This window comes from Macadamia integrifolia, chromosome 11 (genome assembly GCF_013358625.1).
Source record: "Macadamia integrifolia cultivar HAES 741 chromosome 11, SCU_Mint_v3, whole genome shotgun sequence".
NCBI lineage: Eukaryota > Viridiplantae > Streptophyta > Magnoliopsida > Proteales > Proteaceae > Macadamia > Macadamia integrifolia.
In genome coordinates this window covers 30,584,414-30,656,502 of record NC_056567.1, presented here as the reverse complement: position 1 = coordinate 30,656,502, position 72,089 = coordinate 30,584,414, and the positions used below count along the sequence as shown (strand labels likewise).

Below are 72,089 nucleotides of genomic sequence, written 5' to 3'. Positions count from 1 at the left end.
TAGAACGCGAAGAGGAGGCCCAAGACGGTAATAACCGCAGGGATAACCGCCGTAGAAATGGCAGAGGCCACCATGAAAGAAGGGGACCAGCCCTCAGAGGCAACCAGGAGTGACAAAGGGATCGGACACCCAAGGAAGGTGATCATCGCCTCCAGGACAAAAATAAAAGCCCAACTAGGGTCATAGCGATAATTTGTGGAGGCCCAGCCGCTGGAGAAAGTTCAGTCTCGACTAGAAAAACAAAAGCCTATGCGAGAAGCGTGCATGTGGTTGAATGGTTGAACAAGAAGGCGAAGACTGGGACGGTTATTTCCTTCTCGGATGATGACTTGGAAGGGGTGCACACGCCACATGACGATGCCCTAGTAATCATCATGACCATAGCCAATTGCAGAGTAAAATGGATCTTGGTGGATAACAGCAATTCAGCTGATATCCTGTTCCTTGAAGCTTTCCAGAAGATGGGCTTGGACGAGGAAAAGCTGAAGAAGGTCGAACACCTGTTGCAAAGATTCTCCGGTGCCCCGGTCAAAGTGGAAGGATCAATTGAGTTGCTAGTAAGAGCCGGCATTAGAGACCGCCAAGTAACAGTCATGATCAACTTCCTAGTAGTAGGCATTACTTCGGCGTACAACGCCATACTAGGGAGAGTTGGTTTAAATCTGCTAAAGGCTGTCTTCTCCACTCCACACCTTAAGATGAAGTTCCCAACCAAGAACGATGTCGGTGAATGTTGAGGCGATCAGGAGGCATCTCGAAGGTGCTATGTCACCACCTTATGGTGAAAAGAAAAGACGGGCAAGGCGCTCCCAATAGAAGATCTGTGCAATGACACCAGTTATTAAAGGGGGAAACTGGCTCAAGAGCTGATACAGGTTGAAGCCGAAGAGGGGGATAACACTCGCCAATTCCAAATGGGGGCTACAATGCCAAGGCAACAGCTAAAAAGACTCATCTCATTCCTCTGAGACAATTCTGACGTCTTTTCCTGGTCAGCCTCAGACATGCCTGGAATAGACCGAGAAGTAATAGAGCATCATCTGAGTGTCAATCCGACTAAAAAGTCAGTATAGCAGAAGAAGAGGACTTTTACCCCCGAAAGGCAGCGAAAGATAGATGAAGAGGTAGAGAAGTTTCTGAAGGCCCAGTTCCTCTGCGAAATCCAATACCCGGAGTGGATATCCAATGTGGTAATGGTCCCAAAGGTAAATGGGAAGTGGAGGATTTGTATCGACTTCACCGATCTGAACAAGGCCTGCCCAAAGGACGGCTACCCCCTGTCGAAGATAGACCTCCTCATCGATGCCACAGCAGGACACGAGGCGCTGAGCTTCATGGATGCGTACTCAGGGTCCAATCAGATCAAGATGTCTGAGGCCGATGTCCCGAAGACATCCTTCATGACCGAGGGGAGATTGTACTGCTATGAAGTTATGCCCTTCGGACTAAAAAACATAAGGGCCACCTATCATAGATTGGTGAATAAGATCTTTATGGGGATGATTGGCAAAACCATGGAGGTATATGTGGATGACATGCTTGTGAAAATCCTGAAGGCAGAACACTATATCCGAGACCTAGAAAATGCGTTCCAGGTGCTGAGGCGTACGGCATGAAGCTGAACTAGATAAAGTGTGCATTCGGAGTAGCATCGAGAAAGTTCCTCGACTTTATTATCTCAGAGAGAGGAATTGAAGCCAATCCAATGAAAATACGGGCCATCCGAGATATGAGGTCACCGCAGAATGTGAAGCAAGTCTAGGAGCTAATAGGTAGAGTCACCACCCTAAGATGATTCATGTCTCGGTCGGCTAACAAGTGCCTCCCTTTCTTCAAAGCCTTGAAGGGATCCAAAAATTTTGAATGGACAAAGGAATGCGAAAAATCCTTCAAACAACTGAAGGAGTACTTGGCCGCACCCCCATTGCTTACGAAGCCAAATACGGGGGATACTTTACAGTTATACCTAGCTGTATCAGCTGTGGCAGTGAGTGCGGTACTGATAAAGGAAGAAGGAAGAAAACAACGACCAATATATTACTTCAGCCGAACGCTTTTGGACGCAGAAACAAGATATTGAAAAGTGGAAAAAGTCACATACGCCCTGGTGATAGCGGTAAGAAAGCTGAGGCCCTATTTCCAGTTGCCCACGGTGTGTGTGCTCACAGACCAACCACTAAAGAGGATACTACAGAAGCCGGATATGTCCGGCCGCCTAGTAAACTGGGTCGTAGAATTGAAAGAATTTGACATCCAGTACAAGCCAAGAACCGCAATAAAAGCGCAAGCTCTAGCGGACTTCATAGTCGAGACAACACTCCCAGACGAACCCCAGGAGCTTGTCGAGGCTCGAGCGAAAAGGACTTGGGCACTGTACGTGGATGGTGCATCCAACAGCGTGGGAAGCGATGCTGGGATCATACTTGTTAGCCCCAAAGGATTCAAAGTCGAGTATGCAATACGATTTGACTTCGATGCCTCCAACAATGAAGCTGAGTACGAAGCCCTGATAGCTGGAATAAATCTGGCGCAGGCCTTGATGGTACAAGAGTTAGTAGTGCATAATGACTCACAGCTCGTGATGCGACAGGTGAATGGGGACTATGAAGCCAAGGAACAAAGGATGGTCGAATACTTGAAGACGGTGCGAGAGAAAATAATAGCCTTCAAGGAGTTCGAGGTAAGGCAGGTGCCACGGGCGGAGAATGCCAGTGCAGACACGCTGTCATAATTGGCCACCTCCGACTTCACAGACCTTGGGCGATCGGTGTACTTTGAAGTATTATCCCATCCAAGCACCGAAAAATCATTGGAGGTATTACCCGTTGGTGAATACGGCCCTAACTGGATGGATGCCATAATCGAATACCTGAAGGAAGGAACACTCCTGAGAACAAGGACGAGGCAAGGAAGGTACGAATGCAGTTAGCACACTTCCTTTTGAAGGACGAGATGTTGTACAAAATAGGGTTCACCACGTTGTACCTCAAGTGCCTGAACCCTATCGATGGTGAGTACGCATTCCGAGAAGTGCATGAAGGGATATGCGACCAACACCTAGGAGCCCAAGCCTTGGCCCATAAAGTGCTGCGGTAGGGCCTGTTCTGGCCGACAATGAGGAAGGATGTGGAATCATTCGTCAGGAAGTGCGTTAAGTGCCAGATGTTAGCTCCCATCCCCAGGCAACACTCTACTGAGCTCTCATCCCTATCAAGCCCAATACCATTCGCCATGTGGGGAATGGACATCCTGGGCCCGTTTCCCCTGGCCACGAGACAAAGAAAGTTTGTAGTGGTGGCGGTAGATAACTTCACGAAATGGGCAGAGGCCGAAGCACTGGCGACGATATCTGAAAAGAATGTGAGGGACTTCTTCCAGAGAGCAGTAGTCTATCGATTCAAAATCCCTTGGGTGGTGGTAACGGACAATGGAACTCAGTTCGCCAACCTGACTTTTGGATGTTTTGTGATGCCCTCGGCATTGACCACAGGAAAACATCTATCGGTTATCCATCGACCAACAGACTGATAGAGGTAACCAACCGTACCCTGCTCCAAGGAATAAAGAAAAGACTGGATGATGCCAAAGGGCTATGGGCAGAAGAGTTGTACAACATCTTCTGGGCTTACTGCACAACTGAGAGGTCAGCCACCGGAGAAACACCCTTCATTTTAACTTACAACACCGAAGCTGTACTCCAGGTGGAGGTAGGAGCCGTAACCCACCGGATTCAGTACTACAATAAAGAAGAAAAAGATAAAGGACTCCGAGCTAATTTAGAGCTCTTGAATGAAGTCAGAGACACTTGGCAAGAAAGGATCAATGCCTACTAGCAGAGGGTTGCGAGGCACTACAACTCCAAAGTCCGAAAGAACGAGTTCAGAATGGGTGACTTCATCCTCAGAAGGGCAGAAGTATTAGACCCGAGGCATCAAGGAAAGCTAGCTCCAAATTGGGAAGATCCTTACAGTGTCTCGAGGATAATAAAACCAGGGTCCTATCACCTAGAGACTACGGGGGGAGAAAAGGTACTCCATTCATGGAACTCGAAGAACTTGAGGAAATTCTACCAATAGAACATTTACATTTCTTAATTTTTTCCTAAGCACTTCAAAATTGTAACTCTCCATCCAAAACATTCCGAAGGATTTTCATCTCGTAAATATATGAGCTGGCTTACAGCTATTGCTTCCCAGTGGTTGTAAATATAAGACTCAGGAAAAGGCCGAGCTGACCTGATCGAAGGTCCTTACCTCGATTGGGGGCTCAGGCAAAGGCCGAGCAGACCTGACCCAAGGTCACTACCTCGATTGGGAGCTCTGGGCTAAGACCGATCAAACCTGTCCGAAGGTCACCACCTCGATTTGGGGGCTCTAGGCTAAGGCTGAGCTGTGCTGACCTGACCGAAGGTCACTACCTCAGTTGGGCGCTTGGGCTAAGGCCAAACAGACCTGACCGAAGGTCACCACCTCGGTTGGGGGCTCCGGCTAAGGCCGAGCTTACCTAACCGAAGGTCCTTACCTCGGTTGGGTGCTCAGGCGAAGGCCAAGTAGACCTTACCAAAGGTCACAACCCCGATAGGGTGCTGTGGGCTAAGGCCGAGCAGACCTGTCCGAAGGTCACCACCTCAGTTTGGGGGCTCTGGGCTAAGGCCGAGCTGACCTGACCAAAGGTCACTACCTCGGTTAGGGGCTCGGGCTAAGGCCGAGCATACCTGAATGAAGGTCACCACCTTGGTTGGGGGTTCCGACTAAGGTCGAGCTGACCTGACCGAAGGTCCTTACCTCGATTGGGTGCTCAGGCTAAGGCCGAGTAGACCTTACCGAAGGTCACAACCCCAGTAGGGTGCCCAGGTGAAGGCCGAGTAGACCTGATCGAAAGTCACAGTCTCAGTTGGGAGCCGACAATTGGTAGGTGTTATAAAGGAAGCATCTGTGACGGCGAAAGACACCCGAGGTTCGTGGGAGCCTCGGCCTTTATTCCCCCACCATAGGACCAATGGCTCAACAGGACCGAACCTTGGGAAAAGGTAGCTCCCACAACCACTCAAATAAGAGCTTCAGCCTCCATGCCTCCACCCGTAGGCCGAAAAGCAGAAACACCCCATCGGATTCAGTATCGATTTCAGGATTATAAAAAAAGAACTTGAATGAGAGATTCGACCTTCATACCTTACCTGTAGGCCGAAGATCTAGAAAATCCCTTCGGATTCGAAATTGATCTTTGGGATTGCAAAAAAAAAAAGGGCAAGTCGGGAAGACAACATAAAAAAGGGAGCATTTCATTCATAAATCCAAAAGGCCAAAATTACATGAAGCCCGAAGGATAAGATTACAAAAAGAAAAAAGGCTAAGTTACAAAGTGGCCTCATGGAGCGTCTACTGGAGGGATGGCCTCGCCCCCGGCATTATCAACAACATCTGCATCGGAGTCTCCTCTCCCAAGAGTAAGAAGGACCTCACGAGAAGCATGGGCCCCCTCTCCCTCACTGTCGCTGTCCTCGTCATCTGCAACATCGGTGGCGGTAGGAGTTGCATCGGTGTCCTCGAAGATAAGGCCACTCCCCTCGAAGGACACCCTGGATGATGTTTGAGGACTCAGTCTCAAACTTTAGTGGCACCCATGATGAATCCGGGGGCGATGGCACGCTTTACAAACTCCCTAAAGTCGTCAGAGGACTTGTAGCTCTTGATGGCTCGGGTTTCGGCCTCTTTCAACTTCGTGACCATTTGCGCCTCCAGCTCTCGAAGCTTTCGATCACTCTCCTACTGTGCATGGAGGAAGTCGGCCTCCAGATGCTCCATTTTCTCAAGGAGGATTGTGCGCTCCTTGTCGAGGGCCAACTTTTCACGCTCAGACTCCTCGAGGTCCCTGGTCAGGGCTTCGGTTCGGATAGTCAGCTGGCCGACCTGGTTCTGAGCCTGAAAGAGATCAATAGTAAAAAATAAAAAAAAGAGAAGAAAAAAATTCTGGAGGCCGGAGACTAAAAATTACCGCTGCCATAACCACGCAAGTGCTTGTTATCATTGCCTTTGCCCCTTGGCTTTAGGGCTCGGTCGCATCTCTTGGTATGCTCCCCTTCTGGATGAGCTCTCGGGCAACCCGCCCGATGGTTAGTGTCTCACCCTTCTTAATGGACCACCGAGGGACGAACCCAACTTCGTCCCTAGGATGACTGCCCCTCAGACTTCGGAAGTCTGCACAGGGGGAAGAGGCCCTCGGAGGAGATGCACCACGGATTGGGGCCTCAAGTGCTTGAACTGCCTCGGCCGTAGGGCTTTCGGATCTAGGCTCCTTAGGAGGGCCAGGGAGGTCGAAGCCCCTCTTTTCTTGCCCTTCGGCTGCTTCTGCTGGGCATCTCGGGCCCTGGCCTCCTTCAGCTGGTCCTACCTCTCTACCGCGGCCGCTCTTGCTTCTGCTCTCGATATTTGCACCGCAGAAAAGAGGATAAAGATCAGTACGAGAATGCTAAATCCGAAACAAAAGCAGTTATAAACCTAGGACTCACCCAGGCTAAGCCCGAACTGGAATAGGAAGGCATCCGACTGGAGGCTACTAGACTTGACAGGCCGATAAAGGGTCTTATCCTTAACCATCGACAGTGACTCTTCATTTGTCCCAAAGAGGGTAGGTGCAGAGTTCACGTCCTTCAGGTATGGGATATCCCAAGTATTACCGAAGGGGAACCCTTCGGACACCCTCACGAAAAGGAACTTCAACTTCCAACCGTATATTGAGGTTGGGTATCAGTTCAGAAATCAGAGGTCTTTCCTAGGGCAGAAGTAGTATCAGCCCGAGTCCCCCTTGTTGGAATTGAGAGACAAGCAGTTGAGGAAGAGTGGAAGGGAGAGAGGTCTCCCCATCCGAGAGAAGACAATGAAACTCAGGACTTGTTGCCACCTGTTCGGGGTCAGCTGGGCTGGAGAGATGCCATAGTGCCAAAACACTTGGCTGAAGAAAGGGTGAAGGGGGAGCCAAAGCCCGGCCTTAAAGGCATCCCGATAGAAGCAAAGCTCCTTAGGATTTCGGTAGCTTGCTCTATCTTCAGGCCTCAGTACCCAAAGGACGAACTCGTCCGGTATGCCACATGATACGCGAAGCTCAATCAACTCCTCTTCGGTTATGGTCGAAATCATACTCCTGGCTTCGACCTCCAGGGACTCGTTTTCCTGGGCCCTAGAGTCGAGAAGCCCCTCTTTAATACCTTCACCGCTCATGTCACTGGCAGTAGAAGACAAGGAGACATTCGAAGATGTGGATGTGGAGGATGAATCCGAGGACATCCTGGGGACTGGACCGGGACTACGATGCCTAGAGACCGCACCCTCGGATGACGAGGGGCCACTACCTACAGAGCTGGACATGACTTACTTCTGAATGACTGGCCGAACCAAAAGTCAGAGGAAGTTAAGGACGAAGGACGAATGGTCAGAGAAATGAGTAGAAGTCGGCAAAATGAGAAAGTGACACTATTTGTATGTAAAAATACGTCGGTACGACTCCCCAGAATCATTAAATGCAGTACACGTCATCTAAGCACGATTCCCGAAGTACACTCTAGCAAAGCATGCAAGCGTATCACCGAGCCTAGACTCGCACTAACCTAACCAAAGGTTACAATATCGGTTGGGATCTCGTGCCAAGGCCGAGTGGACCTGATCGAAGGTCCTTACCTCGGTTGGGGGCTCTGGGCTAAGGCCGAGTGGACCTGACCGAAGGTCACTACCTCAATAGGGGGCTCATGCAAAGGTCGAGTGGACTTGACCAAAGGTCACAACCTCAGTAGGGAGCTCAGGTAAAGGCCGAGTGGACCTGACCGAAGGTCACTACCTCGGTAGGGGGCTCTAGCAAAGGTCAAGTGGACCTTACCGAAGGTCACAAACTCGGTATGGAGCTTAGGCAAAGGCGGAGTTGACTTAACCGAAGGTCACACCTTGAAAAGGGGGCTTATGCCAAGGCCGAGTAGACCTTACCAAAGGTCACAACCTCAGTAGGGAGCTCAAGCAAAAGCTGAGTGGACCTGACCGAAGATCACTACGTCGGCCCTCCATCAGGCCATGCTGCCACATCAGCCCTCTATGAGGCCGTGCTGCCACCTCGGCCCTCAATTAGGTCGTGCTTCCACCTCGGACCTCCATGAGGCCGTGCTATCACCTCGGCATCACACCAGGTCGTGCTTCCACCTCGACCCTCCATCAGGCCGTGCTACCACCTCGGCCCACCATCAGGCCATACTGCCACCTCAGCCCTCAATCAGGCAGTGCGGTCACCTCGACCCTCCACCAGGCATGCTACCAGTCACCTCGGCTCGACCAACCTGTCACCTCAAGATAAACGCCGAAACCGAAGACCGAAGGGGCACTCGAGATAAATTAGATGGTTACTCCCACTGAATGAGCCTCCTAGTGGAAGTAAAGGGGCTGGTGATACGGTAGAATTTGTCACCGAATAAAGCGAGGACATGTGACAACCGAGGGAGGGACGCGTGTCACCCATCCGATAAAGGGCACAAGGCTCCAAACCACGTGAGGAGAAGGTTCCCGAATGAGGTTTTCCGAAACCCTAGGCCCAACAACCCTATAAGAGGAAACCAAAAAGGGACCCAGAGGAGGTACGCCGACACCCACCATTACTCCTGTGAATACACTGTTTTGTGACTTTTGTCGGTCACTAACTTAGGCATCAGAGGACTAATCCGGGGATACCTCCAGGCCTCTGCCTTCTGTGCTTGTGCAGGATTAGCTCGTAGGGGATTTCAGCAGTAACAAGTTTGAAACCAAGTTATTCAGGTGTCAATTGGTACGGTTCGGTTAATCAAGATGGGTTATAATTAGTTCTACCTTTTTGCGGATGGTCTGATTTTGATTCCTAGTCCAAAAATCATAATATGAATAAATTAAACCCAAATAAAGTGTATTTTCATTTTTGGAAAAATGTTGGGTATGTTGTCGGTATGCCATAAAATAGCACCCACTATATATCTTTGTTCCCCATTTTAAAATGACCTTCATACCCCTCCTATATTCCTCATCTGACATCATCATTGATGCTATCTGTTAGCTTTCCATAAACTGTCGGCATATCTATCCTTGCATAATCTATGATAAAATTAAATTCAAAATCTAAAAAATATAAAGCCCATGGACTCAACAGCCCATCTAAAATGAATATGTTTGGCCCAAATAAAAATAATGAATAATAAGGCAATGTTTGGTTGCAAAGGAAATTAAAGGGAAGGGAAGTGAAATTTTCATACTTAAAAAAGTAATGTATGTTATCATCACCCCACGTGATTATAACATTAATTTCAAATCATTCCATATTTGGTTATGAAATTTTACTTTTCTTTGCGTCCAAAACCCTTTAGTTATAATATATAAAATATATCATTACTAGATATGATTAAAAAAAACCAAGTAGTTTATACAATCACATTGGATTACATGGGTAATGACCACAAAAATTTCATTTTTAAGTATGAAAATTTCACTTCCCTTCCCTTTAAATTCCCCCTGCAACCAAATAGAGTCTAAGTGAAAAATAAAGGAAACAGTTTTCTAGCACTGTGGGTGAAGGAAAAGTACACCCATATAGAGTGATAAATGTTTTTCCACCTTACACTAGGAAATTGATGATACCCCCTGACTTTTCTCCGATACCCTCTAGACAAAAATTGAAGTCTAAACCCCTGTCGTTCAAAGGATTCTCCCCTGACCATGGGTGAAGGGAAAATGCATCCAAAATTTTGTACTCATATATAAACCCCTATAATCCGTGCCTAATCGGATTTTGATTAGTTTTAATTGATTAATCGATTCCATTTAGATTAATCAGTTCTGATTCAAGATTGATAACCTTATGATATGATCCTAAAAGAACTCAAGCCCATAAATGGCTTACAAGGTGAGGGGACCCAAGACCATAGCAACCCACATCAATTCCCATAGGAAACCGATGTAGGATCAGCCCCGATAAGCTGATATGGGACCGTAACACCTCACCCTCATAAAATTCACAACAAACTCATTGGAACTTATTAAGGAAAATCTGTATAAGACAACAAGAGAAACCCAATGGGGTAGCACAGTTGGTTAGCAACAAACTTGGTACGAGCCGTAAACTTGGAATTCTTGAGTTCGACTCCCACTAGGCATACCTTGGGCCACTCACACGGGGGTGTTTAGTGTTCTTCACTACTTTCAGTGAAAGTTGAATGATTCTCATTCAACCTCGATATGACCTAGTCCATGCGGTTTTGGGGTCAATATGGGCCTACGGGACTTGTCAGACGAAAGGCCTGGATACTCGTAGTTAGAAAAGAAAAACAAAAACAAAAAACAAAAAACAAAAAACAAAAACAAAAACAACAACAAAAAAACAAAAAACAAAAAACAAAAAACAAAAAACAAAAAAAAAACAAAAAACAAAAAACAAAAAACAAAAAGGAAAAACAAAACAAAACAAAACAAGAGAAACTAGGCATCTAAGGCTCTCTTTGGTATGGTTTTTCTTTTTAATTTTTACTTATTTAACAAAAATGATTAATGAAAACCATTTTTTATCAAAACATAAAAATGGTTTTTGTAACTACTTGACAAAAATGATTTTTTGTGAGAAATAGTTTGGTATCTCTATTGCCAAAATAGTTTTTTGAAGAAATGGGTGAAGAGATTCCCTTAATCCATTTTCTTATAACTCTTTTTCTCCACTTTGGACTGAAAAAGATGGGGCAAGGGGTTAAGATTTCTAATTACAAAGCAAATGACTACTTTATCCCTCTATATTGGGACTTTATATGCAAGTGTTCATTAAAGTCCAGCGCAAAAATAACTGAAAATCACTTTTTGCCAAAACACATGCATGACTCTTGATCTCTTTTTGGTTTTTGTATTTTATCAATTTTTTTTAAAATAGAAACAAGCTCTATAAATAATACCAAATGCAATTAAAACCATTTTTGTGAACAAAAATCAAAAAGAAAAATGATACCAAAGAAGGCTTAAATGAGAAGATTTACATGGGAAGACTAAAGAAGGTACACTTCACTTAAGGAGATAACAAATTGCCGGCTAGGCCTTTGAAATCAAAACAGGACTGAGGATGGCTATGGCTTTCTATATAATAAGTCTGCGATTTCCAGTATATTTGTAGAGAGAGGAATTTGAATGCTCATGGTATTGCTAGGTGGGCCTTATGTTACCGAAGGTTGGGTTATTCCTTACTAGTTAGTGCATAAGGATTCAAAGTTCGGCTTTAGATTTAGAGGAACTAGAGGAGAGAGCACCACCCATATTACAAGGATTAGGTCATTTAGTATATAAGAAGGGGAAGGGGTTGGGGTTGGGGTTGGGGTTGGGGTTGGGGGTGGGGGAAATCATTCGGGCCTAACTGGGCTGGCCCACTTTAAGATGTCGCACTGGCTTTCTTTGGTAACCATGCCTTAGAAGTTAGGCATGATCCCATTTAGTTATCAATCTTTAATTCGGTTAAATTGGCCTTAGATGGCCTAATAAGTCATTTATCTCTAAATGGGCTATAAACGGGCTTTAAACATGTCAGGCTATTAATCGATCAATCCCAATTAGGCGCCCGTTGGGTTACACCCCTTGCATCGGAATGACCATTTATAATCAGGTCGGGCTTGGGCCTGGAATGTTTATCAAACTGGCCGAACTGGTTTCGGGCTTGACCTGTGCAAGCCCGGAACTTGAGTAAGGTTATAATGATTTAGTGATTTACAATGATCCAATCCAAAGCAATCTGTGTCCAGGTCTGTCTGATCCGACCATTTTCCAAATATAGCAGCCATTAAAAAATTGTTTCAAAGAAAGAATGACAGGTCAGTCGACTTGTGGGCCCACTAATTCACATTTATCTGCCATACAACACTGACTCAATTCTCAGGCTCTCAGCTAGGTTTACACCCCACCCCCCTTCCCCCCACACAGGAAAAAACAAGTCTCAGATTGGTTCCAATATCCGTAAAATTTGTGGGCCTGTGGGAGTTGCTTGGGAGCCAGGGAGTCCTCAAAGGGCAACCCAGAAGAAGGTCAGAAAGGAATTAAATGAAGGATATGTATCAAACAAAAGAACAAAGTAATGCCAAAATGGCTTTGTAAGTTGATAACGAAAAGAGAGAGAGAGGACTGGAGACTCTTTATAGGTAGAGAGAGGCATATGGAAAAGAAAACCACCCACCCTACTCATCAAATTCCACTCCCTGTCTCAGACAAAAAGAGAGCTTCAGGGTTCGAGCTTGATTTGATTGATCAATGTCCAAAATCTCATCACAGACCCTTAACTCCCCGATTCTTTTACACCTGGGATTGATTTATAATTTATTTTGTGATGAAAATGTTTTCTTAAGCCATGGTGAAGATAAAGGAATCTACATTATTTGCAACGAACGGTGTGGTGCAATGAACATTCACGGCTGAGGTTCAATCATGCACTCAATCAGGAATTTTGACGCCATAGTGAGAAGAGTCCTGCTTTCAGATGGATAAAAGAAAGTATTGTATAATAGGAGAGGGTATTATCAACTTCTAAGATGATAGGTGACCCCTACATTATGGGTGTAAGAAAATTTTCTCTCTCACTCGTTTATGAATGATATTTTTCGTTGCTATCGTTTAAATTTTCATTTTTTTTCTTTTGTATTTCTTTTCTTTTCTCTTCTCAATTTCTCACGACCAAGAGTCATTTCAAATGACAACAACCCCCACACAAGACAAGGAGATAAACTTACCTGAGGGAGAATCTGAATGCAACCAAGGCCAGCCTGTGATATGTCAGCAAGAAGAATGACTAATAATTTAGCTTCTAGGGGCCCACTAATCCATTTTCATCTTTCTACCAAAAAAAAAATCACATTCATCTGCATATTGTATATCCTCCACTCTCAAATAGGGTTTACCTAAGGTTGTTAAACCGTTGGTTGGATCCGGTTCAAGTCAGTTTTTTTTTTATTATTATTTGTATTGGTTTTTTTTCTTTTTCCTTTTTCGATTTCAGTCTGATGGGTTTCGGTCCTTTAATTATTTCTAAAAATCAAAACTAATATCAAACTGATAAAGAATTCTTTAGGTCGGTTCTGATTTGGTCCAGCCAACTGTATCAATTCAACAGGTTCAACCTCATTTTGGACACCCTTATAGGTCCCAAAAAAAAAATCTAGGTTTCAGTATCCATAATTCCATATATTAGTCAGCCTGTGGGAGATGGGAGGTGGGATTTGGGTAGGAGGGCCTCGCAACCCACAAAAAGCAGCAGAAGGTCAGAAAGAAATTTAATGGAAGAATATGTATCAACAAAAAGAACTAAAAGGTAATGCCAAAATGACTTTTTAGATGATAACAAAAACAGACTGGAGAGATGAGTCTCTCTTATAGGTCTGTGAAGGAAAAGAGAATCACCCTCTCCACTCATTCAATTCCATTCCTATTGCCTCTACGTCCCAATCGTCTCAGACAAAAAAGAGCTTCGGGTTGGAGCTTAAAGCCAAATGGGTGATTTGATTGATCAATCAGAGACCCTTACCTCGCCTTTTCATTTACAACTAGGATTGATTCATCTTTTGAGCTCATTTTCACTTCCCTTGGTCCCCTTGTTTTCTCTTACTTTGTTTCCATGTAGAGCTCCAGATGAGGAGAGATGGTACGCACCGTTGACGGCGCCTTGATGGGTCTTTCTCAATCCCACCTTGATCGAATCAAATGCTTTGTATAGTCCCACTCCTTGGAAAAGTGATTCTTTTACAATGTCAAGGTTATAGTCCCAGGGTTATAAAAAATGATATCAGATATCGTATCGGCCAAAAATAGATTTTTTTTTTTTTTTATTTAAAATTTGGCTTTGTGATTTTAATCAACCCGATATGGCTTGATACAATCGATCTGGATCAATATTGGCAATAAGGTTGGAGGAGTGCGGTTACTAGTTCGTGAACCTCCCAAAGAGGATGGAAGGAGTCCGAATTTAGCTATATTTGGTAGGGATGAAGAAGAGGAGAAAGGGTGAAAGATAAGGAAAAGAGATTGCTACTTGGTCATACAAACCTTGCCCCAGATTTGATGCTTGTGTGCCTCCTCTGATTGGTCTCTGCTAAATAATAGCAATTCCCAACCCAAAGAAAAAATTATATATAAAACAAATTCTCAATTCATTTACGAAAAGGAAATAGAAATAAGGTATGACTAATGTTCTCCTAACTTTCTTTTTCCTTTCTTTCCCAACATAAAGGTGAGAGAAGAGGATATTTCTTTTCCAAAAGTGGTTATTTTCTAACCAAATTTTCTCACGCTAGGACAACCAAACAATGCAATACCCTTTTTTTTTTTTTTAGTTTCATTTTCTAAGATAAAGCAACCAAAGTAGGCATTAGGCTAATATCGCAATCGAAGGGCATACAGAGATGATTCTGGGAGGTGAATGTGATGCGACCATAGATTACAGAGGCTCTATGCCCACAAAAATTGAAAATCTCTCTCTCTCTCTCTCTCTCTCTCTCTCTCTACCCATTAGTCTATAACAGTGTGCGATAAGATGATTTTTGCCTCCCCATGTGACAACTGACAACCACAGCCTTCAGCCGTTGTGAAGAAACTGCAGCAGAAAGCTCCATTAAAGCACAAGAACATTGCATTTGCTCTTGGGGTTCATTCCTGGATCTTTGTTCCAGGTCTCTTCAGTCTACAATCCCTCTTTGCTCATCTTAAACTCTGGTTTTCATCTGTGAATCAGCATCTCTATGAAATTCTGAAGCTTCTGGGCTGAGGGAGAGGAAAGTTCCAATTACGTTTTCTCCACTTCCCACTATTGACTGTCTGGTCTCTCCATCAATTTGGCCGGAGATGAGACTGGTATCTAAACAGAAGGAGTTGAGACTTTTATCTAAACAAATGGATTGGGAAGAGCTACTTGCGTGGGTGAATAATTACAGCAAGAAGCATTTCAGAAGCTTTTACTGGAGATTGAAAGCAGCAACCAAAGCAGCCATTAAAGGTGGAGACAAGCAGAAGTTCACATTCCAATATGATCCTTCAAGCTATGCTCTCAACTTTGACGATGGCCACAGCTACTCGAGAGAAGAAACCAATGAATTCAAGGAGATAAATGTTTGGGATTCTGCGGATGGCAGGAACTATACTTGGGTATATGTTCTCTCAGTTGAAGCTTATTAACATCAAGCGCAGCACGATCTTCTTTGTAGACTTGGTCATTCCAAATTGGAAAATGAAGCATATCTCCGTCTACTCTATTCCCCCTTTTTTTCCACTTACTGTTTGATTGATAGTGATCAAGTTTTTATGAGGATATGTAGAATCTTATGATGCACAAAACAGAGTCTTACTGGTTTGTGTACATTCTCTTATTAAAAAACGCAAACTCATAACAATGGATAATCAAAATGTAGAATGCCCAGGGGCTCTCTCCTTTATGAATTCCACCGATAGCCGATGAGCAATGTCTATATTTCCTCGTAAATGGGTGAAGACGCTAGGTTACCAGGTTCTCAAATCGGGTAATGAACCGTCTCTCCCTCCTGCTGCAACCTCTGCCTGTATCTCTACTTTTCGATCTCAAAACTCAAAACTGATGCCTAGCAGCTTGAATCTCTGCTTCCTTCTACTAGCAAAACGGAAACAAGCTTCCATTAAGTCTGGAGGAAAAACTTTAGAATAAGTCCCCTCCACCCTTTTCAGATGATTGATTATGATCAAGCTTCCATTAGTAAATACAGAATCATGTGATGCAGTCAAATCTCTTGATGATGATACTCAACCTGAGTTACTTCCATTCAAATAATACCAGAACTTTAATAAATCTTGAGAATTCTATTATTTTCACATGTTAGAATCCTAGGCTTTTTTTGTCCAAATAAATTTTTTCATGAATTGCCATTATGTTTCACTTATTTTCTGGGCACCCAATACCATAGTCATTAACCACACCTCAGACTACTCATCCATCAAACAAAGATTCTGTCTAAAGCCCAATGCAATTCCGTCAGCAGCATTATCCTCTCAATGACATCATTCTCCAAAACTAACAAATTACTAACTAAGACCAGAGTTCACCTACAGTAATAAAATATATTTTTTGCATTCTAATCAATCTGTTTATTGCGAGAAAAATAGATCATTAAACATGATGGTCGTACTCTTCTTTTTTTTTTTTTTGTGGGGGGGGGTGGTGTTTTAAATCACGATAATAATATTAATTAATGAAGTTTTTCCAATAGTTATCAGTAACACTTCTATTTGCACTACACCCCATCGATTATCAATATGATTGATTTGCGCATGCACCAACTAAAATGCATTATATTCCTTGCAATCTAAAGTCTTTGAGCTGCTGTGAATTAGTAGACGGGCAGAATGTTACCAATAAAAATCATAAATGATTTGAATAACGATGATTCAGTAGTGGCACAGCATTCTGCTAGAAAGGGGGAAAAAAACCAGATCCTGTAAGTTAGGTTGGCCTATTTCAAATTTGAACCAATTTTCTAGTTTGAGTCATCTTTATTGTTCATATCAAATTCTGTTTAGATTTTATTTCCTCATTTTTATTATTATATTGCAATAATTAGACTGGATTAGTTACTACAAAGCCAATCTTGTATACCACAATTTCTTTTAGTTACATTTTTTTTTCCCCCTATTCTTGAATAATTTCTTTTTCCAAGCTTAGAGTCAATTTTAGGAAACCTCCCATGGTCTACCATCGGGGTAAATCTTTGAGTGGGCCTAGAAGCAAGGCAACAAGAAGAAAGGCAACCAATGCGTCCTAGGCACCTAGATGCCTGGGGACGCCTTGACAACTATGGTTTTAAGAGGAGGTCGGTGCCTCTCCTTTCTCTTCTCTTCTCTCCCTTATCTCCTTTCTCATCTTTCTTCTAAAGTACCGTTCACAATCCCACAACAACCCCTTATGTTCTCAATCCTTTTTCTTTTATTCTCTGTATTACGCCCACCACAAGCAGATCCTTCTTTTGATCTGCATGAGGTCTGTCAACCACCAATTGTTCACTGGAATTTCAGGTCAACCAATATTCTTGATGCATATCAAGCTAGATAGATTTGCTGGTGGTGAGCAGCAGGGAGGAATGAGAAGAAAAAAATGGAGAAGATGAAGAAGAAACAAAGATTGCCCCAATCTCCCAATCGTAAACTGCATTGGAGGTTTCCTAAACTGACTATAGAACTGAAAATAGAAACTACTAAAGAGTAGAAACCAATCAAAAAGAGAACTAACTAAAAGGAAACTGACCTGAACAAGATTGGATTTATAGGAACCTTAACCCAGCCGAACTATTACAATACAATAATAAAAATGAGGAAATAAAATTCAAACGGAATCCAGCATGAACAAAAAAACACGTGAATTATACACATGTTAGAAGTGAATTCGTTCAGATTGAACCAGACCAACCCACCCTGCAGGAACTGGTTTACTTTCTCCTTTCTAGCACAATACTACATCACTACTACTACTGCATCAATTATAATCTTAATCATAGAGATGATCTATTATTAGCAACAATAATCTAGTGGTATAGCTTGGTTAATGAACAAATTTTAGCTAAAGAAAAGTTTATCAATGAGCAATCATGTGTATAATAGAGCATCAAAGGTCAGAATGGAGGAAAAATTACACTACCCAAACTTCACAGAAGTATTCATGTGAGTCTTCATTCTGCTCATTCAATGCAGTACAACAGGGACTAGACCCAGTTTTTCACATTTGAAGTTTTTACATCTTTCAAACGGAAGGATCCTCCAGCATGGCAGTGGACAAATCATTTATTCGGGGATACACAGCCTTCTCATCAAGTTGATTCTGAGCCCAGATCAGCATCTTTAACAAGCTTGGAAGCTTTGGATCTGTGATTCAACAGAGAAATTATCCTACTATAAACCTTCCACGAATTTATTACCAGAGAATAACAGAAGATCATACAGGTTTATGGGTAGGGACAAATGGGGATACAGCATCATTTGGAATCACAAACAGGAAATGCTGTTGGTCCAACATACATGGATGTATCTAATAAGCAATATTCTTCAAAGAAAGTGTCACTTAGAATTAGTTAGTGGACATGAAATAAATCAAATGTAAATAGTTATTTCTCTGTGATGCAAATATATCAGAACAGTGGGCTTATCTAATGAAAAAAAGCCTTAGACTGACTTACATATGCATCGGGCCATTAGTCCACAGGTTTTCATTGAAATGAGCACTTTAATGGGATTAAAATATGGATAGGAGTAAGGAATACGGGATTTATTTGCTAGTTAAGTTGGGGTCTTAGTGTTTGTTTTCTTTTAAATTATGTTATCTTAGTTGGATTAGGTGAGATGTTGGGTTTCCAGCTTAACTCAAATTCGTAGAGGCAGTATTTTAATAAAATAAGTTGCTCTTTATTATTTTGCTTTTGGATAAGGTTATCTGTAAACAGTCACTATGCTATCTTACTTTGGGTAGCAAACACCATAAATACATGTAAGAGCCTATGGCCTCTCCAATTGATTTCAGAAGTAATACAGTTAAGAATTTTCTGAATATTGCTGTGGATTCAGTATATGCTTTGTTTGATCCTTAAAAGCATTTGGTAGATTCCAAGAGAATGCTAAGACGGATTCCTTAGTCGAAAAATGAATTTTCTTCATGGATTTTGGTGGATTCCAAAACCACGCAGGTTGATTCCTTCCCTATAATCCCTTCTATCTTTCTATCTATTTTTAACAAGTTCACAGGTCAGATTTCCGTCAAATATTCACCTTGCGGCACCTCTGTTTTCACTCAATTTTATGGATTTGTCTTCAGTATCTAACTAATTGAAGATCTGATTTACTTCTAATTTGATACATCTATTTCTGTTTTACTGTTCTCTGACATTCTGTTCTCGGATCTGGAACTTTCTGATATTGCTCTGGACTAGTTTCCGGTAGACTATACTGGTCAGGAAACTCGTTCACATTTACTCCGTGTCATTCATATTGAAATAACATGAATCAAGCGAAAGAAACCGAACGTTTCAAGTGTTTAGAAGTTTCCAAACTGCATGCATGTTGCCTTCAAGAGCATGCTCAAAGTCCTCTCTCTTCAGTCTCTCGATTGTCTCATAGCCCCAACATGGATAAAGGGACAATGCCATACACCTTGTTGAGTAGCTGAGAGTACAAAGATGTCATTTTAGGACACACGAACCACTGAATCTGTTCTTTCACTGCTGAGTTTGAAAGGGAAATCCAGCATTGTGTTGAATACCATGAAGGATTCAAGCACCAGTGACATCCCTCCCAGAAGGATGATCTACTTAAGGGATTGAATGTAAGAATGTTCAACAGAATGGTAATGGAATAGACAATTGAGTTTAGGTTCTGAAGAAAATGCAGTGACTAAATTAAACTGTGAAGCAATTACAAATGTCATCTCCTTGTAATCAGCATCAAAGTGTTTCAGGCATATATATATATATATATATGCATCCACATTTCATTACAGTCCATATGCAAAAAAAAAAAAAAAAAAAGCAAGATATACAGTGCATGTCCAGTGCATATACACAAGTAATACCACTTTGCCAAAAGAATCGTCTACTACAACAGAAAAAGACATCAGAAAACAGAAACAAATATACATACAAATAAAGCAGAAGAAATCTACCAACCTTTTTCATGACTCTGGCTGGTCAGAATGGCTGCATTCACCTCACTAGCAGTCTTCAGACGCTGTGATATGTCAAGAAGCTCTCCAACAGGGCAATTTGACACATCTTCAAATGCCAACAGTGCAACTGTCCTTTCCAACTCTTCTAGAAAGCTTTGCTGCATAAAAATCCAAGTCCATTAAACCTCGAGAAAATTATTATGAAAAGAGTCACAAAATGGTTGCTGCTGCTATTTCATTCATGCAGGATACTAACCTAAATATCTCATTCTATAAAAGCAAAGAATAGTCAAAATTTGAACATGATAACAACTTAAGAGACACTAGAACCAGTGATTCAGAATCAATCATTTGCTGATAAACAAGAAAATAAAGTGATCGTTCATTTAAATCCAAACTGGCAGAGGCAAGCATAACAAAAGCCAAAAGGAGTCTAAAAGTTACATTTTCTTCGCCCCTTGGTGCAAGCTCCTCCTGAGCAAACTCCAGTGCTTCTTCTACTTTTCCATTGCGTATCAATTCTATCAACCTCTGCTGTTGCAAATGGAAAAATAGTTGTGGATTTGTATCCAATATCTGCAACAAACCATCAGAGAAAGTGAGGAGTCACATTGGAAGGATAATGACTTAGTTGCAGATTCGTATGCAGTATCTGCAACAGACCATCACAAGAAAAGAACTACAGACTCATCGGATCAAATGATAAGCAATTAATTGTTTCAAGAATATGCCACATGTCAAGACTCCATAACATACAAAAAACAGTGATCAAAGTTACATGTCCTGGAATCAAATGCAGATAATTTCAGGCAATGTTGATTTTAACCCCAGATTGGGTTGACAATTATACCCGCCTACCCAACTTACCTGACCCTCCCTAAGGTAAGAGTGGGAAAATGTCACTTGTTTAGCTAAACAGGGAGAACAGGGCGGCTGAGTTTGGAATATTCAGAACAGCAACTAATAATGATCAGAACAGTAACAGAGGCTGAGCATAGCAGAACAGAAATCTGAAACTAGAAGTTGGAAATCAGAAGCCAACTGACAATTTCCAGAAATCCTACTTGGAGAATGACTCTTGGAAATCAATGGGAAAAATGGATTTTTGAAACAGATTCTGAAACCAAGACTCAGGACTAACAAGTAGAACAGAATATGAGCTAGAACAGATTAGAAAAAAGGTTAACATAGTACTAATCAATCAAGCAAGTAGAATTAAAAAAACTAAAGAGAGAATTAATTAAGGGGGTTTACAGTCTTCAGATCTAACCCATTAATGAAAAGAAAAGGAAAAGAGAAGAGAGAATATGAATCAGGCATCCCACCTGATCCTCTTTGGTGGCATCCCACCAAACTCAAGCTTTCCTGGAATCACCACCAGGTTTGTACTGAATCACCAAAGCAGAGAGAGCTCTGAATCTCACAGAACCAAAAGGCAAAAGCCAATTTCCATTCACCAAATTTATGGGCAGGGCTCAAGAGACCTATTTCAGCCTAACAACAACATTTTAATAACAATTATGATAAAGAAATGGACACAAAATAGACTAACAAATAAAGTAAAGGTTGAGGGACCAGCATGCTGCAGGTGTATATTGGCATTTTACATGCCAAACCAATGAGTGAGCGCAGGGATTTAGTGCACGTTATCCAATATCGATATGATACCAAAACAGATCGGACAGTCTTGGGTCTGAATCGACCAAAAATTCTCTCATAATTTCATTAATCAACTTGTCAGTTGTCACAGTCCTATTGGAGGATTCATTGATACAGTATCAGCTTTGAAGAACTCTTCAGCAGGTCTCAAACTAAAAGAGCAACCCAATACACAAGGCTCCCGCTACTATAGGGTCTGGGAGGCGCAAATGTAGGCAGCCTTACCGCTTGCTTCACAAGAGAAGCACAATACTCAAACTATCCTCACAATACTCAGACATAGTAGGAGAAATAGAAATAGAAGATAGAAACGAAAGATGTTGATGGGGATAGGTGTGGGTGGGATAGGCTCTCTCAGCCTTGGGCCTCTCACCCACAGTTATCTCGGCTGTCAACAGTCCTTCTCAGACCAAGTTTTGCAAGCAAACGTCACTCATTATTTCATTGATCAACTTGTCCAAAAGCTTACAATGGTTGGCTTTAAATAGGCTAAGCCAAATCCTTACAAAAAGGAAAGAAACCGGGTAAAAAAGGAAACTACTTCTTCCTAAAGACTTTCCTAAACTCAACTTTACTTGCTTGACAAGAAGGAAGCAATATGGACCAGATCACCGTTCACGTGAACAGGGTCACATGAACAGTAGCTCATGTTACTGTTTGAAAAACTCGTGAACAGTGTTTTTTTGCCTAATCTACATCAACAACCCTGTAAGGATTTGGATTTAGTTCTATCTGGCAATCCTACCTTACGTACAGCATCTTTAAAGACGACATTAGTGCAACAACCACCATCGATGACCAGAGTACACACTTGGTCATTGCACTTCACACACGTCTGGAAAATACTGCTGTGGCGCCAATCTCCATCCTCAATGACCTTGTGAGTTGTCAAAACCAGACAAAGAACATAATAAGGGTGTCACTCCATATCACTGTCTTTGCCATTGACTTCAGCTGGCTCAAGCTCCACCTCTATATCAAAACTGAGATGCATTTCTGGAACGTACAGTATATAATAATCCTTATCAATAAAATCCACCAAACCGTTGACACACCGAGCAATGATATGTCCCTAGCACGTAAATACTGAATGGCAACCTTTGGCATCACAGAAGGTCTGTCGGACCCACACCGAGGCGTAGAATATGGTCAGTAAGGCCATGAAGATGCCATGTTGGAATCACTCCGAGGTGGAGAATATGCTCGGCTAGGTTGTTAAGATGTCATAGATGATTCACCAGCCCGTGGTCTATTGAATGACTTTTACTGGGGAGAGGGTTGCTGCTGAATGGAACTGTTACCCCTCAAAAAAGTGTTTGTAAAAGTAAGCCGATTGAATGACCGCTTCAGACTTTCCTCTACCTAATATACCACATGTACAACATCATCCATTATAGGCGCAATCAATTGGATGCACGTGAGGCAATAATCAAAGGGTGCAAACCATTGTGGAACTATGCTACCTATACCTCTTCATACCTCTCAAAATCAGGTCGAGTGGTGAAATAGTAGAATTTGGCAACAAACTCCTCAACTGTCAAGTTTTCATGTTTCAACTGTGCAAACTTGAGGTGCATACGCTGCTTATAGTCAATAGGCAAAAATTGTCGGTTCATAGCTTCACTCATCTCAGCCCAAGGTTCAAAATATCAGGTTTTGATGTGGTTTCAACCCTTGGGGAGACCGAAATTTCAGTCGAAATTTGAAAAATTTCGAGGAAACCGAAGAAATTTTTCCGGTTTGGTGGAAACTTTGGTTTCGACCCCCCAAAATGTGTTTTTTTCCCTAATTTTTTGTGTATGTCCTATTTTAAACACTTCTAACCCATTCACATAATTAATTTCATGGCAAAAAATACTTACTCAAACTTGGGGTGTTGACCAAAGTTTGCTAATGTACGTTGAGTCGTTGACTGAAACTACACTACATAAGTACATATATAAGTTACTAACTAAAAATAATATTACATAATTGTGAGTTATCGCTCAAGTCTCAAGTCTCAAGTCTCAAGTCTCAACACTCAATTCCAAGTAGTATCCAAGTAGATTCTATTAAAAATAAAAACAAAAAAAAAATGATTTTAGGGAAAGATGGGATTTACCTTTTTGGTCCCCCTTTGGTAGATTTACTTTGGATGTGCAAGATCCAACCTTAAAATGAAGTTTGATGGCACAAGGGTGAAATCTTGAGTGTTTTCCCAAGTTTCCCACTTCACAAAGAAGAAACAGGGGGAGAGGGTCGAACACATTGTCCACTTGAAAATTCCCACATTTCAGTCGAAATGTGAGAATTTTGGTCAATACTGGTTGAAACCAGTAAATTTTAAAAGTCACATGGTATTTGGTATCTGAGTCCTGGTATACCATGGAAATGTGGGAATTTCAACGGTATCAATCGAAACCTTGAACCAAGTCTCAACCCAAGTAGTGACTAATCCAATGCCTTGGATCTAATTTTGTTGTTGTTACTTGATCCACCAAACTCGCTGTAACATTTACAAAATGTCTCCAAACTATGAACCCAATTAAGGTAATGTTCTGGATTGTTATCCCCATAAAAAACGAGGCCATACAATTTTGCTGCTTTTTCAGCTCCATAATTATCATATCGATTAGCTCCATATGATGGTGGTGTATGATGTCGTTATGGTGGTGATGCATGAAATGGTGTTGGTGGCGATGGCGTGCTATGAGATGGATCCCGTGGAATGGAATTGGAAGAATCCCGATATGCATGGGACTCTTTCCTTCATCTGAAGCAACCAATCAAACAATAGAAGCTTGCATAAATTCCATCATTGTCTGAATGGAATCAACAGCAGTAGTGAGGGTATCAATATTTGCATCAGTTCCACCCTATTTCACCCTTATAGTAGTTGAGCCATTGGAGAATCTCACTGTTGGCTATCATGGTTAAGATACACAAGACTACAGGAGAACACTTAGAACCAGTTAGAAGGTAGTGGAAAAACAGTAAATAAATGGAAATTTAGAAGAGGATGGCAGAATTGTAAATAACTGAAATTCCTAAGTGTATGGCAATACCTTAATATTTGGAGTGAACTAGAAAACACAATTGTAACGTGGAGGGGGATGGGAAAACATGGAGCTAAGTAAAAAAAAAAAAAGAATAAGACTAGAAGGGATAATTTTGGAAAAAAGGATTAAGACTAACATAAGTAAGACGTAAGGGAGGGGGTTAAAATTGGAAAACTGAGAAGATAAAAGGAGAACTTATCTCCTGGTGGAGATTGGGTTGTCTTCGACCTTGGGAGGGAGAGAACAATGGAGGCAGCAGCGTTCAAGCTCAACGAGAATTCCACCAGCAACACAGAACCAAGCCGGAGTGCAGGGATCTTTGCGACTTCAACTTTGACAGGAAGAAAGAGCGACTTTAACTTCAAACTTGATACATTAATTTCTGCTTTACTGATCTCAAACTTGTATCTTGGGCCAGGGGCAATCACTCTCGATTTCAGTGATCAAGCTAGCCGAGCAAGACCAAACTTGAATCGAAAAGACTTTCGTTATCTTATTGTCACCTCCTATCCCATTGAGCCTGGAGCTCCTTGGGCCTCAAACAGGGTATGGTACTCATCTAACCTACATTAATTCTAGCAACTGTTCAGCCAGAATATCTAAATTCATTTGTCCTATTTGGGATTGTGGTTGGTATTGGGCTCCACTACGGGTTGACATACAGCAAATGGGAAAGCTTTAGGAAGACACGTAGGGCTGCTGATGCAGATCTGAAGGTCTACTCAAGAAGGAAGAAGAGGGTCGACCCTAGTGGCTAATTGGGTCGACCAGGTCTGTTTCTAATGGCCCACGGTTTGGGTCATTGATGGGGTTATTAATTACTTAATTAGTCTTATCTAGTTTCTATTTTTCAGTCTTAAATTAGTTTCTAATTTCTGTTCTATGTTAGTTTCGAATTTCACTAGATTACAATTTTCCAGTTTTAGTAACCACATGTTGGTAGTTTATTCAGTCAATATTTAGAAGCTTTGAGTTTCTATTCTTTATAATCTTATACCCCATCATTATAAATAAAGAAGGGCACCATACTAAGGCCCACGATTTTTAGCTCTGAAGAAAATATGTTGCTGCTGCCGCTGGTCTCTGTTGGGGCTGTTCCTTGTGTTTGATCAAGAAGGAAGGGCTTGGTGTCTGATCCAGGTGATTCCTTGCGGCGAAGTCCAGGAGGATCTTATTGTGCTCCTTTCTCTCTTCTTTACAATCTAAATTCAAGTCCATATTGCTGCTACAACCAGGTACTCATTCTTTTATTCTGCTGCCCAGAAATTTTGCAGTTTCTGCACAATCGGTTTCTGTGGTTTGAGGCATTTCTGATTTCTGGCTTGGACTAAACTTTGGGTCGAGTCTTTCACTCCTGGAGGCTCCTTTCGATCCAAGTTTAGGGTCATTCTGACCTAGGTTGTTGCGGTTTAACTAATCTGATCCTATTTTTAATTCTGGTTTTAGAAACCCAGACTTTCTCCCAGCCGACCTCTCACTCATCTGAGGAATCAGCCTCCTGATGGGGCTCAACTTTTGGTCGATTGTTAGGCCAGATTAGAGGAGGGTTCGATCCTAGTTTGAGGATCATCACACCAGGGGTTTGACTGATCTGATGTTAATTTCAGTTCTGGCCGAGGTGTTATTCTGCCCAGATTCCAGATCTGGTTTGGCTCATCTGTTTCTGTGTTCTTTCCTGACTGATCGTGAGTCGTTTCTATCAAATACCTGTTACTGGTTAGTCCTACTTGTTGGTATACTTATGTTCTCAGGAATTCCAGAATTTTGTGCTTTAAGCCTTTAACTGCTGGTTTACAAGGATATTTAGCTATTATTTCTGAACTGTTGCCTACTGTCTATTGTTGCCTTGTTGGTGATTATTGGTTGTTCTTTGGTTTACAAGATCCTGTAGTTTGGGTCTAGTTTGGCTTGTCAAACCTAGTTCTACATTAGCTGTTGACATGCTCTGAGACCAAATTTGGTGTAGGACAGTTTTGGCCTTTCGGAAAACCTAGAAAATTATCCTAAATGAAATAGAAGATTACAAAATTAATCACCAATTAAAGCCAAAATTTTCTACTGGGCTGGAATCAGATTTTCTACTGGACTGAAACTTGAAGGAATTGATACAAGGGCACCACCCGGAGTGGAGCCTGTGGCTAAATTTGACTCAACATGGTAAACTTACCAGTTCCAGACATATTAGCTATTGGTTATAGTTTGGCCATGAGATCTTCATTTATTTCTTGGTTCAAGTTAAAAATTAAACCTTTTTGTCTATTTTTTGGTCTTATAACCACATCACCACATTGAGTCAGGGCAGTTAGCAAATTCTTTAGGTTTAGTTAACTTCTTCAGCATTACCCATTCAATAGAGGTACCATATCATCATGAGAGACAGCGTAAGTTTGAGAAATACACAGTAAGTCAATAACTCATGATAGGCTAGAAATGAAAGGACGACAATTCATGGGCAGCCATTTTTTTTTCATAGACATACTTTAAAACCTAAGGTAAGACAAAAAGCTTGAAAGTCAGTAAATTATTCAAGTTTCTCACTATTACTTGTCAAGTGTTGCTTCTAGACCCAAGAAGGATAAACTAATCATCCTTCCAGTGGTCATGCTTGCACAACTCAGATATGTTAAGCCCCAAATCAATCTGCAACTTAGAAGGCAAATAGAAATATCCAATCTGCTCCTCATAGTCTCATAATGCAAATGAGTTGGCATGGAGGAAGGAGGTCCCATCATGTCTTTTATTTGCTAATAACATAGTTTATGAGGAGGTCCAATCACATATTTTATATGCACTTGAATAGTTTAACTGACAAGACTAGGGGTGGGGGACAATTGCCAAGTTAGAGAACCACTAGAAGATGTTTTAAATCATCAAATGAAAACTTTTTGAGATGAGATAGACCAAACTAAAAATCTACGAGGTGAATAAAACAAAAAAGAGTAGCTGGAAGTAGGAAGTAGGAAGTAGGAAGTAGGAAGTAGGAAGTAGGAAGTAGTTAGGAATAAAGACGGAAGTACTCCAAAGTGTCCACTTTGGTTTTTTGGTCCAATCTTCCACAGAGAGGGCCAGATCAAGAAGAATATTCAGAAGTGCCTCATCTACTGAAAATATCAAGAGAAGTTAAGGGAAAGATCATATGATAGCAATAAGACCAGAGGTGCTTTATCAAGCAGGTAGCTAGGAAAAATATAAATAACATATAAATATAAGTAGAGGCAGCAATGCTCACCAAAACTACGTAGCAATCTAGATTAGGATTGAGTATGGCCCTATCCCAGGGAAAAAGAACAAAGGCTTGGCATCCAATTGTTGACCCAATCAAAACTTATCAATTTCAACTCTATAATTCTTAACCTTGATGCTCAACCAAGCCTCCCCAGCCCAGCCCAAAGGCTTTTTGCTTCTTTTTTTCCCCTTTTAAATAAAAATGCTTGATTGAAGGATCTGCTGCTAGTGGGCTTACCAAAAGATGGAAAGGAAAATATTCTATAATCTGATGGTTGTTATGTGTCAGATGACTCAGATCTGAATATAAGATGTGCCAAAATTAATGGAAGATAGTAACAGATATAAATAAGAAAATATCCAACCAAAATTTGAGGTGTTGATGGGGTGGATTGGTGAGAGAGAAACGGGAGAGTGAGATGCGATTGGAATATAAGGGAGAGAAAATAGGAGGTCAATGGGTGTTAGGAGAATGAAGTTTCCATCCAAAAATAAGATATAGAAGAGAGAACGATGAGAGAAAACAAAAGGAAACTAACAAATCTGAAAACGTGAAAACCGAAATTGGTTAAAGAAAGCATGAAGAAAGAAAGAGATAACATAAAAAGGGGAGAAGAAATAGGAAGGAGAGAGAAATCTCATATCGATAAGAGAGAAGATAATAAAAAAAGAAAGAGAAAATATCTCTTGTCAGATTGAGACTTGAGAGCCAACTCTTGCAAGAGAAAAGAGGGAGAGAGCTAGCATGAGAAGGAGATAGAAAACTATTCAGCCATCAATGGTAACAACCAAACCAAATCAATTCATTCAATTCAATTCCAAATCATTAGGGAGAAGATCACATATTTATAGAACAAAAGAAACAAACAGACTCAACAAATGACTCTTATTTCCTAAATCAACTTATCCTAAAATTGGAAACTACAATAGGACTCATAAATAAAACAACTAACTTATACAGCCCATGACTTACCAAAGCCCTCAACAAAACGATGTTGCTGAAAGGATTACAGACATCTGATGGAAGTTGCTCGGTCCCTTGTGTTTGAAATGAAGGTGGCCAAGTATTTTTGGGTTGATGCCGCTTCAAACTACATATTATTCTATTAGTCGCATGATTCTTCAGTTTTACGTGGTGTTGTTCCTCATTCTTTGTAGAAACATGGTGTTGTTCCTCATTCTTTGTTGTTTCCTTCTGATCCATTGTTTGTTCACCTGTTTTATTCGTGAGCATCATCCAAGTTTATCAAAGTTGGATCCTAGAGCTCTTAAATGTATCTTTTTGGATTACTCTGATACCCAAAAAGAACATACATATTATTCTCCTGACTTGTAGAAAATTTTGTTACTACTGATGTATCTTTCTTTCAGTCCACCTACTATCCGAATAAGTCATTTGATAGGTCTGGGTTGGATGATGATCTTCACATTTATGTTGTTCATCACTCAGTTCCACAGGTTCCAATTATTGTAGCACCACCACCTTCTCCACCATTTGTTTGGGTTTATACTCCTCATCATCGTCGAGAAGATCATGCACCCCCTGCTTCTACAGTGCCTGCCTCATCATCTTCGTTTGCAAATCCTGAATCAAGTACTCTCATTTTTTATCTTGATCTTCCCATTGCTCAACGTAAAGGTGTTACAATTTGCACCCAACATCCAATTTCTAATTTTGTCTCCTATCCTGGTTTATCCAATTCTTTTCATTCGTCTTTTCTACTATTTCTAGTCATCCTGTTCCTAAGTCTATTGTAGAGGCAATGTCAAGTTCTGGCTAGAGGACAACTACGGAGGAAGAATTATTGGGCTTGAAGGAAAATCAAACTTGGCATCTTGTCCCCTTAAGTCTGCTATTGGTTGTCGTTGGGTGTATGTGGTTAAGGTCAACCCGGATGGCTCTCTTCCTCGATTGAAGGAAAGAATGGTTGCCAAGGAGTATGCCCAGGTTTGTGGAGTTGATTATGTGGATACTTTCTCTTCTGTCGCCAAACTTGCATCAATTCTTATTTTGATATCTCTTATAGCTTCTCATCATTGGCCGTTATATCAGCTTGATGTGAAGAATACGTTTCTTCATGGTGATTTACATGAAGAGGTTTATGGAGCAATCTCCGGGTTTGTTGCTCAGGGGGAGTCTGGGATGGTGTGCAAGCTCAAGAAGTCCTTTTACGGTTTGAAGAAGTCTCCTCGGGCATGGTTTGGCAAGATTACTGATGTGGTTCTTGAGTTTTGGGCTGTCACAATGTGACAATGATCACTCGGTTTTCTATAGGTGATCTAGTGTGGGAAGAATATTCCTTATTGTTCATGTTAATGATATTGTTATTACTGGAGATGATATTAAGGGTATCCAAGGTTTGAAGGTGCACTCACAGGAGAAATTTCAAACTAAGGATCTGGAAGGTAAAATACTTTTTGGGTATTGAAGTTGCTTAGTCAAGGAATTTCCCTCTCTTAGAGGAAGGATGTTCTGGAATTGCTTATAAAGACTAGGATGTTAGGCTCCAAGCCTCTGGATACTCCCATGGATCCCAATGTAAGACTTACAACTGAAAGTGGTGATTTTTTAGATGATCCTGAGAAGTATTGGAGGTTGGTTGGAAAGTTGAATTATCTGACTCCGACCCTGACTTGATATTGCCTTTCTTATCAATGTTGTGAGTTAGCTTTTGTCCTCTCCTCGTACATTCCATTGGGATGCCATTGTTCATATTCTGATATATCTAATGAAAGCTCCAGGACATGGCCTATTATACTCTGATCATGGACACTGATGTATTGAAGCCTTTTGTGATACAAATTGGGCTAGATCTATTGTTGATAGGCGATCAACTACTGAGTATTGCACTTTTGTTGGAGGAAACATTGTGTCTTGGAAGAGTAAGAAGCAGACTGTCATGGCTACGTCTAACGTAGAGTCTGAGATCAAGCTATGGAGCATGTCACCTTTGAGTTGATGTGGGTGAAGCAATTGTTGATTGAGTTTGGATTTGAGAGTACATCTCCTATGCAGTTGCAGTGTGATAACCAGGCTGCTATTCATATTGCATCAAATCCGTGTTCCACGAGAGAACAAAACATATTGAGGTTAATTGCCATTTTGTTTAAGAAAAGCTACATCAAGGAGTTATCTCAATAAGTCATGTTCGCACGGAAGAAGAACTTGGATGTTTTGACCAAGTCTCTTGGGAGTGCTAGAGTTTATTATATTTATAACAAGTTGGGCATGATTAACACCTATGCTCTAAATTGAGGGGGAGTGTTAGAAGTTATCAATTAAGGGGTTCACAGCATTGTACACGTGAACAGTAACTCGTTAACGATAACTATATATTTGTTTTCTTTTTATGCTCTTTATTTCCTTTATGACCTTGGCAGGGTTATGTCACATGTCACTATTATATATATTGAATGAAGTGGGAGTCTCAACACAAGGTTCTGACTCTCAAGGTTACAGCCATCTCTTTACTGTTCTCTTTTTATTATTTACAAGAACCTTGAATCAAACTATCTCAAATTGTTGAGATCATGCTCTTGCACTACATGTTAAAGGTCAACTTTCGGAAGGCTACTTAAGTGCTCCCCTCATAATCGTCTCAACGCTTACTGGCCCATTACCAAGACCCACATCTAGCTAATAAGTGGGTTTTTTGAGATACAGAAGTGGAGATGACTTGGTCGGATTATCAGAAATTTAACGCATTCACAAGAACCTAGGAGTACGCAATAATTCAACAATGGAAAGTTAACTACGATGGTTCGCATGCATTTAAAACAAATATCAATAAATGTACCAGTGAAGAGTGACATTGGGCAAAAAATTCAATGACGGAAAGTCAATTGTGATTGTTTAAGGGCATTTAAAACAAAGATCAATAAATGTACAAATGCAATGTGACATGGTACAAATTAAAGGGTTTAAACAGATAATAGGATGACCAAAAATAACACAAGTTGAAGCGAGGAGAAAAGTCATGAGTTCTTATGATTTAACATAAAAATATTCTCCAAATAATAAATTTGTGAAAATAACTCTCATACAAATATTTGTATGAGCTCATGTGGAATTAACATGAGCTTATATGAATCATTATCGAAGACCTAAACAATCTAATTATTTCTAAGCAACAAATTTCTGTGTGCTATATATACTATAAACTGTTATAAGAAACAAACAGCATTTAACAAACTATATTCTTCCAGGAAGCATGCCTGCAGGAACTAGAGTTCATCAATTGCAGGTCAAATAAGACCAATTTCAATTGAACAGACTTTGAGGAACGCTGGATGGTACAGGGTAATGGATAGAGCATCCTACCTCAGGATTCAGATCATTAACTTTTTCAATTGCATCCTCAACATTCCCACTCTGCACTGCCTTCTTTACAGCCATACGGTCTGTAATTGTCGCAAGATCAATATCTGCTGTTGGCTGATAAGGAAGGTTATATAATAATAATACATGAAGCAGTGAACATCAAAAGTAGAAATAGATAATGGCAAAGAATATGAAAGGAAGGAGGATCAACTGGGAAGGATACGTTCAGTGCCAGACTCCATCCTAAATTTTTCTGCAGCTTCAACATAACCCTCAGTCACAAGAAAATTCATCACTAGTTTATTCATATCTTCCTTCCTAACCTTTGCGTCATCTAGCTTCTTTTCCCACTCCTCCCTTGTAATCACTTTCTTTGATGTCGACTGCACAAATTGCATTTTACTCGAGTTAAAACCATTCTCTGTATATTAAAGTATGGATAGTGCCAAAACAAATTGCAGAAAAAATAAATTACTGAACCAAGACGCCAAGCTGGAAGTTAACAAAACCCTAGATGACCAATAAAAGAGGGGGGATCTTTACCATTGTTTCGATGGCTGCAAGCTGACCGACGACAATCCAGAATAGTGACATCAGTTCGCCTCATGCAGCCCCATTGAACTAGAGAACTAATTATAGACTCATCCTATGAAATCCAAACAAAAACAACATCCAATAAAGAACCTTAAAATTCAGTTCAAAGTTTTCCTAGGGTTTTTACCTTTGTCTCTCGGGATAAAGAATATCGATGGCTAGGAAAAAAGAAAAAACATAGTCTTTTCAACTTTCAGAAACCCTAGATTAAGCAAAAGAAGAAGAAATATGCTTAGCATTGCATGATTCGGAAGCCAAGCAAAAGCTTTTTCTTTTTCTTTTTTTTTTGGCTAATAAATAAGCTAATTTACGTTTTTTGAGAAGGGAACTGAATCAGAATCGCAAAAAATGTGAATTTGGAAACCAATAAGTTGCCAGGAATGATTTGTAATGGGGAAACTTTGGGGATAACGTACCTTCCGATAAGGTTTATCGACAAGATATGCTGGAATCTGGGGAATCGTTGCCGTGATATGCCGGAGACGGAGATTCTTTCCTTGTTTGACGTCTTTGATCAACTATGTCGCGTCATCCCAGGAATTTATTTACGGTAAAACACTCCCCTCCTCCTCCTCTTCTTCTTGCCACGTGGCAGAACCTAATTTTGTTAAAGGTGGCCGGCGGGCGGCTGAGAAGGAGGTCTGTGATCGGGGTCAATGAAAGGACAACCAACGGAGGCGGAGATTATATTTTCTCTTCTTGATCGTGATGCTCTCTCTCCTTGTTGATACATCTGACAGACTCTACTAGTTTAGAGGTGTCAATTTCGGGCCTAAGGGTGTCAAAAAAGCCTCGTCAACCCACGTCAATCCTAACCTGCCCTAAGCCTGAATAGGACTTGGGTTGAGATTTCAGTTCATAGGGTGGATTAGGGTTGAGATTTTCAGGCCCGATGCAGGGTTGGGTTGAGCCTGGGTTGAGGTCTCAATTCAACTCAAGCCAACCTGACCCAATCCAACCCAACCATGTGTATTAAGTATATAATCATATAAATATACTATAATTATTAATGGGTACTTATAGAAAAATGTCTTTCGTTTTCCATAATCTATACATATACGAAAACTTTGGTCTTTGATCTTTCCAATACATCAAGATCAAGTAACCAATGGTATTGGGTTGGACCGGATTGAGTTAAAACCCAACCCAATCAGGGTCCATTAAGGCTGGGTTGGGTTGGGCTAAACCCGATAAGGTTGGGCTTGGGCTGAGATATCCCAGCCTGACCTAGGGCTGGATTGGGCTTGGGTTAAGTTAAGAGACTTTCGGACCTGATTGGGTCCATGGCTGACCTAGGGTGTCAGTGGATGTCTGGGTTGCCATTGACACCCTACCCAGACAAATAGGCCCATCAGTCACAGTGACATATCTAAGCCATTTACGAGCCCAACTTACTACCCAATGGATTATAATCTATTTTGTTATAATTTTTTAATATAATTAAGTGTAAATTTTTTTTCTAACTTATTAATGATTTAATAAATATATTAAATTTTCTAAAATCTAAGCCAATTAAAGTCTGTTTAAGGCTTTAAAGCTGCACTGATCCATTTAAGATCCAATTAACTTGATTAGTAGAAGCCAGATCCCAGAACATGATCGAGCCCAACAAGATTACATAAAAGGGTAAGTCAAAATGCCTAGTAGGCAAGATCGAGCCCGCCCGATTTACGTCCATAGCCATTACAGTCGCAACCCTCCTTCCCTAAGGGTACGGGTGTCTTAATAAAAATAAAAAAAAATAAAAAAAAATAAAAAAAAAGTAGGGGTGTCAATTGGTCGAGCAGGGACAGTCTTAGTTTAGCCTAATTCACCACATTTGGACCTTACGTCATAATTAGTCTATTCAAGTAATCGAGCCTCATATGTTATCATGGTCCTATTTATAAACGTTCGACTGGGTAATGATTCTTAATTGGACCAATTAGCCATTCATTTCTAAACGGACTCTTATCGGGTTTTACATGTGTAAAGCTAAGTAAAATGACTCTAATCAAGCTACAGACAGGTTCTAATTGGGCTTTAAACATGTTGAGCTAGTAATCGGTCAGTCTCAGTTGAGCACTGTCAGGTTGCTCCCTTGCACTAGGTAGGACCGTAGGACATATTATAAACGAGCCAAGCTTAAACCCAACACATTTATTAATCGATCAATCCGATTTGACTTTAAACGGGTTGCTCAACCAAATGTATAATTGACACCCTTACCTAAGGGTGTTAATCAATTCAGATTCAGTTCAACTTGATTCAATGTAGTGGGCATAGATCAGGAAACCAAACCATAATCATATTATTGGAAATGGAATCTTCCTTGGTCAGATTAGGAGAATGGTATTGTTGGTTTAGGGGTAGGATCGGGTTATCACCTTAAACTTTTCCCAGGATGCGACTTCATATCCAATGTCACCATTGCATCTCATGGTAACAATGGATGGGGTTGGGCCGCTGGAGGCATCACATTGCAATGGTTATTGACATCCGTATTCGTTTCAGCTAATATTGATATTACTTGGATCAACAATATTGGGCTGTAAAAAAGAAAAGGGAGAAGGTTCTCTATTATGTATTGGTGCATAAAAGTATCAATAGAGATGAAATTTCTACTTTCATAAGGGTTGGAGCAGTTAATTTGCCCCTCATGCGTTTGGCTCTAGAGTTACATTACAAAATTCATTTTTTTTACAAATTTGTCTAAGAGTCAGCCAATCTACTAATATGAGATCAACTAACAGTGATGCCAATATTTAACTATAGGGAAATTGTTTTTTTTTTTTTTTTTTTTTTTTGAGAGTATGGCTCTTCTACCTAAACATATGGAGGATAAAGGATAAATGATCAATCAGCCCCCATAAAAGGAAAATGATGTTCCTATGGATGATTTATCGTGCACTACCATTGGCCCTCGCATACGCACATGAAACATTCTCCCCCACATAAAACAGTACTCCTTGTTTTATTATGACTTAATGAAAATGAAAATGGTAACTTCAGGAATTCCACACCATAATGAAAACATTAGCAGTGTCCATCACATCTTTCATGGGTTTGGAAACCTTATAAGAATAACTACTAAAGCACCGTTTGATATCGATTATGCTGTTTCTGTGTCCATAAACGGTTTTTCATGTTTTCGAAAACAAAAACATATTTTTTGATGTTTGATGAACCTGTTTCTCGAAACGTTTTTTTACAGACATAATGCCACTAAAAAACTCAATAGTATCATCGGATGCCCAAAAGGGAAATATGGTTCGGTTGCCTCTTATTAGGTTTAAATAGTTGAGAGATTTATCGGGCACAATGGCTTCTTTTTTTTCTCTCTCTCGAATTTGTTTATAGAAACGATGAAACAAGTCCGAGTTGGTTTGTCAAAGTCGTGTCTATAATTGTAAATAGGCATCAATTTTGACTTATGTTTATAAAAACGGATGAAACGGAACAACTTTATCAAACGTTTTTTAGGCTATTTCTTCGTTTTTTGGAACAAAAACGCATAAACTGCAAAAATATAACGTTGTCAAACGGTGCCTAAGAAGAGCATGAAAAGGGAAAATATTTACTCTTTATAAAGAATAATGAAGTTTTTATAGTTAGGGAATTCCATGGATAGGTTAAATGATAATTTGGGGGTCCGTTTGATAATGTCGTTTCTGTTTCAAGAAACGATAGAAACATAAATTTATGTTTCTATAAACAAAAACATAATTGAAAGTATTTGATAGTCATGTTTCTGGAAGTCGATAGTAACCAACGAAAATAATGGCCACGAGTCGTTTTCATAAACGGTGAAACAAGTTCTACTTGTTTCTCCTGGGTCGTTTCTTGAACCATAAATTGGTAGAAATTTCAATTTATATTTATGAAAATAAGTGAAACGAAACAATTTTATCAAACGTTTTTTGTTCTATTTCTGTCGTTTTTGTATCCAGAAATCGCAGACATCTAGAAACGGCAAAAACACATTTTTTGAAAAGTTATCAAATGGGCCATCCATTTCAATGTTATGGGTTACCATGCAATAGGTTCCCGTTGTTTTTGTAATGTGCACTATTTTTCAACAATCCTAATTTCTCAAATTTTTGCTGATGTATTATTATAATGATATGTGCATAAACAAGATTAGATTTAAGGAAAAAATACTCTATAGGCCATGCTATCATATCTCTCTCTCTCTCTCTCTCATGTAAAATGATATTTATATCCCTTGTTTAGGGGATGATAGAGAGATACGAGCAACATTGGTGTATGTTGCACTCTCATATATATGACAATTTTCCTATAGTTTAATGTTTGGGGAAAGAAGGGTGCTATGCATGTCGGGTGGCATCTGAGACCGCCCCCCTCCCTGGTGCAATGAAAAATCTGATCCTTAATAGATGCCCCTATATACACTCTCATTGGTCCTGTGTCGATGCAACATAGCAAGTAGCAATGATACCCCTCTCATGTTGGCGCAAGGCATATTAGGACCGCCAAAACACAAGCAAACGTGGAAACACCCCGTTGCCTTAGATGCCTTTACAATTCTAATCACCCCCATTTTCCTACATACTGGCGCAATAACCGCACAACCGAATATGGTTCTATTGCCCTATATGAATAGTGGTTGACAATGACTATATACTCAAATCATTTTAGTTCTTAGCCTAATTATGACATGGCGATTGTCTTTCTTTTTTTTTTTAATGGAAGAGACGTGGCTGTTGCCGTTTATGGAAAACTTGTGGGAATGGTTTGATATCCCTTTCTTTATATGATGAACATAATGAAACTAATTAATATCATTGACAAGATTTTAAAACTCGGGATTTGTTTTGAGATCGGTCTCAATATATTCGGATTAGTGATTCAGCATAATTAATCAAAAAAAAGAAAAGAGAGAGATTGAAAATGATTTGGGATCCAATTAAAATAGGCATATTTATTTTTTATTTTATTTTTAAATCGATTTTTGAACTTTTTAACCCTTAGATTGTACCAATTGATCGGTACAAAAATAGTCTTCACTGATACCAAGTTAATCCAAACATTTCGGACTAATCTGATTTGAATTTTAAATCCGTGGCTTTTTGTTGGTGGGATTTTTTAAATCCATTATCCCTAGCCAAAAAACACGGCTGATTAGAAATAAGTATGGAAACAAAGTATGGAAACTTGCCTGGAAAGTAAGATTGAAGCGTAATGGACGTCACCTTCTTGACTATCCAAAAAACAAGACGATGAACAAGACATGCTACTAAAAGGGCCAAAATGATAGAAACAAGATGGAAGCTTCCTCCATTTTAAAGAAGTGGTAGCATATAAAATAACACATGCAATGTCACTTTCTGATGAAACATAGCTCTTGAAAAAATGCAGGTTTTCATTGAAGCGTGGCCATTTGCAACCTATTAAACTCAAAGAAAGGTACAAAATGCATCCCCACATATTGTGAAAGAATGCAGTTTAAAAAAATTAGTATCATTGGAAAATCAAGTGGATCAACAACTATTTCTTGAATTTCATTTAAAAAAATAAAAATATTTTTAAGGATCAAGATCTTACAAATTTCAACAATAAAAGATGTTAATTGCAACTTATGCCTAAAAAGAGACCTCCTTACCTTTATCGATACCCTATTTGTCTTTTGATAGTGGAAAATGTCATTACCATTATCATCCAATTTAAGGTCATGAAAATATAGGTATAAGAATACCCATTACTAGCAGTAATCCAAGCCGATCAACTAATGGTGTCCAATTATTAGGGATTGGTTAATTGAAATAAATTTTGGTGTGCCTACTCTCTAGTCATCGAGTAGATAAAATGATAGAAAACAATGAAGAGAGGTTCATGAAATTGTGGGGTGTCAGGTCAGGTGTATGGCGTGTTGGATGGGTGTGGGTTTCATTTTGTCTCTCTTATTGGACTTGTCTAGTGAATAGAGCATTGGATATGGGGCCCGCGGGACTAGTCAGGCCAAAGGCTTGGATACCCGTCGTCAGTAAAAAAAAAAAAAGAGCATTGGATATGTGTCCATTGAGTTCGGAATTATTATTAAATATTAAATTTATTCAATTTGTATGATCATTAATTGACTATGATTGTTCTTAGTTTTTTCTCCAAAACATACTTGAGTAGACACATTGTTCATATAATTATCACTTCATGTGTTTCTTGTAATGTTGATTCCAAAATACATATGTAATTTTGCATGATCACACAATAAACTTACATGTGTCACTGGTAGTTGAAAATTAACAAAATTTGATTGATCACTTGACTTGATATGCCTTTATCATTGAGATTGTACAACATAGGTTTTAGAGCACCAATGGTTGATGTCTTCTAGACTGTAATTAGGTGTACTGCATTTATAGAATCCACTCCCTTCTAGGGAATGTTGGGGAAAGAGAATGTATGTGTGTGATTAAACATAAATATGGATAGTGTTTAGAAATATTTTTATTAATAACGTGTAATTATTGAATGCTATGAACTTGCCAAGTGACCTATATATTTGGCGTCTCAATATTTTAACACTCAAAATACCAAAAAGGTCCTAAACTTCCTTTTCAATAGATTAACAGTGCCATGAGCAATAGTGGCATTGTTAATATCTTTATCTTCCAACTACAATATTGACTGCTAGGAAGAGATATATGAAATGGAAAAGGAATGGTTGCAGTTATGATATTATACAGTAAGTTGCATAAACTAATTGCTCTATTATTTTTATTTACTTTTATATCTTTTTTTTCCGTCATGAACCTCTTTCCTTTGGTGTTCTTCAATGATTTGTAACTAATAGAGTTCAGCCAATAGGTATAACCGTATAAGACCTTTACGGTAACAATAATATATTATAATATATACTTATAAAATAAAAAATTAACTTACTTCTTGGATTTGATCTACTGAATTGAGGATAGTAATTTACCAATCTATGTAAAGTTGAGTTGTATATATATATATATATATATAATCTCCTTAAGGTATTTAAACGTCCCATATATATATGCAACCGGGTTGACCATACATCTTCATCGCTAAGATAAAACAATTCTCAAATTATTTAAGGTGCACTCCAATAAATAATTCTCATAAGTATGTCTGAAGGTAATATTCATATATCCAAAATAAGATCGAAGACATAATAAAAATTGAGAATAAAGCATTTTCAGAACTTAAGACAACCCTCATAGTATATCGATACGTATTCCATACATAGCTCATATACAGTAGAATTATTTGTAACACATAAATAGAAATTGGAGCTAAAAGTTTCAACTAGCAAAAAAGTAGGTCTCAATAAAAAGGCGACTCTATTGGTTTGTTTTAGATCTCCTTCTCAAGCTGGTGGTGTGACAATCTGATCACTAGGGGTGAAAGCTTGGCCTTGACAACCTGAACTCACCCTGGCCCGCCCTGAACCCGAACAAGACTTGGGTCAAGTTGTTTTGACCATGAGGGAGGGTTAGGGTTGAAAAACCCCAATCTTAGGTCAAGGTTGGGTTGGGCTCAGATTGAGGCCTTAGCTCGACCCAAATCGGCCTGAAATTTAACCCTGAATTTTTATATTAAAATTTAAGGTTCCTATTGGTATTTCATTTTTTTTATAATTCTTTAATATATATGATATGAATGACAAAAACATATCATTCAAGGTTAATTAAACTATTGCAAAAGTTAGGGTCAATCCAACCCAAGCCAACCCAAGCCAACCCAAACTTGCCCTGGTAGAATCAATTAGGGCTGGGTTGGGTTGGTATGAACCTGACAGGGTTGGGTTGGGCTTGGATTGAATTTTGAGGACCTAGGAACGGATTTGGGTTTTAAGAAATCCGACCCTATTTCACCCCTATCAATCGCTGCCTCTTGTTATGGTTAAAGAACATTAATGAAATTTTTATTTTACTAGAAGATGATGGTAATTTCGCATAGCTTCGTGTTTAACACGATCAGTTGCCTTTGTACCATTTTATCTAGCGTACACTTCTAGAGGGTAACGTACTTTCTGCCTTTTTGAAAAAATCAACAGCACGAAGCAATTGCTTGGAAACTTATAATAGAATAATAATATTGCCATTCCTTTTCCCCTCTAATTAGTAACTTCTACGATAGTTGGAACATGGAACGAAAAGACAATACCGCGTAGACAAAAAACTGACTAAAAAAACATAACCGACATCCACTGAGCTCCTCCTCATTAATTCCTATATGCCTCATTGCCTATATCGGAGTCCCACTTTGAAAAGGAGAAGGAGAAAAATGGAAACAAATTTAAAAGAAGTAAAGCTGTATAAAGTGAAATAGAGTCTTCCAAATTTCCAACCATCGTCGTCGCTTGATCGCGCACGTTGGTTTCCTTTCTTCCTCTTCTCACTTTCCTATTCCTTACTTTGCGATCTAAAACGAAGAAAAGGATAAAAGTCGCATCAATGGAATAGCTGCGAAATTTCCGTGAATCCCTTCAAGAATTAATACGAAGCTGAACTCTTCTTAAACCTGTGTTATATTAAATGTGGGTTGCAATTTCTTGATCGTTTGAAGGATTTGGGAATGTTAGTTTGCATCGTTTTGGTTTGAAGATTCGGTTTCTTGAACTGTGGAACTAGGGTTTGAGAGGTTTGGGAGAGCTACTGCTTTCCCATGGTATTTACTGATGTTGACTTCGAATTCGAATTGGTTTGAAGATTTTCTCCCAGTTGGTGATGAATTTGCAGACGACAACAACTCGGACAGTTTTGCAATTGAGATCGATAAACTATTCGCCATTCTTGGAGAGAGTTCTGATCCGCAGCTTGACTTGTCGCAGGTACGATCAGTTCTGTTTCACTGGTTTTTTATTGGAATTGAGATAGCTGCTTTCACCTGTCCCGAATTTAGTGTATTGTTTAGTGTCTTCTCACCCACCTGGTCCTTGCGGAAGAAGAGAAATTGTTTAGAGACTAGGGGGAGGGGAAAATAAGATCTCCTTTAACAATTAATGGTATATGAGTGACTAGCGGTGGAGTACTTGAGTTAATAAAGATGCGCTCTCATCAATGAATTTTTTTTTTGTATTATAGCAACAACAACAAAAAACTAAGCCTTATTCCAACTTAATGAGGTCAGTGGATCCAAATAACAAAATTAAGGAAAACTGAACTCTAAACAGAAGAAGGGGTTGTTGTTGTGTTGGGGGGGGGGGGAAGGAGAGATGAGAAATGAAAAATACAACATGACAGATAAAAGATGAAGAATACAAAATGAAAAGTGAGAGATGAAAGATGAAAGTAAGAGGAAAAAGACACAGCCCAACAAGTCAGGGAATCCAAGCTAAATGGGTCAGCTACATGGATCTTTGCTCTCCAATGGGCTCTGTCTGAGGTCATACTTGGTACAAGACCCAAACTACGCATTTGAGGCCTGCCCCTAGCTCCTGTAACTCCTTCAATCAGAATCATATTACTCCTATAATTTTTTGTATTATAGGACTAAAAATTTTAATATAACATACCATTATTTCATATATATGAATTCGCTTGCACTTAGTACACTTCAAGATTGGCACAGTTTTTTGCTGTTACAAACTTGAAAGCATGTAAGCCTGAAAACATATGATAATTCTTTCTGGTCTTTTTGTTTTTTTGCTGCTATTTAAATTCCTTAATGTTTTTGACTACGCAGCTTGAATTCTCAGATCCAGTGGTGGATAATACCTGATTTTAGAGACCTTTGACAAGTATTCGACCAATTGTTTGTGTCATTTCTTTTATAAACAGATGATGGTAGAAAAGCTTATTGTGCTTCTTATAATACTTCTACAATGTAATTATGAATTGCTGTAAGAATTCTTAAAAAATGTAATGGGCCAAAACCCCCAACATGATTTAGTACCGTGCAATTCATAAAGGAGTTTTGTATGCCTGATTGTACAATTACACTATATTTATCTTGCTGGTACTCATAATTTGGGAATAGCTATCTTGCCATGCTCCACCATATCTATCATGTGGCTGTTTCAATGGCATCTGGAAAACAGATGAAGGTGAGCTCTGCCCTTAGTACTGTTGTGTCAAATTTCATTTGAAAAATATTCAGCTTCCTGGAAAAAATAATCCATTCTTTTGGCTATTTTGGCCTAAAATTCAAATGCACGAAGAGCCATATGATCGAGGCATGGGGCTGGTAATTTGACTTGCGTGCAATTAATAGATTCCTTAACCTATCCAATGGTCTTGATTGCTTGCAAGGCTCATCTAAAACAGAGCTTCCTATCATGAAACCCTTTTTTAGGTGAATTGGGGTCTCCATTCCTTGCTCAATTAGAGGAAGAATTAGTAAATTTAATTATTTAGCCATTAAAGCTGGAAAGTGGCATTGATAAACAATTCATATTCTTATGGTTCTATGGGTGGGGATGTACCTCTTCACATGTGGACCAGAGGAATCTTAAGAGTCTCTTTGGTATCGTTTTTGTTTTTGTTTATGATCTATTACTAATCGTTTTTTTTTTTTATCAAAATGTGAAAACTGTTTGGTAACTACAAGACATAATATAGAATAAAATGAGAAACCATTTGGCAAGTGTAAATAATTTTAAGTGGTGGATGATGGATTCTATCTCTACCCATCGTCCTTTGATTTTCGTTTCTCCATTTCCAATAAAAAACCGAACAGAGTACGTCTTCCTTTCATATCCATTGGGATTCAGATTCAATATACCTTAATCCTTCACCATGGTGCACATGTCAAAACTAAAAGATTCAGAAGAACCATGAAACAACTTACCTCAACAACCCAAGCCAAGTTGAAATTTATTTGGATCGCTACAGATACAGGCTTTTGAACTGACTTGTGAAACCATGTTCCGATCGATCCAACTCTTGGGAGAAGAAATCAGTGGTGGTTGGTAAAAAGATCCATCACTAAACGCATAGGAAATGGCAACTGCACTTGCGGGTCGGCTGCGACTGCAGCTACCCTGCAAATTTTTTTGTTTTGTTTTGTTTTGTTTTGTTTTTTGTTTTGTTTTGTTTTTTGTTTTTGTTTTTGTTTTTGTTTTTGTTTGTTTTTTGTTTTTTTTGTTTTTTTAGGTTAGTGATTGCAACCAGTGGGGCGGAGGTGGGCAGTGGCAGTGGCAGTGGACTTGAGCAGTGTAGGTTCTGGTGGTGTGTTCCTACCATTGCTGGTGGTGGCAGAGGGGCAGATGCGGTCATGGGTCAGTGCAAGGAGTTTGGGTTGGGGGCAAGGAAGTGTGCTGTTGCGGGAAGGGCAATGGAGCGGTGGGTTATGGGGTGATGGAAGGGTGAGGTCTCCTAGGTGGTAGGTGAACTGCAGAAACTTCGATGTCTGTGATTTGATCAGCTGTTTTCTCAGTAGCAGGCTTGGAAGAATAGAAGAGAAATGAATTGGAATAGCTAGATACGCATCTTCGTCAACACGCTGAGGGGCAGGTGGAGTTGTAGGAAGATTAATAAGAAGAAGAAAAGGGTCAGTGCTGTAGAAACGCAACCCTAAAACGATGCAGAAGATAATGGAAAAACAAGAACAAACAATGCGCATAGATTTACGAGGTTCAACAAGATTGCCTACGTCCCTGGTGAGATGAGATCCTGCTTCACTATCAATGGAGAATAGGGTTACAACGCTCGTTCCTCACACCTCTCAGTATTGCTTACATTACAGGGAAAGAAACCTTCGCTACAAATATATAGCTAAAAACCCTAATCCGGAAAGCACACAACTGCCCTCAAACATAGTTGTCACGGCGTCAAATCGATCCAAGGCGGTGGAGGGGTGGCTAATCGATTTGGCGATGAATCGCCTGTTATGGCATTGCCATGGCGGTCAAATCGCCCATGTGTCATTTTTTATTTTCCCTATTTTCTAAAGTTATTTAGTATGGTACTTTTTTATTTTCCCTATTTTCTAAAGTTATTTAGCATGCTACAGGCCTATGATATATACCCTATAACATATAAAACCAACATTAAGTAACATCAGATATCAAAAATCAACATAGCCCTATCAAAATCACCCTGCAATTTACAAAAAATCGACCGCCTAGTGAATCAGGCATGACTTGGCGTCCACGGCGGTGCCATGGCGACGCCTATCAGCCAATGGTGACCGCCATTTGTGAGTCACGTAAATCGTAGCACTGCCATGAACTTCTTTTTCAGCCAGGACGCCAAATCGCCGCCTTGACGACGCCTAGGCGACGCCATGACAACTATGCCCTCAAATAAAAAATTCGAGCAGGCGGCTGCGCCCCCTACACCCCCTGCTATGAGGGGGCCTCTTGCAATCCCCACGGCCCGCTAACCGACTAACGGGACCCCCGTCCTGCCTGTCGAGGAGCTGCACAAATACTCCCTGGATTAAACTGTGACGGAATATAAGACATCGTACACCAACAGGTACATCTGTTTTAATTAAAGGAGAAAATGATGCTTCTACCCTTCGACTTTGAGACTTATGAGCACGTGCTCATTAAAGTTTCCGCACAAATAGCCAAAAATAAATTTTGGCCAGAATACAAAATAAGGCCTTGACCTCATTTTGGATTTTGTATTCTATTGATTTTTATAAAAATAGAAATAGGGTCCATTAATGATACCAAACACACACAAAAACGTTTACGTGTCAGAAAAATAAAAACAAAAATTATACCAATGAGACCCTTAGTAACCACATGGAGATTGCTAAGCTATGGATTTTAAAAGTTGTGGGAATTGGGTTTGGAAAGAAAAGGAGGGAATAGGGGAGGAGGAAATACCAAGAATTATTTCCTTGTTCTCCATAGTAAGGGGTGTGGTATTTTGGCAGCAATCCAAGTAGTGGACGAATGGCTGCTGTCTAACAATAAATAGGGTATGGAAACCATAATCAAAAGGTCAGAATCAAAGCTTACTATAAATAATGAAATCTCTACATTACAGCTAGGAACCCTAGGGCTTAAGGATGGCTGCGGGCTAAGGTTGAGGCTATTGTTGCTATGGCTTTGATTTGGAAAGGGGAAAAGGCAGTCTATAGAAGGATTTGGGTTGTCTAATCACTAAAGGCTGGCCTGCTAAGATTTCATGAAGAAAAGTTGCTGGAATATTCAGTAATTAAGGAAAGGAGGAAGAGAAAAAGAGAGTATTTAGGATTCTTACTGGCTGCAATATCTGATAAATATTATTAGACATAAAACATGATAGCACGAAAACTAAATCCCATTGACAATTTAGCGCCCTGCAAATAGACACCTGAGGAACCATGAAGCTCCCAACTGGGCCTCAGTGGTATGAAAAGGCTCATATTTAACCATTAAGGTCTCATTGATCTCAAAAAAGTCTCAATGGGCAGCATAATTCCCATCAGATGTTATGTGGCTGTGAACAAATCTTATCAGGTACATCCAATTATCATCGGATAGCTATTTGGGACATTCATCAAGTTTGGACTTGGAAATTTCTGTGGACTTTCTTTGGCCCTCTTTTGTCGCCTGGCTTTGAAATAGAAATTCACATTCAGTTGGTGTCACATCTGATCTCCCAAACTCAAAGTAAAGGACTCAAGAGAAGGATCTGCGAAGTGGATCTCCACCTCAGGAAGATCAGGAAAAAAAAAAGAAAAAAAAAAAAGGAGGGAAACTAACAGAACAGATTTAGAAACCAAAAATCCAGAACAAAATATGAGAGAATTAATAGCTAGCCTAGGACTAATTTGATAAGCCTAGAAATCAGGTCGAATGACCTTAACCAGGCTATTGGCCAGTAAAATTTCTCGGTAATCTGAGGCCAATTGTAGGGGGCGACTGGACAGTCCTAGCTCTATTAGGAAAGCAGGACAGGTTGCTAAAGTCAGAAAATTTGGAAATAAAACTAGCAACTAAACACCTAATTCCTTAGAATATTATAACAGAAACTTATTCTTGAAATTTGAGAATATACTGAGCTAAGATGAAAGAATTATGACAAGAAGATGGAAGAAAGTTAGCACAAAAACAGGGTAGCACCTGTAGTAGAAAAATTACAAAATAGAGCTTGGAAACAGAAAAACTAGGAAAGAGAGTAGTAAGCAGAAAATTGAATAGGAAGGGAAAACAAGTTGTCCACCTTCCCAATACCCGGAGTCCACCAAGGGCCTTTGAGACTCCACAGCAGTGGATATTACTGGAAAAATGTACTTTGATAATAATAGAAATTGTGAGTTGGGCCAGAGGCCTTTACATCTATTTATAGACTAAGCAATAGACTCAAAACACAATCCTAATCTAGGTGGAAATTCCAATTATTACTTTAACCAGACCTATTGCCCTCTTAAAAGACACTACTAATCAAACTAGGACTCTAAATTTAAATCATAATCCTGAAGCTGAAACCCAACCATCTTTCCTAACAACTCTAGGACCCCAAATCTCCGGTTATGACTTCAGAAAATAATAAAAGAGAGACTTAATTTTAACCCTAATATCAGGCTGACTTGAACTCCTAGTGAGACTATGAAGCAAGGGAAGTGTACCTTGTTCTTCTTTTCCCTGTTGCTGGATCATCAGTTCTGTATTGGAGGGTGGTTCCTGCAATTAGACATGCATGGATGTTTGAAACCAGGGAGAAATATATCCAGGGAATAGGCATGTTAGCATCTTACATTCCTAACACAAGGTCATCAGAGGGTATAATCTGATGCTTAACGACACCCAGTTTGTATTTGAGAATGTATGATTTCCAAGATGCTATATATGGCATTTCGAGAGTGCATAGCATAGGCATATTGGATCCATGGGGTCAGAGGGTTTACTGCAATTGTTGACTAGATTCTCATGCTCCATGCATATATATAGACAGCGCTGCTCCCCCCCCCCCCACCCAGATGCTTCTGTGCGGCCTCCCAGTGGCCATGCAAGCAGACAGGGCTCTCTTGCCCTATATATATATATTTATATAGTTGCGGGGTCTCTCTACAAGGATTCTGGAGATCCGGGGAGAGCAAAGAAGATTATAGACTTGTCAAGAGACAAAGAAAAGTCAAATTCAGTCTACACTCTCCAGCCATCACATTGTTTGATTGCTATATCAGACTCGACTTTGTTGTGCATGTCATTGTCCGGCAGGTACAGTATTTGAAGTTTCTCTATTCGACAGGGTACATATATATATATATATATATCCCAATTATGAAGTTTTTGTGCCTTTTAAATCCGATCATTAACCATCTATGAAGTGAATAGCTAGAAGATTCCATCTGCTCTCGCAGTCGCATGCAATGATTAACATAGAATGAAGCATGATTCTGTTATAGGCCTCAGGTAGAGCATAATTTAGGCACATGTAATGTTCCGTACTTCTGATTACATTGGGAAGGCCTGAAGATATAACTAAGAGAAGTGGGCTTTATTTCAGTTAGGGGCAGAGTTGATCTGTTTGAGAGGGAAGTTTTTTGAGAGAAATCAAGTGGACATGCAACGAGGGAATAGTTGAATAGTATATGTTGAACTGAGAGGATTGAGCTGGTATCTATTCAGAGATATTATCTGCATTTGATGGCCAGCTATCAGAAGAGTGTACTTGAGGCCACTAAAAAGAAGCTTCAACTTCATTTGTGGAGCAGTGTCTATTTATGTGACTAGGAGCGGATTGCCGTATGCCTTGGTCTTCCTTTGGGAGGCTTTATAGAAGGCAAACAGGGTAAAGAAAATAAAGAGTGTTACTGTTCTTCTCTGTCAGTTTCCACTTGACTGTTGCTTGTATGTATGGGAGAGAAATCTCCTCTGAAATCAAAACAGTACACTGCTGGTTATGCCTTTGTTGTAAGGTTGAAGAAGAATAACTCTTCTTCTTATTGCTATTAAAGCTCTATTTTATATTATTTGCAAGGAAGGCCCTTTCTTTACAAGTCATACTCATTTATTCCCCTTATGTTTTTACATTCCAGTTTCCTCCCTCCCTTTTGAAATTAATTAATATTCTGCCACTGGTTTTATTTTACTCTTCCTTTAAGGACTTTGAATTTTCAGATTTCTTACAGTTCTGCCACTAATTTGCTTGAGTGAGTTGATATTAGTTGGGGTGGGCCTATAAGCGAACAGAACTGGGTTTTTGGACCCCGGATTGCACCGTTTCATAGATCACCCTGGGTGCCTGGAAGTGAAAGTTTCCATTTCTGATATGTCAATATCATCCAGAAGAATTGGCCAAAACATAGATATAGAACAACATGTAAAACCTTACATGGAGACATTGAGCAACAGTCCTATTTACAGGACAGAATAATGTTGATGATGTTGTACAACTTAACTGTGTACAGATTGCAAAACTATCTTTAATTTGGAATTCATCGAAAAGATGTTTGCGATAAAGTGCCAAATTTTAACCCCCCCCCCCCCACCCAAAAAAATAAATCCAAATTGGCCTTTAGAGTTGATATATAATTGGTGTCGCATATCTGCTAAGATTTGTTCTTGTTACATATAAAGTTATCCTCATTTATCTATCTTCTTCTTGTTTAGCTTTTTAAAACAATTTCAGTTCACTGGTTTTGATTAATGTTTATCTGGTTCACAGAATAGTTCAGAAGATTTGTCGTGTAACAATGTATTCCAAGGTGTGTCAGATTCTGTTGTAGTCGAACATGAGCCAGCTTTCCGTCCTGAAAATGGTAATTAAATTGGTTATGGACTACTGAATCCTTCATTCTGTTTCTTTAAGTTGAAACTGTGATCTTTAAATATTATTTGGAAACAGCCTCTCCTGCGAAGCAGGGGGTAGGGCTGCATACATTTGTCCCTCTTAGACCCTGCAGTAGTGGGAGCCTTGTGCACTGGGTTTCTCTTTTTTTTTTTTATTATTATTTATTTATTTAAAGAAGGGACGAGTCATTAACATCTGGATAAAACTCCATTGACCATGATATGTGATGTTCAGTTTCCTGGTATCAATAGTTTCTTACTTTTTTGGCAAATTTTTTTTACTTCTCATAGGTAACCAAGAGTATGAGGGAGACCCTCCAACAGGATGTCAGGTACCTGGATCCTCCAAAGGCTATCCTTCATCAAGCTCAGGGCCTTCAGATGCTAAGATGGGGATGGAGTCAGAACTCTTGTTTGAGTCACCCAGTAATTCTTGTATCGCATTTGATCATGGGAATCTGGAAACACCACTTCAGATTGGTTCCCCTGTACATAGCTGCTCATTAAGTCTTGCAGACTGGTTACAGCTGCCGTTTTCAGAATGTGACACTTACTCTGGGGAGAGAGTTGGAGGTTCTGTAAATGCTCCAGTCCATAGCAGCATAAATAATAAAGAAATTGCAAACCAGCTACCGTATTGTACCACTGGATTTAACTTTTCTGTAGGTGATCATGATCACATTCCTGATTGTATGAACCATGTGAATCTTGCTCACTTAAAGACCGAATTTGGCAATGAGTGCAGGCATGAGGGAGGATATTTTCACTCTAACGGTATGTAAGGCTGCTAGTATGCCAACAATTATGATTCTTTTGAGTTTGATATTTAGCATAATATTACAATTTACTGCTAATGTATATGCTTTGAAGCTGAAATTGGATGGGCCAGCTCATGTCTGTTACAATTTACAGGTACTTCACATCTCATGATGGTGGACAAGTCGGATTTGAACTTTTCAAAGTTTAGTTCTATGTGTGGGAGTAGCACTGTAGACTTTGGAGAATTGGAAAGAAATCTATGCACATCTCCTGTAGAGATATCCTTCATGGATGACATATTTTTACCTAATGAACTTCTTACTGAGCTCAACAGCAATCAGGTTTCTGACAAAATAAGTGAAGCTAGTTATCATTATTCTCCAACACCTGTTTGTACTGACTCAAGCACCAGTGTTAAAAACATTGCTGCTTTAACTGATACCTCAATGCAATGCATACCTGATTCTCTTAATGTGCCATTTATGTCGAGCAATGGAGAGAATACGAGTTCCATAAAGAATGAAGCAGAAGAGCACAGGCTTCAGACTCAGAATATATGGCTAAGTAGTGAGGTACATTTGGGAACACAGGAAGGAACAACCAAGTTCTCTGCTTCAACAGTACCTTTGATGGATTTGGCTGATGCAAATAGCTGCCAGTTTAAATGTGAAGCTAGTACTTATTCATCACTAGTTGTTGGGAACCCGTCTTCTAATGCTAATGATGGAGCTTTTCTGGAGAATTCTTCAAGTAAATCATTGCCACATATTCAGTCATTCATGTCAAGTAAGAAGGAAGAGGTTCATGTAAAGGATGAAAAAGATGATCAGCTACAGGTATCTAAGAGCATGGGTTGTTCTGCAGAAGGAATTGATGTTGCTGCTGGGTATGCTTCCTCAATTGGTACAGATTCTGCCGCCAAAATTGATGTTGGAACTATTGTTGGTCTTACCTCAAGGAAATTTGTTGTTTCTGATTTTCAATCATTGCCCTCAAATAAGAATCATACAGTATGCATAAAGGAAGAAAGAAATGATAAAGCACTTTCATCTGGGGTCTCTAGTTGTCATTCTCTAAAACACACTAATGAAGCTATTCATAATAATCCCTCAAGGCACAGGATGCATGTCGATGCTGATGATGCTGATATTTTTATACTTGAAGACATCAGTGCCCCTGTATGTCCACGTCCATCATCGGTGCATGGAAAGTCCCTTGTTACTTCACAACGCTCAACCTATAATGACTCTCTTCATTATTCAGGAACAGGGAGCATGAGGCTGAAGGAAAATGATGAAAGATTAACATTTCGGGTTGCATTGCAGGTGATCTTTGTCAACTTAGTTTAATTATTGTTCCTTGCAAGTTGCAACTGCAGTTTTGGGGATACGTATGCAAAGTATTCTATGATTGCTGCTCCTATGACATGTTTAGATATTTTTTTCAACTCTTTGTTTTTTAAAGTTCGAATCATGCTTCCTATACAAATAGCAAATCACTAAAAACATTATGGTAGGAATAGAAAATACTAATTATTAGTATATTGTGGCAGTAACTGGATTATCTGTGTACTTTGATGGATATGGTGCCACTAAGGTATGTGGAAGACAAACGTTAGGAAAAAAAGAAAAAAAACACTACAAAGCTCCCTAAGACCACTTATACGAGTAAAATTGTCTCTCTTACGAGTTACAACCTGAAATATTTGTGGAAGTACTTTAAAGCACTTGTATATAAAAAAGTGACATGTTACTAGTTAAATCAACATGGTTCAAGATCATAGTAGTTTAGGTGCCGCCTTGGTGTCCAGGCGCCTTATTGGTGTCACCTTGACATCCAGGCCCCTTCCAATACCTTGGTCACCTAAATGCCGTGACAACTATGTTCAAGAGGAAATTTAACTGCATTATAAAGTTTGTGATTTGAAAGGTAATATTCATACTAGTTTTCAAAATTAGAGATGTGCTCAGAGGTTTTATGAGAGTGACTTTGTATAATGTATTGTCTTTTATCTCACCTTTTTGTTGCTCCTTTTTAATTTATAATATAACAGTAAGAGAAATGATATGTGGTATTAAAAAATTCTTCTCACCTTATATTTGACGCGTCGCTAATTTAATATTGTCTTCCGGTGAATGGTTGTAACTTGTAAGGATTATTAAGTTTTAGGGATGGCCATAACTTGTTGCTAGGCTGATCTGAAATTCTGAGTAAACCAGAAAAAGCAAAGAGATGAGAGAGGTCATTTATAATCTTTGTTGGGTAAGCATATTCGGTACGAAGAGGTAAGAGAAGTCATTTTTGCATAACTTTTTGGACACACTATTTTCCCTCCTTGCCTATCTTAAAAAAATTTATTTGTTTGGGTGGTTGCACAGCATCCAAATCGATCATATTACTTTCCAAAGCAGCTTGTTTGAATTGCACTTAAGCAGTTGAAAATGAATTTCAAATATTTGATATGGCTGCCAAAGGATCTGCTTTCCATTTTTGGGCAGTCAATCTGCGAAGTACAGATATCATCTTTTGAGATGGTAAGGGCCCCCCCTTATCAGTGTGGTTTTATTGTTTCCCTATTTCACTCCATAAATCACTGATGGAGTCTTGGACTGGATTCAGATATACTGCTTTATTTTGTTTCCTTTTTGGATTCTTTTTTAAATGATATTTTTTCACTATGATATTGTCCATCGAGGTTCCTGAATTACTTTACTGCAATATCCACTATTCTTAATGGTTGTGCAGCAGTTTTTTTTTTGTTACACATTCAGAGACAAGCTGCTTGTTTCTAATTGGTGTTGTTGTAACTAAGGTTAAAATGCCTTGCAGGATCTTGCTCAGCCAAAATCAGAAGCTAGTCCACCTGATGGTGTTTTGGCAGTTCCCCTCTTGAGGCATCAGGTTTGGCTTCATTTTCTGATTCTTTCTAATTGGGGAAACCTGAAAGTTCTTTCTAGGATTGTTGTCAGTCTCTATAAATGGAACCAACCCATTGCCTTTGCAAATGCCTAAGATTCCTTTCATTGGGTCTGGTCAGAAATATTCCAAGAATTAGTCCAATTGTGCAGTTGTAAGGCTGTCAACCGGTGTACATTAGGGTCGGGTAATAGCTTTACCTGCACGCTCCAAGTGCCAAGGGCTTGCCCTATAGGATTGGGTGAAAGATTTACCTGGGTAAGAAGTTGCATTACCTGGCATGTGAACAGGTAAGGCAGGTAAAGTAATGAAGAAATATTTTTGTTGGAACTTTGAATGGAATATGGGATGTGGGGTGAGCTAAATATTTGAAGAGTATTTGGGTAGATTAGATATGATTGCTTATGGATTTATGAACTAGGCTATCCCTATCTTGACGGGGAAGCGGATAATGTCCAAGGTGAGACTCTTACCTTACCCGACCCATTTAATTAAATAGTATAATCCCTTACGTTAGATGTTTAGGATAAATGGTGTGAAAATCCCAGCCTTGCCCTCTGAAAGAGGATCAGTTAAGGCTTGTAAATGGGTGACGGCCCTAGGCCTAGGCAATTGTGACTGAATGGACTGCAAAATTAGGTGTATATTGTATGCTTACAAGCAACCAAATAGAATGGTTCGAATAGCTGTAAAAAATAATGATGATGATGATAATGTCATTTACTCTATTGTTTGTTTCATATGCATAGCTCTATTACTTGCATGACGAGAAATCATAATCACATGATTTCTCCTATTATTTCTCAAGTCTTACTTTATGCTTTCCAACCAAATTTTAACTAAACTTTTGGGCAGAAAATTGCCTTGTCATGGATGGCGCAAAAAGAGACAGCCAGTTTACACTGCTCTGGAGGAATTCTCGCTGATGATCAGGTTGGTTATCCTGTATTTTAGTTTTATTATTTTTCAAAATTTTATATAGAAATTCAGCAATGTAAATCAGTACCAAGTTTGTCCATTTTCAGGATGCCTTATATAGAGATATGGACTTATATATCCATTGTCTGGCAGGGATTGGGAAAAACGATATCAACAATTGCACTTATACTTAAGGAAAGATCTCCAGCCTCCAAAATGAGTTCTGTGCCTATCAAACAGGGAGATTCTGAAGCTTTGAACTTGGATGAGGATGATAATGGCAGTCCTCAGCTTGATGGAATGAAGCAAGATGGAGAACCTGGTTGTGGTACTTCAAAAATGACAATCAATAGTGACAATTCTTGTTTTCCAGTGAAGGGAAGGCCCTCTGCGGGGACATTGGTTGTATGCCCTACAAGTGTCCTTAGGCAATGGGCTGAGGAACTGCATAATAAGGTCACAAGTAAAGCTAATCTTTCTGTTCTAGTATACCATGGAACCAATAGAACAAAAGATCCTTATGAGCTGGCTAAGTATGATGTCGTGCTAACAACATATTCCATTGTAAGCATGGAGGTTCCAAAGCAGTCTCCTATGGACAAGGATGATGATGAGAAAGGGAAGAATGAACTTCATGGTATACCACATATGGGACTGTCTGGTAGAAAGCGGAAATATCCTCCAAGTTCTGATAAAAAAGGTCTGAAGTATAAGAAAGGAACTGATGGTGAGTTGCTTGAATCTGTTTCTCGCCCTCTTGCAAGGGTTGGATGGTTTAGGGTAATATTGGATGAAGCGCAGAGCATTAAAAATCACAGAACTCGAGTGGCAAGAGCCTGCTGGGGACTTCGAGCCAAAAGGAGGTGGTGCTTGTCTGGTACGCCTATCCAGAATGCTGTTGACGATCTTTATAGCTACTTCAGATTCCTCAGATATGATCCATATGCTGTCTACAAATCATTCTGCTCAATGATTAAGGTACCAGTTACTAAGCATCCAACAACCGGCTACAAGAAGCTACAAGCGGTCCTGAAAACAATAATGCTACGTCGCACAAAAGGTGACATTGTGGATAAGTTTTCGTTTTGCGTCTGGTATTGCATTTATTTTTTCAATGATGGTAAAACTGTTTGTATGTGGTCTCCCAAAACTTGATCCAGTAGAGTTAGAAGATTTTTAATCCTCAGTGCAATTTGAGTGGCAGTTTTCCAATTACCAGGACAAAGAAGGTAGAGCAAGAAATTCTGTAATTATGATTCACTTTGGTCGTTTCAGGGAATTTCAAACAGAATCTAGGATGGGTCGTTAAATAGACTTTAGGAATGGAATTTTCAGGAATTAAAATGCAGGATAGGGGTGTTTTAGAAAGGAAATTGTGTGGAGAGAAACAAATAAGAAGTTAATCTGTCCTCATTTGCTGAAAAATAGAAATTTGTTTTCAACCTCATGATGGTAAGGTTCCAGCATTAATAACCAGAACAGGGTAAATTACAGTTGTATGATCTCTCTCCAAGTCTCAACAATAGTCCAAATAGGATGAAAATTCAGCTATCAGCTATGTGGACCCCACAACTCAAGAGAAAATTTTGAATTTCTCTAAGGAATTTTATGGTGCGATGAAACTGGTCAAGAAATAAGGGAAAACAAAGCACGGACATTAGAGGCTTATGGTAGGATGTGTCAAACCTAGAACTAATGACAGGATTCAGTGAAGAATGATATTAGGAGATGGACTACTAAGTTTCAGACTAAAACTTGAAGTATTTTAGTAGAAGGATAAAAAATGATAAGCTAATAGATAGTCAGAAACACAGGGTATGGCCTATGGGAAAGAATGCGATGGAATGGAAGAACAAAAGGAAAAAAAAATGATTTTAAGGGAAGAACCACCTAGAATAGAAATAAGATGATCAGAGGTTGCAGAGTCATAGTAGAAGATCAGAGATAAAGGATGACGAGCAAGTCACAATGGTCACACACAACTAAGCTGCCAAACAATGAACTTTTATGAACTCCCAAAACTCTGAAAATTCAGTAGGAGAGATTACATGCATTTACATTCTCAAAAATCTTAAAAAACCAACTCACACAAGGACTCAAACTTATTGCTAAGTTGCTAACCTGAAACTAACTTAAGGAGTAAGGACTTTAACCCAGCTATCTTAACAGTAATCGACTTCCATTACTTGCAACCAATGGACCTCCAAATGGACCCAAACTTGAGCTCAGAAGCATGAGCTTTGGGCTATTTTTCCCTGGTCTGGGTCTCCATGTCTCCTTATGTCTGTTCAATGGGGAAAATGCCTCAGCCACTGCCATCACTGTGCATCTGTAAGTGACACCAATTTGTGGGATCTGGGAGTGGCACCTCTTCCCTGTAAGCTGATGTCCTTGTCCTTATTACTTTGTTTATTAGTAACGTACAGTTTATTCACTATCCAAACTGGATAATTTTTGGTCTTGGAAATTTTGATTATGACATGCTTCTATGATTAAAGGACTGAATTATTGGCAGTTGTATCCTATTTCACCTTTGCCCTGGTGAAGAAAAATATATCTCCTATAGTCACATAGATTCCCTTTAATGGTTCTCTTTTATAATCTAATTCCTTGAGGATTTTCCGATATCTGGGAGATTTTTTTCTCCTGTTTGGAAACGACTTATTCAGGTAGGATTTTGTTTCAGAAGTGCTTTAGGTTCGTGTCATGATGTATGGGGTGACAAGTCCACCTGAGCTATTTCAAACCACCTAAATATAGATTGTGTGTGACCTATTATAGTTTATATTTTTGTTTCGTCCACTTGATTTTCCAGCAAAAATTGTTATTTTTGTTACTTATGGTTGTTATCAAGTGTTTTGTTAACTTTCATATATGCCTTTTTTGGATTTCTATAGAACATTGAAGTGGATAGGGCTTACTTGGTCTCTTTCTCAGGTTCATCATTTTTTGAGTTGGACATGCTGTAATTTGCTCTCTCTCTCTCTCTTATCTTGATATTCCGGTTGCTCATTTTACCAATGTTTTGTTCTCCACTTTTAGCCCTTCTGGATACAGGCTCTGTAGCTTTATGCATGGCAATTAATCTGTTTTTGTTCTTGACTAATTTAATCCTGCCAACTGTTGATTTGCAAGTAGTAGGCTATGCCAGCAGAAACCTAACCTGTGAAGTTTTTCTGATTCTTGGTGATTGTTTTGTATAGGAACCCTTATTGATGGGCAACCAATTATTAACTTGCCCCCAAAATCAATAGAATTAAAGAAGGTCGATTTCTCTAAGGAGGAGCGAGAATTTTACTCCAGACTTGAGGCTGATTCACGTGCCCAATTTAAGGTAAGGGGTTTAGTGAGTTGGATTTTTATTTTAAAATAGATTCGTTTTTCCCTTCTTGTCTGCACTCTGTACTCTATTAAATATGAATGAAATGTTGAGGTTTTAAAAAATACTCTCTGTGTTATCATGGCATTGGGAATTTTAGGGCTCTAATGTTTGTCTATCCATCAGGTTTATGCAGCTGCTGGGACTGTTAGACAGAACTATGTTAATATTTTATTCATGCTTTTGCGCCTTCGTCAAGCTTGTGACCATCCTCTTCTTGTTAAGGGATATGATTCTAATTCCGTTTGGAGATCCTCTAGAGAGATGGCAAAGAAACTTCCTAGGGATAAACAGATGAATCTTTTGAAATGTTTGGAAGCTTGTTTGGCAATCTGTGGCATCTGCAATGTATGTGGTTACTCTTATTTCTTGTTCGTATGTTCTCTTATATGTTCTTCTTTTGTATTGGATTTGTGTGTTTAATGATAAAATGGGTGTTAATGATTTCACATTTTCACATATTAAAGGGCATACCTAGTGCAAGAGGCTCCCGCCACTGTGGGGGGTCTGGGGAGGGTGATAATGTACGCAGCCTTACCCCGCTTTGCGGAAAGGCTGTTTCTACATGATTTCACACATGAGGATTCAATGTTTATAAACTGACTGAATTGCAGATATTCTTAAACTTGAAATTTTCTGATGAGTTTTCATGCCATTCTACCTATATGAGTACTTTTATGGCCTTTTTTGTGATAAATTAAATCATTACAGGTGAAGGATCAGTTAAAGAAACTGCTTGTTCATGCAAACCTTGTAACCTTAATGTAAATTTTCTGTCCTATAATTTTTTGAATTATTCTGTCCGGGCAGGAGCAGCAAAAGTGATTTCTCTTGAGAAATAAAGGATGCGATTGAAGAAATAACCTGAGTTCGGTTCAGGTTCAGAGAAAGACTTGCAAGAAACCAATTGACTTGACAATCAAACAGTGAATTTTGAATGAAACAGGCCAGTGATTGCACAGTATATCATTTGCCAGATCAAAACTTTGAGTTTTGAATTTCACTCATTCTGTAACCAGCAGCTAAGACATGAAATTTAGAAGAAAGGTAGACCAGAACTGCTAACTATTCAAGGGTAAGATCCTACCTTGTCGTATGCAAGATTTGTAGAAGAACCCTAGCAACAACAGCTGAATTCAAGGGTAAGATCCTACCTTGCCGTATGCTAGATTTGTAGAATTACACTAGCAACGACAGCTGAAACAGAAAGAAGAAGAATCAATAAAGAACTTGTTCACCAAGAACAGTTAATGTTGAACATCAACCCCTTTGATGAGATACCTTTTCTCCACTGCAAAACTATGAACCATTTCATTCATAATAACTTTAGATTTCATCCCTATTTCTAAACTAGTGATCAATCTCTGCTTTCCTAATGAACTCTTTCATAATCAATCTGAAATACTAAATTAGACTCCGACGCCTAATAGAAATTCCCAAGAATTCACGATATTTACTAATCGAATAACCTAGAAAATCTAAATACTTGTTTTTAGAGATCCATAATACTACTATACCAGGCCCCTGCCTATTACTAAAACACGTTACGATCTCAGACCATGCCCCAAATAAAGTAATGAAAGTCCAACCAAGTTACAAAATAAAAGCCCAAAACCAAAAATTAAGAAGCCATTGGGGGCCTGACCCTAGTTAGTTAATTCGCGTTTAAAACGCGTTTAAAACGGCGTCCCGTTTTTTTGCCGTTTTAAACGCCGTTTGCCGAATTTTTCACAGAAATTCGGTAAAAAACGGGAACGGGGCTATTGAAAGTTTTTTTGCCGTTTTAAACGCCGTCCCGTTTTTTTGACAGTAAAAAAACGGATTTTGAAAAATATAAACGTTTTAAAATAGAAACGTTTAAAACGGGGCTATTTTTTTTTTATTGTTATCTAGGTATTTAGAGAATTATTATGCCAATTTATGTCTATATATTGCCCTTTTTTTGACACCGTATTATTTAAATATAAACGTTTAAAACACGTATCGTCCGTTTTTTATTTTTTCCCGTTTTTACCGTATTTGACCGTATTTTTGACCGTCCCGTTCACGTTTTGATCCGTTTAAAACATGCCCGTACCGAACAATGTTTTTTTGCCGTTCCTGTTTTAACTAACAGAGGGCCTGACTACATCATAACATCAATAGGTCTTTCCATACCTTGTACATGGCTGAAGATGGAGGTCTGCTGCATGTCCACCTGGGAAAGGGTCATGGCCACTTAATTTTTTCCTTTTATGAACTGTGCATCAGTGCATCATATATAATTTTATGGCCTTGTCAAGTTTGTTGGTCAGCAATACGTGTCTCCATGCTACCAGATGCCTACACTTCTTTTTCCCTTAAAAAAAGAGAGACAACGAGGATGGGGTGGAGAGGCAATGAATAAAACTAATTGTAGTTGCTCCTATTGGCTGGAGAAGATAATTACCATACACATAATGTGTCACTTCAACATCTTACATTTGTTGTGTCCAACTGTCATGTGTCTGTGTCCTTGTTCTGTATGGTGATGGTTGCTTGTACCTGACATCTTTTCTTTGTAAACTGCCTCACTGGACATCAAAGCTCTGTTCATTGACTTATGATGCACATACAAGCAGTCAAGCACCGATTAGTTAACCTTTGATTTTGATCTATAGTATTGCACCAGTACTTTATTATTAGTTGTCTGCATGTTAGAGATACTTGCTGCTGCCATGATTCAAACTGAAGGTTTCATTCTGTTGGATCTTGGGTTGATGAGGTTGCTGATTGTTGAAATTTTACCCTTTTTATATGAAGGACCCTCCTGAAGATGCTGTTGTTACGATCTGTGGTCATGTCTTCTGCAGTCAATGTATCTGTGAGCACCTGACAGGTGATGACAACCTGTGCCCTGCGGCAGACTGCAAAGTCCAACTCAGTGTAACATCTGTATTTTCCAGAGCCACGCTAAAAAGTTCTCAATCTGAACAACTTGGTCAGGAATGTTCTCCTGAAAATTCTGGCTCTGAACTTGTTGAGAAACTTGAGCCATTTTCTGAGGGCCTGCCCTCAGATTCCTCCAAAATTAAAGCTGCTTTAGAGGTCTTACAATCATTGTCAAAACCACAGAATTGTCCCGCAAAAGATGACCTGTTGAAATCAAGTGAGGTTGCCAGCTATCCAGAAAATGGACATGTTTCTCATTCAGGTGGATCATTTGAGGATACGCCTGGCAGAAGAAATATCAATGTGGAAAAAGGTAGAAATGATTCAAATATGAAAGTAGCAGAAAAAGCAATTGTCTTCTCCCAGTGGACGAGAATGTTGGATTTGCTTGAAGCTCGTCTTAAAAGTTCTTCCATACAGTATAGGAGGCTTGATGGGACAATGTCTATTGTTGCTAGAGATAAAGCTGTGAAGGATTTTAACACCCATCCTGAGGTTTGGTTTTAAATTCTACATTGCCTTGGCTTTCTTGCATTTGTCAGGATTAGTTTAAGAGAGAACTACTTCCTAAATGTGACGCTTCATTCTTTGTTCTAGGTGTGTGTTATGATTATGTCTTTGAAAGCTGCGAGTCTTGGACTGAACATGGTTGCAGCTTGTCATGTTCTTCTTCTGGACCTATGGTGGAATCCTACAACAGAAGATCAAGCAATTGATAGAGCACATCGAATTGGACAGACTCGTCCTGTTACAGTTTTGCGGTTGACTGTGAAAGATACAGTTGAAGATCGCATATTAGCCCTCCAGGTATGTCCTAATGCATTCTCATTTTGTTGATTTTTCTTTTAAATCTCTTGTTTAATTTAGAATTTTAAAACTCGAAGTTTTAGCTTCTTGGCCACTGAATCATCATTTTTTTCCTGGTAGGACATTCTGAATCATCTTCTCTTTGTTTTGTCTTATTTTATTTGTGAGACAAACTATGATATTCTCAAAATTTCCCAGCTACTGCAGACTATGCATTTCCGCTCTTGCAAATGCTGTGTTGTAATCATTTAAATTTTACAGGCAACTGCTGCAGGTATCACAGTGGGAAAAGTTATGACATCTGTTGCAATTTTAATAACCAAGTATTTAACTGAAGAAATGATGTCCAACAGTTGATTGCTTTATCTTGATAATAGATAATTTCCCTAGATTTGAAATATCATCGCTGCTTAGTTTGATAAATTGGGAAAACCACAGTGTTTCATTGGCTGTTGCTGATGTGGTTCTCCGGTGACTCGGTGAGTTGAGATTCATACTGTATACCAGATTGAGATTATTTGATCAAGCTTCTGTGGCAAGATGATGAAGGACTGAAGGGATTGCCCCACAAATTACACGGGGCCTACTCAGAAGCACCAATTGATTCTGAACAAAAGTGCGAAGAAGGAGGAGAAATAAGGGGCCTGGCCATCAAACTTTTGTTGGACCATTATCTTAACGCAGAAACAGAACCAGTTCGTTAGGGCTGTCAGTGGTTCAGATCCTTAACCCGTGCATCATAAGAATACAGTCCATATCTAGTGGATTTGAAAATAGGTAGAATCTGCTCTGTTTAAGATCTGGATCGAGTAAGATAGATCCATTTATTTATTGGACAGGGGGCAGATCAGGTGGATTTAAACGTTGTTGAGATTCAAATTGGATTAAAATCGATAACATAGTGGCAAAGTGCTCCCTGATGCTGAGGATGTCTGTTTGCTTTGTTCCAAGGTGTTTTGGTCACTTAGAAAGGAAAAAAATAAAATACAAATAAAAAGTAAAAAGTAAAAGGAAAATAAGAAAGAAGGAGAGGAGGTGGAGGAAAATGAATGTGCACACCTGGTCGCTGCTGCAAGTCATTGCCAGTGCTCAGCAGTGACTGTTTCCTCATCTCAAACATCTAATTTTGGACCAACAAAAATTCTGGTTAGGCTTTTTCAGCGAGTATTATTAGACTTGCAGATGTTTTAATACTTAAGTCCTTGAAGTTTGTCTTATTTACATCCTAACTGTTATTTTTATTACATCACCTTATTACACATGTATTTATCACTAATACCCATCATTAAAAGAACTATGGCACTTGCCTAAGCCCCTTGCCCCATGTAGGCGAGACCCCTAGGCAACCTGGCATGTGGCTAGTCCCTTGGCACACCATGGTGTCTTAGCAACTGTAATAGTTAATACATAAGATTATATACATCACATATATCATAAAGTAGCAAATATTATATTCTATGTATATAAATCACATATCATATTGTAGCAAATGTTATATCATATTTCACCATTACTTACATGACTGTTGGCCTGTTGGGTTATTTTTTCCATATTTGTTTACATAGCAGTCTATGAACACATACTTTTTTTTTTTTTTTGGTCGAGGATATTTTTTGGGTAGAATTGTAAAGAATTTTTGTTAGCATATTAATACCATATTTGTCAAGGCAACTAGGCGACAAGGCACCCCAGGCATGCAGTATATATATATATATTTTGTGTAACGAGGCGTGCAGTATAATGACCATATGTAATATATCAATGATAATTTATAATAAGGCTTATATGTGATGTAGAAGCCATATCAATGCAATATGATATAATGCTAATAATGACCTAATTCGAAAAAACTAACATAAGGTTTTGATATATAAGCATATTCGTCAAAAAACAAAGCAGTGAACATAAATCATTGTAAACTCGTCAACAAGGTGTGTTGTAATTTGCCTTGGACCCAAGAAAGAGCATGGATGTCTAAGCAGTGCCTAGGGGACACCTTTAACAACTCTATAAGAAGACAATTGGATATTTGACTTTCTGAACAATGATCAGGTTGTCTAGAACTGTTGGATCAATCTGATTTCAGAGCATCATAATGTAAGATCGAATCACAAGTGATCCAATCCCAGGTAGGATTTCTAGTAAATTTCAAGAGTTAACTTAAATCAACAAACTGAAGCAAAACAGTAACTATTTGAACACATAACAATAACTTTTTCCAGATCTTGAGAAGGGAAGGGCAGAGTTGGTATTTTGCAAATATCTCAAGATCAAGCCATCAGAAAGGGCCCAAATTTGAATCGATCTCCAAATTAGGTTTCTTGAATGGCTGGTCACAATTTGAGTTCGATTGGATGGCTGAATTGCTTAATCCGAAAAACGTTTGATATCCAAATTTTTGGAAGACTTGAAGAAATCCAAGGAAAAATTGAAGAACAATACTTACTTGTTGGATGAAGAAGATGATGAAAGAATAAATAAGAAAAGAAGGATTGAGATGGGATAGATGTGAGTGGGATAGTATATGGTGGGATGGCTATCTCAGCTTGGGCCTCTCACCCAAAGCTATTTCAGCTGTTGAAGAAATCTTTCTCAGAATTTTGAGAGCACAAAGCTACAATTTCATTAATAAATTCGTGTTCAATGCTGTAACCCCTTACAAATTTATATAGAAGACTCAAAATAGACTCAAACGCTAAAAAGGAAAGGCCTAACCAAATCCTTAACTAATTGGAAAACCTAAACCGACTAGGAAACTGAAATAACAAAGAAAATAGATTCAAAACAGGACTCTAATTAAACTAATGAATTAAATCTCGTTTTCCTACTTTCTATCCATATTTTATGCCCATTAAAGTGGCCTATTACAAATAAAACCTATGGGATTAAAGGCCTAACACATAACCAACCCAAGGCTTATTTACCATAAAATAAGCCCATTAAGTGACTTATCTGCATCACATCAACTGATAACGATTCTCAGAAATGAATTTGCTTGGCCCCATCCTTGGTCCAGCCTATTGACAGCCCACATTCCACAAAATGAATTAGAAATTTGAACAACAAGAGTATATATAGGCCGCAATAGGCAACTTTTCAAATTCACAAGTGCCCTAAAAGACTAACCCTAATACATCTTGGGAAAAGAAAAGAAAAGAAAAGAAAACAAGCTTAATTAATACGATTGGGACTCAACTTTCCCTTGTTTTTGGAAGTAATAGTCCCTTCCTTTCTTGCCCCTTGATATATTTATCTACTTATTAACTGGCAAGGCACATAGATCCATTGATCATTGTGAGTATTGTGAGTTGATGGTTGCCTGCTGTGAGTCCAGCAGCTTGACAGCCCACATTCCACAAAATGAATTAGAAATTTGAACAACAGGCCTATATATAGGCCATAATAGGCAACTTTTCAATTTCACAAGTGCCCTAAAGCCCTAAAAGACTAAATCTAGGACTTCAATTTGCTAATGATTAAGACTCCTAATAACTAATCCTAATACAGCTTGGGAAAAGAAAGGAAAAGAAAACAAGTTAGTTAATACTACTGGGACTCTACTTTCCTTGTTTTTTGCAGGAATAGTTCCTGCCTTTCTTTCCCCTTGATATATTGATCTACTTATTTAACTGGCAAGGACATAGATCGATTGATCATTGTGGATATCATGAGTTGATAGTTGACTGCTTGCCCCCTTGTCCTGGAGGCTTTCCAGTAAGGGGGTTGCTTGCTGCCTGTTATCTCGGCTTATGTAAAAAGGGTTGATGGACCCATTCTTGTTTGATTATAGGTTTTATAGACTACTTAAATCTTCCAGCCCATAAAATAGAAGATAATCTCTGGTCTGTTTTGGCATTTCAATCCTCATGGTAGGAAATGGTAAAAATTATTCCAGTTCTGCCTACAAATATTTTTAGGTTATAATGGGTAACTCATTTTTGACTTGTTTTCTCTTGCTTGCTCTGCAAAATTGAACTTTGAACTTATTGTTGCCACAATCTACCCAACTACAATTAACTCCTACTACGACGCAGAATAGAAACTTCACAATCATAACTAAAAAGGGGTTCTCTACACCAGCGGGTGTAGCAGGTGTAGATACTCTCTACACCAGCTACCCAAGTTATGCCATATGACACATTGGATAAGGATGGAATTTTGGGGACAGGTAGCCCCAAAGTCTCCTGCTCACACATCGAGTTTCAATACAAAGGAGTTTGCCAAGTAGAAAAATAAAGCATGAGAAATTGAAGACTTCCCTTGAAAATTGTAAGTGTGGAGCGGGTGGAATGACATAGATGGGAAGGAATATTATTGAATCTGGGTTTGACTTTTGATGGTGTCCCCAATTTACACCATTACCTAGGTATCCATATGATTAAAATTGCCACTTCACCTTCCAAAAGGCAAAAATTTGGGTGCTGGTGTAGAGATACCCTCTATGCACATTGGTGTGGAGAAACATTTCAATATAAGAATCATACATACTATAAATATCAGTTTATGTAGTAATTATTAATAGCTACTTTTACCGTAAGAATTTGCATTGAACTGAATTACAGTAAAGTATAGTGAATATCAATTGTTGAGGTGAGGTTTTCTTGGAAGAGAAGTGAAAATTTTAACAATTTATTGAAATGAAGATAGAATTCACATTCAAGTAATGGTCATGTAGAATTTTGAATGCATGGTATAGATCATGTATGGCATGGTGGCTTCACACAGTGATTAGAGAATTACAAGATCTAAAAGTGTTCAACCCTCTCTGATAATCAAACTGGACACCTTGAACAAGGTGCTATAACCTTAATCTCAAGGTACACCTGTAATCCTCACTCTCAAAGCGTTAAAGAACCTACTCTTCCCTTTTCCCTGTGTGTGTGTGTGTGTGTGTGTGTTTCATTTGGGTCAAAATTGGTTTCTAATGAGGTTGGGGTGGGATATTTATAGTTCCTCACCCAACCCTTTGTCCTTAAAAGGGCTCGAGAACTTTAAAAAATAGATGTTGTTTAGGATTGGCAGCAAAAGAGCCAACTCAAAAATGAGCAATAGTCAATGTAGAAGGGATTTAATCAAGCTTTATGTGAATTGGAGTATCCAGGTTGTTTTTTTTCATTCAAAGGTTCTCAACTGGGAAAGACGTGCATAATATGAGCTAGGTATATGTGTATTTGTGTGCATCAGTGTCTACTCTTCATATTATGCTTTTTATGTCCCGGGTAAAGGAGTTGTGAAGATCATGATGTTTGAGCAGTGTGCATCAGTTACCGATCTTTTCCTACTTCTGCCTCTAACATCTCAAATATGCCACTTCCTGTTTCTCCTTACCTGTGGGCACTCATGTAAGAAATACTGGTGTTTTACAGCAAAAGAAGAGAGAGATGGTAGCATCTGCATTTGGCGAGGATGAGACTGGAAGTCGCCAGACTCGCCTTACAGTGGAGGACTTGAAATACCTGTTTATGGTGTGATACAGATTCTTTTGTCAACTGAGAGTTAAGATATTGCCAACTAATTATTTACTCTTTAGCTAGAGAAATTCCTGGGAATCATGGGTTTCAGGAGGCAGCTCCAAATCTTTTTGCAGAGGGTTCAGAGGAGTTGCTGGTTCCAGTAGCCCAAGGTGATTGAAATAGTTCTCTTCAACTGGATGATTAGCTAGCAAGTAAAGGCATCATATGACAATAAATTCAAGCTATATTCAGGAACTAACATAGAAAATTGGTTGCTGACCAGCTGCTGGTCATGTGAATAGAGTTTGGTGTTTATTTTTTATTTTTTAAATTTCATATTTCTTTTGAATCATATTGTTTAGAATGAAAATTTTGATAGGTTTCACATGGAGGAAAATGTGTACAATGGAAGATTCTTTCCCAAAGTGTAAATTGGAGTTTCTGGGCCAGTTCTCTGATGATGAGATTGGATTTTATGTCATTGTAATTAGTGCCCAAGATCATTAAATTTTAATAGATTTTTTCATTCCCCCGCTCCCCCCCCCCACCTTTTTTTTTTTCTTTCTAAATTTAGGCCTCATCGGTCATTCAGCAGGTATCTGTATTGTATACTCTGGTGAAGGGTAGAGGAGAATGTTTGAAACTGAATGATAATATTGAATCCTAGAAATAGTTTCCTTTGTTTTGTTTCATTTTCTCAACTTTCTGTATTAGCTGGAAGACATCAATGCATTATCATTTCAATTGTCCTTCTCAACTTATCACTACTGCACCATAAGAATGTTGTTGAATGTCTTAGTGCAGTTAAAATTATTTTTTACATTAAAAATAGTGTTTGGTAAACCTATTTTAGAAACGGTTTCACGAGACATGGATGAGGGAGAGGGGAAATCGAATGAGATTTTTTCTTCACGGAAAGGATTTCTTTTACCGAGACAAGGACAAGGGAGACTTGTGATTCATAGTGTTGAGGGAGAGTACAGGGATCAAGCAAGAGTTCTTCATGAATTCTTCATCACTCCAGTTCTTTAAAGTTTCAAGGAGATAGAAGAGGTTCTGGTTCTTCAGAGTTTCAAGGAGAGAAAGAAGCTTTTGGCATTGGAGAAATTATTGGGGACATATAATTTTTTTTTTTCCAAATAGAATGTTTCTCAAATGTTGAAAGTTAACATATCCTTTTTTTATTTTTTATTTTTTATTAGGTTCATTTTTTATTAGGTTCATTTAAAAAAAAAAAAAAGAAGAAGAAAAAATGAAATGTGGATATCAAATGGAAGATTCTATTTTCTTGTTTCTGTAAAACGAAAAAAATACCAGAAACGTTATTTTCAATGACTACCAATCGCAGCCTAAAGGTCGAAACTAGCAAGTTTTGTAACCTAAATTATACCCATTATACTCATGACTTGAAGGGGTTTTGAAATCAACCTTTATCATGAGAAAAATTGGAAATGAGAATCAGTCTAATGAGCGTTCTATTCTAAATTTCTAATAGAATAATGAAAGAAAGTGTATTTAGAAATCCCTACGAAAAATGCTAAAAAATCCAATTAACCAAATGGCAAACAAAAATTAAAGCATTTTTTCCTTTTTAAGCTGAAACATTTGTGAAAGGAGAATACATGGGTGAGATAGTTTATTAGGGGTTTTTTTTTTTGGTAGACTGGGCAGTTTACTAGTTGAAAACACAAGGAAAGTCCAAACTGAGTTGGTAACCAAACTTGATGCATGGTCAAGAAGACCTTGCATTTAAGGAATATATATATTATATAAAAATATGTACTCATGCTTTGTGGTTAATCTTTTTTTTTAAATTACTTTATCCATTTTACTTATTTAAATACCTTATCTTTTTCATTATCTCTTTTGCCAATCTTTTTTATTTTTTTTCAATATTACTGGTACCCTTTTATATTTTTTAATATTTAAATATTCTCTAAAAAATTAATTTCTTTATTCCGCTAAGATTCCTTTCCTTATCTATCCCTCCCTCACTTTTCCTTTTCAACCTTTCTCTCCTCTCTCTCACGTTGCTCTTTTTAAAACCCTATAATTTAGGAATTTTTTTACCAAAGAAATAAAATCTATATTCTTCTCTCTCATACACGCTATCTTTTCTTTTACCCAAAAAAAAGATCTATGTCTTTCCTAAAAAAACCCTGTATTTAAAGAGTATTTTTGTTATCAAAAGAACCCTCTTCAACTTCACGAAATACCCTCCTCAACTTCCCTTTATATACTTAAAACATCTATGATTTAGAGTTTTTGGAAAGGTCGATTAAGTAAATCTATTTCTCTTTTATATTATAAAAAAATAAAATAAATCTTTTTCAATTTTCTTGTAGTCCACGATTCTCTACTTATCATGTTTCTTAATTAAAATAAAAGTCTAGAGGTGAATCTATCTAATAGGGTAAGATTGCACATTTTCCCTTCTATGAAAGCTAACTAATTTCACATGCAAGATGTCCTACCACAGATACATCTCTCTCTCTCTCTCTCAAACTCTTTTTTTTTTCTCTCTCTTTCACGTCCCTCTTCTCTATTTTCTTGCATGAGGCAGGAACCGATAGTGACGATTTACAAGTCAATAGAAACTAACCTTGCACTCGTACCCCGCACACTCTTTATGACTCATCAATAAGAAGAATTTCTTGAAAGAACTGTTTAAGGAACAAATGATCCCCTCTCTTGCTACCAATAGCTCCCCAGACTTATCCCTACTGTTTCATCAACTAATCTTATTCTTGAATCTTGTTAGTGATATTGAGACAAAATATCTCTATGAATTTTCCCAATTTCTATGTATACTAAACTACTACAGTATCATATATATAATTTTATATATATATATATATATTATTTATATATAGTTGGGAAATGGAGGATCAAATTGTCCCTTTGATCTTCCATCTTATCGTGTTTTCATAAAACTATTTGTCTATTTGAATGATCTCTCAAGGGCTGTAAGATATTTCTCAGGACTCAAGGATGGAGGTTTCAGTCCAACAAATGATATACACTGAAATTTGATCAGGATATATGCAGTTTCAGGGAGGTTGGCCAAGTGTAAGGAGCTCTGCAAGGAGATCGAGATGGCAGGATTCAAGTTGGATGAGCAGATGGAGTCTCTTTTCTTGGTGCTGAGAAGAAAAGTTGGTTCAGTATTGGCAGGATTTAGGTGATCAAACTTCTCTTTTCATATTGGTTTGTCTCAATAAGTTGAGTATCTCTTATTGATTGTGAATTTCAATTATTCACCAACTGTTGCCGCTTAGAATTATCAAAATTAAGCCAGACCAAATAACAAAAAGGAGACAGTAAAAGGGGTGGAGCTAATACTCATACCTTCTGAGTCCTGAAACAAACAATTACCCATAGGGTACCTCAATTGACAGAGGCCTTGCTAACTTGGTGGATAGGACCATGAGTAAAATGAAGCACATTGGAAGGTTCTCCCAATTAGTTCATATTCCATTGATTTCCATCTAAAGTTAATTTATTGGGTCTTGTCACTTGATAAATTGATATTTTTTGGTTGTGGTCTTATACATACTGTATATTATGTCATGTCTCCTATGAATTAAGGAGATTCATCACATAAATCACCTCAGTCGTGTCATACCATATGGTTCATCCCCCACTTTGTTTAATGTTCTCTTGACTTGCATATAAGCTCGGCTATAACACTACATTTACTATTCAAATAAATTCTAGAATATGGTGGATTATGGTGACATGATTGTTCGAGCCAAGGCTTCTGTGTCAATGCAATGAAATCTCCAATTGTTTCAAACTATTTTTTTTTTTTTTTTTTAAGCCTGACCATGTGGTCTGATTGTTTGAGTATTAGCAATTAGTTCTAGAGAAGGCATGACCTTGAGTTCCAAACAATCAACATCTAACAATGCGTAGTCTAGGGACTATCTAACCCAAGTCTATCCATTACCCAAATACTTCATAGGGAAAAAGGAAGTTTTTGCAAACCAATGTATCTCATTTCAATTATGTCAGTTGATCTGTCGATCTTTTGATAATCCATTTTATAGCAAGATGATAAGCTTGGGGCTTTTCTATCTTTTTGACTGTGTTTTAAACTTTTATATGGTCTTTGTCATTTAGAGTTTTTGCCTTATGTTGCATAGTTATGATGTTTTCATTTAGTGCTATTCCAACATAATGCAAGCCTGATCCAAATATTTGTCTTATTTTGCTAGGAATTGAGGCGCTTGGATATTGGATGAATTTACTGGAGGTTTCTTTCTTTTTGGCTCAACGGTATATTTATTTTTTCAGTATATACATAATCTCATAAAGTTGTTTGTCTGGTTCATTTTGTGGTTTTTGTTCCTACCGGATTCCTTGATCATACACATAGAGGTTTAAGAATCTCCTCAATTGGTGTCATGAACCCTTTTGTTAGGATTACTTAATACATTTGTTCTTTACTTTTTCATCTTCAAATACTAATTTCGTTTTTGTTTTTTCAGGTTTTGAGACTATCACATCCATGTTGGAGGTATGATTTCTAGGTTCCTAATTCTTATAAAAAAATTGTTTTTGTTTGTGAGTAATTGAATTGGTGGTAGTGGTTCTTAGATTGCAGGGAGCTTTCACTCATCAAGATTTTGGAGAAAATAAAATTGTTTATCTGGTTGGTTTTGCAGTTTCTATTCCTGCCAGATTCTTTGATCATCCTCATAGAGGTTTAAGAATCTCCCAATTGGTATGAGGTTTAAGAATCTCCCAATTGGTATGAGGTTTAAGAATCTCCCAATTGGTATCATTTGTCCTTTTGTTTGGATTGCTTAATACATTTGTTCTCTACAACTAAAGATGTGAATTTGTAACCGAAACTGTTTACCAAAACTGAACCGATCCGTTTACACCGAAATCGCAAAACCATTTAGTAAATGGTGCAGTTATGGTTTCAAGTTTTAGGCCGATTAGCTAAACGGGTCAGGTTGATTTTAACCGCAGAACCCGTTGGTTTCAAACCGAATTGAAACCGTTTAAACCAGACCGTTTAAAACCGTTTAAACCATTTAAACTGATCCGATTAATCTGTATAACAATTAAATAAAGAAGGGGCAATAATTCGTATATCAATTAACAATTAAATTAAGTGCCCATCCTGCTTTGGTATGATTTATTGCAATTCAGTCCAAGTTTAGGCTTTAGAGCATAAACTTGTAATCCATATATATTACTATGTTGTTATGTTATCATAGATGTGGTGTTTTGGCTGAACCATCTGTCATTTTAATATTTTATGCTGTAGAAGGCTGGATTTGGATGTTGTATGATATTAGTTCTAAATGTTTGAGAATGGCCATGTAAAGAAATAACACTGGATTATCAAATTAAGACATACCATCGTTAATATAGAATCTCTTATTTGTGGTTGCCAATTATTTTTTGATAAGCTTATGATCTTTAGTTTAGAGATGGTTGCAAGTTATAACAAACTGATTGTGAACCGTTTTACAAACCATATGGAATAAACCAAAATCGAAACCATTTAAAACTGTGGAACCGACACCGTTTAGAAACTATGGAAACCGAAACCGTTTACTAAACGGTCACGGTTTCAGAAAGTGGAACCATTTAGTAAATGGTGCAGTTATGATTTTAGTCAAATAAATGTGAACTGAACCGATCTGCACCGTTTAAACCGAAACCGAACCCATTAACACCCTTTTCTACAACCTTTCATCTTTAATTACTAATTTCATTTTTGTTCTTTGAAGTTTTGAGACTGTCATATACATGTGGGGAGGTATGATTTCTA

General features: G+C 38.8%; 2 protein-coding genes across 3 annotated transcripts; one reads left to right on the top strand and one right to left on the bottom strand.

Annotated features, from left to right (window-relative positions):
* Positions 1–17,580: 17,580 nt before the first annotated feature.
* LOC122094086 (protein GID8 homolog) lies at positions 17,581–33,270 on the bottom strand. Of its 2 annotated transcripts, none has more exons than XM_042664743.1 (7): positions 32,931–33,270; positions 32,464–32,566; positions 32,144–32,303; positions 31,921–32,024; positions 20,122–20,253; positions 19,679–19,835; positions 17,581–17,888 (listed from the first exon to the last, which is right to left on the bottom strand). In XM_042664743.1, the coding sequence occupies exons 2-7, from the start codon at positions 32,512–32,514 to the stop codon at positions 17,767–17,769; spliced, it is 726 nt and encodes a 241-aa protein (XP_042520677.1). In that variant the 5' UTR covers positions 32,515–32,566; positions 32,931–33,270; the 3' UTR covers positions 17,581–17,766. The 2 variants fall into 2 exon arrangements, with proteins under 2 accessions (XP_042520677.1, XP_042520676.1); XM_042664742.1 differs by having other exon boundaries at positions 31,921–32,027; positions 32,931–33,266.
* Positions 33,271–40,766: 7,496 nt separating this feature from the next.
* LOC122093520 (helicase-like transcription factor CHR28) lies at positions 40,767–66,821 on the top strand. The gene is made up of 12 exons (XM_042663865.1): positions 40,767–41,311; positions 49,032–49,125; positions 49,448–49,930; positions 50,069–51,240; positions 52,745–52,816; positions 53,687–53,764; positions 53,903–54,809; positions 56,953–57,083; positions 57,255–57,476; positions 59,910–60,533; positions 60,636–60,845; positions 66,212–66,821. Exons 1-12 carry the CDS (start codon positions 41,159–41,161, stop codon positions 66,314–66,316), a joined length of 4,251 nt encoding a protein of 1,416 aa, XP_042519799.1. The 5' UTR covers positions 40,767–41,158; the 3' UTR covers positions 66,317–66,821.
* Positions 66,822–72,089: the final 5,268 nt, after the last annotated feature.

Coding starts and splice junctions, on each gene's coding strand:
- LOC122093520 (XM_042663865.1), top strand. CDS start 41,159: ATGTTGACTTCGAATTCGAATTGGTTTGAAGATTTTCTCCCAGTTGGT. Junction 57,477..59,909: donor CAATCTGTGGCATCTGCAAT/GTATGTGGTTAC, acceptor TTTTATATGAAG/GACCCTCCTGAAGATGCTGT. Junction 60,534..60,635: donor ATTTTAACACCCATCCTGAG/GTTTGGTTTTAA, acceptor TCTTTGTTCTAG/GTGTGTGTTATGATTATGTC.
- LOC122094086 (XM_042664742.1), bottom strand. CDS start 32,514: ATGTCACTATTCTGGATTGTCGTCGGTCAGCTTGCAGCCATCGAAACA. Junction 32,304..32,463: donor TTGCAGCCATCGAAACAATG/GTAAAGATCCCC, acceptor CAATTTGTGCAG/TCGACATCAAAGAAAGTGAT. Junction 17,889..19,678: donor CAGCCAGAGTCATGAAAAAG/GTTGGTAGATTT, acceptor GTTGAATCACAG/ATCCAAAGCTTCCAAGCTTG.